The 58877-nt window shown below is 38.7% G+C and overlaps 6 protein-coding genes and 2 long non-coding RNA genes across 20 annotated transcripts; 5 read left to right on the top strand and 3 right to left on the bottom strand.

Annotated features, from left to right (window-relative positions):
- The first annotated feature begins 2647 nt into the window (after nt 1-2647).
- LOC133732367 (protein HOTHEAD-like) lies at nt 2648-4468 on the top strand. The gene is made up of 2 exons (XM_062159904.1): nt 2648-3442; nt 3534-4468. The coding sequence occupies exons 1-2, from the start codon at nt 2731-2733 to the stop codon at nt 4406-4408; spliced, it is 1587 nt and encodes a 528-aa protein (XP_062015888.1). The 5' UTR covers nt 2648-2730; the 3' UTR covers nt 4409-4468.
- Nucleotides 4469-9270: 4802 nt separating this feature from the next.
- On the bottom strand, nt 9271-25369 carry LOC133732277 (E3 ubiquitin-protein ligase UPL1). 3 transcript variants are annotated; one of them, XM_062159789.1, is made up of 17 exons: nt 25046-25369; nt 24222-24317; nt 23935-24141; nt 16123-23614; nt 15650-16014; nt 15243-15560; nt 14319-14520; nt 13943-14229; nt 13293-13579; nt 12023-13157; nt 11779-11925; nt 11505-11585; nt 11083-11308; nt 10859-10998; nt 10188-10294; nt 9891-10059; nt 9271-9731 (listed from the first exon to the last, which is right to left on the bottom strand). In XM_062159789.1, the coding sequence occupies exons 1-16, from the start codon at nt 25076-25078 to the stop codon at nt 9957-9959; spliced, it is 11226 nt and encodes a 3741-aa protein (XP_062015773.1). In that variant the 5' UTR covers nt 25079-25369; the 3' UTR covers nt 9271-9731; nt 9891-9956. The 3 variants fall into 3 exon arrangements, with proteins under 3 accessions (XP_062015773.1, XP_062015771.1, XP_062015772.1); XM_062159787.1 differs by having other exon boundaries at nt 15650-23614; XM_062159788.1 differs by having other exon boundaries at nt 15650-23611.
- A 3132-nt stretch (nt 25370-28501) lies between these two features.
- Nucleotides 28502-34224, top strand: LOC133731766 (uncharacterized). 6 transcript variants are annotated; one of them, XR_009856799.1, is made up of 20 exons: nt 28502-28690; nt 28867-28929; nt 29091-29153; nt 29327-29481; nt 29677-29790; nt 30108-30173; nt 30489-30572; nt 30654-30740; nt 31013-31104; nt 31237-31297; nt 31505-31564; nt 31815-31875; nt 32171-32278; nt 32405-32523; nt 32596-32667; nt 32758-32843; nt 33033-33129; nt 33304-33437; nt 33597-33693; nt 33776-34224. XR_009856799.1 is itself a non-coding variant. In XM_062159173.1 (19 exons), exons 1-18 carry the CDS (start codon nt 28549-28551, stop codon nt 33433-33435), a joined length of 1662 nt encoding a protein of 553 aa, XP_062015157.1. In that variant the 5' UTR covers nt 28502-28548; the 3' UTR covers nt 33436-33437; nt 33597-34224. The 6 variants fall into 6 exon arrangements, 3 of the variants coding, with proteins under 3 accessions (XP_062015157.1, XP_062015158.1, XP_062015159.1); XR_009856800.1 differs by having other exon boundaries at nt 33304-33441; XM_062159173.1 differs by having other exon boundaries at nt 33597-34224.
- A 321-nt stretch (nt 34225-34545) lies between these two features.
- Nucleotides 34546-39840, top strand: LOC133733353 (poly(A)-specific ribonuclease PARN). 2 transcript variants are annotated; one of them, XM_062160992.1, is made up of 8 exons: nt 34546-34968; nt 36181-36311; nt 36448-36761; nt 37049-37162; nt 37775-37901; nt 37982-38252; nt 38822-38913; nt 39090-39232. In XM_062160992.1, the coding sequence occupies exons 1-8, from the start codon at nt 34616-34618 to the stop codon at nt 39098-39100; spliced, it is 1413 nt and encodes a 470-aa protein (XP_062016976.1). In that variant the 5' UTR covers nt 34546-34615; the 3' UTR covers nt 39101-39232. The 2 variants fall into 2 exon arrangements, with proteins under 2 accessions (XP_062016976.1, XP_062016975.1); XM_062160991.1 differs by having other exon boundaries at nt 38822-39840.
- Nucleotides 39841-40984: 1144 nt separating this feature from the next.
- Nucleotides 40985-42962, top strand: LOC133732501 (uncharacterized). 5 transcript variants are annotated; one of them, XR_009857157.1, is made up of 4 exons: nt 40985-41074; nt 41184-41246; nt 41450-42216; nt 42316-42962. It is a non-coding gene; the product is annotated as an uncharacterized LOC133732501 (long non-coding RNA). The 5 variants fall into 5 exon arrangements; XR_009857159.1 differs by having other exon boundaries at nt 40990-41246; nt 41450-41670; nt 41970-42216; XR_009857158.1 differs by having other exon boundaries at nt 40990-41246; nt 41450-41719; nt 41965-42216.
- Nucleotides 42963-45110: 2148 nt separating this feature from the next.
- LOC133728153 (uncharacterized) lies at nt 45111-45918 on the top strand. The gene is made up of 3 exons (XR_009855642.1): nt 45111-45261; nt 45349-45472; nt 45629-45918. It is a non-coding gene; the product is annotated as an uncharacterized LOC133728153 (long non-coding RNA).
- A 691-nt stretch (nt 45919-46609) lies between these two features.
- LOC133733124 (probable L-type lectin-domain containing receptor kinase S.7) lies at nt 46610-48977 on the bottom strand. The gene has a single exon (XM_062160727.1). It carries the CDS (start codon nt 48861-48863, stop codon nt 46851-46853), a length of 2013 nt encoding a protein of 670 aa, XP_062016711.1. The 5' UTR covers nt 48864-48977; the 3' UTR covers nt 46610-46850.
- A 1845-nt stretch (nt 48978-50822) lies between these two features.
- On the bottom strand, nt 50823-54910 carry LOC133728443 (uncharacterized). Its single transcript, XM_062155860.1, has 4 exons — nt 51963-54910; nt 51759-51877; nt 51328-51654; nt 50823-51217 (listed from the first exon to the last, which is right to left on the bottom strand). The coding sequence occupies exons 1-4, from the start codon at nt 54541-54543 to the stop codon at nt 51032-51034; spliced, it is 3213 nt and encodes a 1070-aa protein (XP_062011844.1). The 5' UTR covers nt 54544-54910; the 3' UTR covers nt 50823-51031.
- Between the last annotated feature and the right edge of the window lie 3967 nt (nt 54911-58877).

Raw genomic sequence — 58877 nt, 5'->3', positions numbered from 1 at the left:
CCCCTGCACTTAACGGAATATAGACGGAATTAAGCACCTTATTGATATGGTTTTGGAAGTTCAGGTACCTATTTGATCACTTTGAAAGTCCAGGTACAATTATGTCCTGTCTGAAAAAGTTAAGACCCCACCTGTGATAAAAATCCTTATATTAACGAGTCTTATAAGCTACATAAAGCATCACATTATTTCATAATATAAAACAATTCACTGTTGCATTTGCACCGAATAAGTGTAGTCTGGAGATCAATTACAAGCAATTTATCTAGCTAGCTTAGTTTCATCATGCTCTAATGATGTGCAGGCTGATTTATTTGAATACCATTATTCATACTGGAGGGGTTGTGACCCTTTGCTCTGAGTTGTTTCCCCAGTTGCAATAAGTACAATATGATTGTAACAAATATGGAGCAGTCTTGGGGCTATTCTTTTAGAATTCTCAGAAGTTAAGTTGGTTCTTGCCCTCAGTGTCAATCAAAATGACCCTTTACTGTCAATATTGAGCAGGTAAATGTTTTACATACTAACATGCGTGATTCTTTTTGGCTAGATAATCGTGCAGAGAAGAAAAGGAGTTAATTAATATTGAATTTTACAATTCTTCTTTTCCATTTACATGCATTTGTCTTAAAAACAGCTCTGTAACACCAATTTAATAAGACATCCATCATTCTTGTTTCATAGTACTATACAAAGTTGACATATAATTCCTCAAAAACATTTCCTCAATGCTGTGTTGACAGATTCCATCATCTCCCCTTTTGACATCCTTTGTGATGTGAAGGTCCGAAATTCGCAAACTCTATCCTTCTTTTCCACTTTTTTTGTGTTGGTTTGTTTGCCTTTTCACTTCATTTTAACAAAGGATGGAATTTGGTAACATATAATTTGTAGTTGATAGTCATTTCAAGTTGCAACCCAAGGGAGCTAATATGGATGATATATAACCATAGACGAGTGTCAACAAGATATCGAAGCCTCCACCAGTGAAGTAGATCCTTATTTATATCCCATTTCGTACTTAATCTCTCAATTTGGTTGCTTTCATGTTTGTATGAACTTAAGTTGTTTTCTGATTCCCATTGGGTTTTCCTTCTTTAACTTCCCCAAGACTTGCTAAAGCTTGTAACAATGCTTGAATTGAATCAGATTATAGTACTGAATGATATTTGGTATTGTATGTAGCCATAATCAAGACTTGGCTTTGCGGTTTTCATTTCCTTTTGTGCTATTTCTTACTCAATTTTGTTTCTGTTTTGTTGATGTCAATATGGCTCTGTTACTTTCAGAAATCCATAGTCAGCATTGATCTACCAATGACATGAATAGCAGGGTATGTATTTTTTCTTCTTTGTGAAATTGAATATGCACAAGCTTATGTTTCTGTACTTCAAAAAGTTTCTTCATATTAACATTGTTTGATGTAGTGGCTCGTGATTGAAGGAGAAGATGGATAGCGTCAGTGCTAGTATAGGAACATTTCAATTTCAAGTAGTTTAACGTCTATCAACTTCTAGATAGTTTTATATATGCAGGATTTTTTTGTATTCAACTAGTTAGTATTGTTAATTTGAAGGGAATGCATTGAACAAACTAAGGATAACTCTGTCATGCATGTTTAAGATCTGTTAAATTAAAAGATGAGCTGAAGACCAATGAACCGAAATCTAAACCGAACAGCATTCAAGATTAAGATTGAATGAATTGAAAGTTGGTAAGTTATTGGCGAAGCAAAAAGTTATTAAATTTTCTACATTTTTCTGCTGTTCCTAAACTAATAAATATGACTGGAGCCCCAGAGGGTACGCTGCAATTTTATTAATCATTTTCTAAAATGATCTTCACGGCATCAGATATTTTTGGTGATTGAACATGAAGAATTGTTGACAAATCAAAAGTATTCGTGTCGTTCCCTTTAAACGTGGTTGCTACTTTGTCAAATTATGGACTTGTACGCTTATTTAACTTGGATAATAATTGCATGGTTTGATTTGTAAGAACTAAGAACCAAAAACAAAGCTTGTGGCCTTCCTAGTAGATTTGATTTTCAATTGGCTAATCCCCTCGAAAATACTAGAGCGACTTTGTTTGTTTTGTAGTTTGAAATAGAAGGTTAGTCCTCAATTAACGCATACATATGTAGGTAGGAGAGTGCCGTACCCGTTAGAATATCGTCGGCATTTGAAAGTTAATTTCTCAGAAGCGTGTGATTAACAACAATACAGCTGCAGGCTGATCATTGATTAACAACAATACAGCTGCAGGCTGATCATTGGATGAAGGCATGCATCGAATCGATTGTGATCTTTTGCATAGCATAGTCTAACCATGTGGCTCGTCTCATACACTCCGGTTACAATTGCAAAAAGTTTTGGCTAGGACTTAGAAGAAGAGAAGTCGGTTTTGGGAAGCTTTCCTCAGGCACGCAGCCTGTCTAGCTAGCTTGTTCTAGCCGCCTACGTATACAAGCTTTATCTTGATACCTAAATTGTTGACAATGGTGCGAAACGATTGAGCCACCATTGGCAATGGTAGGCCCCGCCGCAAAGGGATAAGATAAGAACTGAAGAACAGTCAAGAACTTGAAACTAGCTTATTCAACAATTTTACGCTACCAGCACTGAAGAACAGTCAAGAACTTGAAACTATATATACACCTCCCCATATGTTAACTCACCTTAATCTACCAGCCTTTAAGCTTCTACAATTCTACTGTTGCTCATCACATTCATGATGATGGGGTTTTCATTGCATCTGTTGCTTCTATTTGTTCACTTGGCTATATGTTCTTCGAAGCAAACATTCCCCTATATGACTTCAAATGTCGAAGAAGTAGCCGGTAGATCCTTCGACTACATTGTGGTTGGCGGAGGCACTGCGGGCTGCCCCCTAGCTGCAACCTTGTCTGAGAAATTCTCAGTGCTGTTGGTGGAACGAGGTGGCTCGCCTTACGGGGACCCCTTCATCTTAGAGTTGAAGTACTACGGATATTCATATCTCGTAACTGATGAATATACATCAGCTGCACAAAGCTTTGTCTCGACAGATGGTGTTCCCAATTTCAGAGGAAGAGTGCTAGGAGGATCATCCGCTATCAATGGTGGGTTTTACGGCAGAGCAAGTAAGGATTTTGTCAAAAAGGTTGGTTGGGATAATGAGGGAGTAAGGGATGCTTATGAATGGGTGGAATCTAGAATCATCTCTAAACCTGATCATTTGACTCCGTGGTCGCATGCTGTTGCGTTAAGCTTTGTTGAAGCTGGAATTCTCCCCTATAATGGTTTCAGTTTGGAGCATATTCAGGGAACAAAAATTGGTGCTACTCTGTTCGATAACAAGGGAAGAAGACACTTACCAGCTGATCTTCTACCGGCAGGAAATCCAAGCAAGATCACAGTTCTCTTGAATGCAACCGTAGACAAAGTTATCTTTCAGAGAACTGGTAAGCGTGGTAGTTCTTTAAAATAGCATCTAATGTACAATATGTAATTAAGATAAACCCTCTGTTGCTGATAATGTAAATGGTTTTTCAGGTACCAGTGATGAGAAGATAGCTCAAGGTATAAGATTCATCAAGAGCGATGGCAGCTCAAACCAGACTTATGAAGCTTACCTCAACCAGCCAGACAACTCGGGTTCATGGGGTGATGTGATACTATCAGCAGGAGCTTTAGGCAGCCCTCAGATTTTGTTGTTAAGTGGCATTGGCCCTCAAGAACACCTAAAAAACTTCGAAATCCCGCTCGTACTCAACTTGAAGGGAGTAGGAGAAGGAATGAAAGACAATGCTGCTACTGCACTCTTCATCAACTACAACCCGAAGAATCCAACACCAGAACATTCCAAAGCTGCTGGTATAGCAGATGACTTCAAAATCATGACCGAGGCAACAATTGCACCTGCTAGCTTGAATGGAACAACTGTTAGCTTTTTTGTTGGCAAAATTGCCTTCCCAGAATCCGTAGGAAAGCTTGAACTCAACAGCACTGACCCCAGAGCAAACCCATCAGTGACATTCAACTACCTATCAAGCGAGAAAGACTTGGCAGCATGTGTGAAGATGACCGAGCTGCTTGAGCTAGCTTTAAGGTCCAAATCAATTGCTTCTTTCGTGGGTTCGAATGAATACCGAAACAAGACGATGCCTACTAAAGACGAGCTCCAGGAACTCTGCAAGACGACTGTCCGTACCGTCTACCACTACCATGGTGGTTGCAATGTGGGGTCGGTGGTCGACAAGAATTATAGGGTTCATGGTGTTAAAGGCTTGAGAGTGATTGATGGGTCAACCTTCCTGGAATCACCAGGCACAAACCCAATGGCCACTGTGCTGATGCTTGGAAGATACCAGGGGCTCAAAATTCTTCAAGAAAGAAAAGATGCTTCCTTTAACAATCCCAGAACCTGATCAGCATGTAATTTATCCCATTAATTAAATAAAACAGCAGCCTATGCATAATTTTAATAATGAATGACAAATTCCAAGTTTCAAATTGAAAAAACAACGCACAAAGAAGATGAAAAAATATATAAATATAAATATAAATATATATATATATATATATATATATATAATTGTTCATACTTATAATATTAAATCACCATTTTAAAATTTAAATACCTTAACGATAATCAATTTAACTGAAAATTTGCAGAAATAATCTACACATTAGGACCTAAAAATTGAACGGTTGAGATGCCAAAAAATGATTGAAAAATTGGTCTAATGCCCTATCCCTAGAAAAGACCAAAAAAGGGTTCCCTTACTAGCTAGAAGGTGTGTGTGTGTGTGTGTCTTCTCTGCTAAGAATATCCTCTTACCTTAGCTAAGGAACGGATTTCCATATTTTGATCACTTTTCGATCACATATTCACAACTTAACCGTTCAGTTTTTAGGTCTTAATGTATAAATCATCTCTGCAAATTTTCAGCCAAATTGATGATCGTTAAGGCATTCAAAGCTGCAATTTACAATTATGAACACAAACGGTTCAAGTTGGACAAATTCGGTTTGTTCATTGATTTAATCGACTTTGATACCTTAACGATCATCAATTTGGGTGAAAATTTGCAGAAGTGATCTATACATTATGACCTAAAAACTAAACGGTTAAGATGTGATTATGTGCTCAAAAAGTAGCAAAAATATGAAAATTCATTCCTTAGCTAAGGTAAGGATATCCTTAGCAAAGAAGGACTATATATATTCATTACTCCACAGAGACTTGTCGTAGTAAGTGGGCTGATACCACCATTTACTGGGACAAATCGGCTAATGGTGTCTGTGGGAGAAATTTGGTTGGATATGTACTCGCATGGTCTCACTATTACTTATATAATAGTGTCTATGCATTTGTTTATTAGTAGATGGTAGCCTCACTTTTAGTTATATTGATGCCGATGCATTTTTCTATTATTACGGTAGGCTGGATATAATTGGGTCCTATTTCTTTTCATTGCTTGTAATAATGCTGATTCTTATAAGATATGTAGGCCTATGTGTCTCCCAATTTTCTTAAATTGAATTGGCACTAACACCCACCTCTACTACTAGGGGTGGGTTCAGTACTTCAATTCGGTTTTCAGCCGAAATCGAGAAACGAACCATACAGAACAAGAACTTTGGTTCGATTTTACATTTTCTAGAGTTTGAAACCGAAACCGAATGGGACAGAGTGGTTCGGTTCGGTTCGATCCAAGTTCAGTTTTTTTTTTTTTTTAAATGAATTATTTAACATTTGTTAAGCTCTTATTCTCGACTGCATAATCAAATACTTTAGCGAAACATCTCATCAAAATAAGCATAGCTGGTTAGATATCCATACTCATAACCCAAGAACACATCGAATTCAGAGAAACAAATTCAATAAGAAACAAACAACAACGTATACCGAATCAAAAAATGAAACTTCATTACTAACCAATATGAAATGTGTCATTAAGCCTTCTCTACCAGATCATGAACAAGCTCATCCATTTCCTGCCATTAAATTCATACCAGCACAAAATCAAGACAAACCCAGAACAAATTTGAACCCAAATCATCAAAAGCAGAGAAATTTGAAACTGAAATAGCTTGGATTCATACTGTCGCCGTCGATAACCTCTTGCTGCAAATCCTTGGGGTCCTTGCCATCAACCGTGCACCCAACCAAGAGATTCTCCTTCATAGTCCCGCTCAGGTCTTGGTCATCTATCTTGTCTTCATGTTCTTGATGTTGTGATCCGGCTCCTTGAGAGCCTTGATGACCAGAGCGGCGGAGAAGAAAAGACAGGCCAAAGAAGAGATGCTGAAATGAAATGTCGCGAGACTGAGCGAGGACTATTTATATCGCGGTGCTCTAGGGTTTCTGATCAAAACTAAAAAAAAAAAAAAACAACATCAGTTTAGTAAGTTTGGTTCGGTTCGGTCTGGACCGGTTTTTGACACCCTGAAACTAAAAATCGAACCAGTTCAGTTTTTTTTTTCAGTGCTGTTTTTTCTGCCTCGGTTCGGCTTTCGGCTCGGTTTTTTTTTGTTTTCGGTTTCATGAACTCACCCCTATCCTCTATGACGACCTTGAAGACGTTAGCAAGTGAGAAGCTCTTATGCGCTTGCTCGCTCTCATCAGTCATCAGTCATCACCCAGGGTTTCAACATCTCCAATATCTTCCCTCAGTTTCGAAAATCTAATTCTCAAGGCGCTGTTTGCTTGTAAATTTTGATATGAGAATATTGTGTTTTAGCTCAAGTTGGTGAATCACAATTGTGGGTTGTTAAGAACGTAGCAACTCAGTTGTTGGAAGTGAATTGCTTGTACCCGTTATATTATTATGCTTAAAAGTTAATCTGAACCATACTACCTGATAAGCTATCTTGTTCTTATGAATTCGAATCATAATGGGTCTCTCACCTCAAGTCTCAATTCGAGGGCATCGGCCTCATCTCTACTCCTCCTTTGGCATCATCATCCACCCCAAAAATGTATTATTTTCTTTCAATCTGGGTAAAAAGCTGGATTTTTTCGTTGAATCTTACAACAACTTCCTCAGCTCACACTTACATTTACATGGGACTAGTACTATTACAGTTACAACAACTTTCTCGTCTTGGTTATACCTTTTCATTCAACAACTGAAATAGCATGCAGCTGTTTTCTAATTTCGTTTTGTTGATGGATATATTGATATAGATTTTGTAGTGTCTACACTTTTTTTTTTCCTCTAGATAGAAGTCAAATCCTTCACCCAATCGGATTTTGTGCATTACCTGATCCAAACAAGAATTGAGATGATATCTCCAATTCTGTTATTTCATTTTTGTTTTAATATAAAGTTTTCTTTTTAGATATATGAGACTCTCGTGACCTGCTAATTGCAATCCGTGTATTGATTTTTATCTTAAGAGTTTTTATCATAGGTGGGGTCTGAACTTTTCTGGACCTAAGAGAATGGTACCTAGACTTTCAAAGTGATCAAATAGGGGCCTAAACTTCTAAAACCACATCAATAAAGTGCTTCCGTCTGTATTTCGTTATCACTCCGTTAAATGCAGGGGCAAATAAGATATTTTACTCAAATTGATCACTAAAATGACTGTCATAACCCCAACACTAAGTGAAACTTTCTTTCATATTTTACCCCCAATTATTGTTTCCCAATAAATAATAACCGTAATCATTCTAGCATCATGTTTTCTTGAATAATTTTTATTGTTCTTCAAAAATTATTACAATTAAATTTTACAAAGTAAAATTAAGGAACAAAAAAAAAAGTGATTTACAACAAAGTATTTATTAATCTTTGTTAGGTAATTATAATACTGTTTTTATATAATTTGATATGTCTATTTGTGTTAAAATAAACTTGGTTGAGTTACCGTAATTTTATAATCTTATTATTTTATTGTTAGTTAATATGCATGTCTTGGCTATTAGGGTCATTATGCTTCATCTTTTCAGAATATTTTGTTGTATAATCACTTTTTTTTCTTCTTAAATTTACTTTGTGAAAATTAATTAGGATTCTGGGCTAATTTTTGAAGAACAATAAAAATTATTCAAGAAAACATGATTTTAGAATGTTGGATATTGTTATTATTTATCGTTACACAATAATTGGAGGTAAATATGATGGAAAGTTTCACATGAATTGTGTTGGAGGTCTCATCACAGCCCCAAGTGTCGATCTATATAGGTGAACACCCAGCTAAGCCAAGCGCTTTGCGCTATAATTAGCATCACCAAGATAGTTTCTCGCGGGAGAGAATTTGGCGACGATTGTGAGTTTGTGTAGCCATGGAAGTGGATATCCTATCCGATTTGCTATGCTATGTGTAATGTGTGTCGTGGCAAATCGTTTCTAGCCGTAAGTGTCAGCGTTGCATGAGGCCAGTCGCAGGGGCAGGATTGCGGTTTGTGGACTTTGACGGTTTGACCTGGAGTTGGCTGATTGTATTTTGTAGTCTCTACTCTCTAGGTGAACTTACTATTTTAATTTCATATTATCTAATAGGATGGATGCGAGCTACCAAGTCTGAATGATCATTTTTGTAGTTGCTTGACCCTCAAATATATGGTCTGAGTTTAAGATTGATACCGTTCTAACTTTGATAATCAATGAATATTATATGTTTCTCTGAACTTTTAGTTTCGAATGAAAGACATGGGATAATATCTAAAATAGAGAGAAATAAGATCTGTAACCAAAATAGCGAAAAATAATAAGACAGCTCAGATGATTACTCGTGGTGATTGATTGAAGAGGTTGTGATTGTAACGAGGGCTTTTATATGGCGACTTTTAAGGTTTCTGTCTTAAAACTCAAAAACGACGTTTTGATAACTCAAGTTTGGTTTAGATTGATTCGATTTTTAACACTAAAATTAAAAACCGAACCAAGCCACTTTTGGTGCAGTTTTTTTCGGCTCAAGTTTTTTTTGGATTATGTTCAGCTTTCAGCTCAATTTTTTCTCTGTTCTCAGTTTCGCGAACCCACCCCTACGGGATAGAGAAGAATTGAGCACTTGAGTTTCTTAGGGCACCCAAAAAAAATTTATAGGGAATGCAATGTAGTAGCGGACCGTTAGCTACTCGGGCACTTAGAAGTAACTCAAATAAGCAAAGTGTGAGAGGCTTTTCAATCGCCACCCTGATTTTTTTGGACGCTTTGTCCTGTGATTGTAACTCTTTCCAACTCTTCCTGATTCAATATCCGAGAGCACTTATTCTCTTAAAAAAAAAAAAAAACATACAAAAAAAACAAAAAAAACCGAAAAAGATGAGTGAAGATGAAGAGCAAAACTGGAATCACCTTTCTGGCCTTTAATAACTAAAACCCAAAATGAATCCATCTGGAAATGATTCTATTACATATACAGATTCTAAGCTTATTACCAACTTCCACCTAACCTTATTACCAACTTCCAGGCCACAGAAAGAGACTGCCTAACCTAAAGCAGATTGAACTCATAACATGAATACTAATATATTAACAATAAAACATAATTTCTATCAACATTTGTACGCTCCCCAATTTTCTGACAAGTAAAGAAATCGCAAAAGAATAAAAATTTCCCAGCCATTGCCATTGAGGAGCACACATGAGCCAGCAAGAATAGTACGATCATCTAAAAGCATCATTCCTTCACCGCCCTCTAATAAACAGACGATGCTTTCATTCAACAAAACCATCCTCGTATCCTTGGTGATTGTAATTCTGAAAGCTCAAAATCAGTACCGGCTCTTTCCATCTGCAGAGAGAATAACCAATCAGAAACGAAGGATGGAGAACAGATAGAATTAACTTGAATCAACTATAGTAACTGGCTGCAAGCAAAAGATAATTCGGAGAACAAGTGAGGAAAGATTAACAACAGAATGTGGACAGAGTAAAAAGATATCTCACTGACATGTACATGGTACTTGAGACAGATGACTGGCATGCTGGGGCAACAAATCAATCAAGACTCTTTCGGTCAGCCAAAGCCAAATCCTTCACTCCCTTCATGAATAGCAAGCATCAACCGTTCATGAAGCTGATCCTTAGAGGTATACTCAGGAAGGTCTAGTTGATTAAAGCTGGCAACAAATGAGAGTGCATTAACAACAACATCAAGCTTAACAAGCACGAGAAGAGAGAAAAAAGCTAATTATGTTGATTTCTCATTGGTAAGAGGCAGGCCAAAGCAAACTACATATACACTAACCATGTATGAGCAGAGGGCAGCCTGTCAGGAGCTCCATATGCCTTGTGAATCTGAAACCTCTGAGGACCAGAGATGCCTTGCAAAGCCTTGAAACCTTCCAATGGAACCTGGAACCACAAATAAATTGGTTTTACTAACTTCAAATTAACCCATTCAGAGAAGCTCACAGCCTTATTATGGGACTCAGTACATATAATTTGAGTATCATTGAGAAGATATAACTTTCCTCAATGGCACAATTCAATGAGACAAAGACGTAGTCGCAGGTAAACCCCAGATCCCCATATTCATATACATTGAGGGCACAGACGGCTAAAAGCAAGGCCAAAATGCAATGCTCAGGCAAAAAGCATGCAAATCAAATGTCAATTTGAAGTGATAATCCGTGAAGAAAATTCAGTTGAAAAACATTAAAATGGGAGGAGACAGAGGTCGGCTTTAGTTGGGGATTGTCCGTTTCCCATAGAGAAGTATGTGCACGTTTGCCCCTTATTTTTTTGTTTTTTTTTTTTGGGAGGGGGGTTTGTTTTGGGGGAGGGTTGGGGGGTTGCATATATTGCCAGAAAAAAACATGAACGCTTGTTGGTACATCCAGTAGCATTGAATAAACCGTGCTGCAGGTACTGAACCAGCACTTGTGGAGAAGAGCAAGAACAATGTGTTATATCTACCTTTGATGTGCCAGTTACAAATTGAAGCAGTCTTGCCATGTCCTCCTTGTTGAAACATTTAACCACCTCCCAAAACCATTGTACAACACTAGATGCTGCTGTATAGCCAGTGTACTCGGTGTTTGCCTTCAAGTCATCCACTGCAAAACCAATGCCACCATTTAGATACCACATCAGAAGCAAAAGAACATTAAATAAGTAAGCTAATTCAGAATCCAACTCACAATCAATCTCCGGAAGACCACTGATAAGTAGCTCAAGCTCTTTGTCATTAAAAATCGAGATAAGCTCGCGTGGAACCAATTCATTGAACCCCTCCAAGAAAGAATTAATTTGTGGACGAATAGCATTTGTCAAAATATGATCAGCTACAAGGTCTACATACTCGTGCTTAGTTTCTTCCGTAACCCTGATATTTCGTCCTCCAGGTTTAAGCTCATAATCAGTCACCTGTTCAAGAAGAAGATACATGGAAAAGGAAACATATATTAGTCAAAACAACAAAGTAAGAAATAGCAAAGCCTATGAACTCAAAAGTTCAAATCAAGTCAAATAAGTATGACATTGATATTAAAGGAAGTCTCTGAAGACAAAACTAAAGAAATAATGAAACACGCATATAAATCAAAAGTTGATATTCACATACCTGGTTTTTCTCATAAAGAATATGCTTTTCTTCATCCGCATCCATGCTAAACGTCAGGTCAGGAATATCACTCACATCATTCTATAGAAAAGAAAATATACAAAGAGAAACAATAGTGAGAATCCTGTGTGCAGAAAACTAGCACAAAAAGGAACTTCAGAAGTACCAAAAGGACACATTATATATCGGTTAAACGATATGAGGCCACAACCAAAACCAGCCCCACATACGCTTTAACTGTCAACAACCAAATTGTGCTGACAAACCCACTCACCTCTAACATCCATTTCAAATTCTTGTAGTAATCAGGATCCACGGCTTCTATATCATGGTATGTCACCTTTACACCAAGTATGTGCTTGTAGAAGGATCGAGTGAAATAAACATCCAAAAGTTGCCCATCAAATACTGCCTTTGCAACCTGCACAAAAAAACCAAAGCAGAAAAACTCAAAATGACATCTTAATTAAGACAGCATAAGAACAATTCCGAAAATCCCAATAGTCCAGAATAATTACCACGCGGCCCACAAATTTAAAGTAAGAAAGATGTTCCGTCTGGTATACAGAATTAGGGTTTGGCTGGAAAGTTGCATTGTTTCCGACAGTAGTGAAAAGCAATGCACCTTTGTCAAATATAACCCTTGATAGTAATTGATACCATTCTCGCGTTAGACCACCAGCATCAATACCCTCTTCCCCTTGGAATTGGACATTTAATCGTCCCTTCATGTCCTGATTAGGACGCATTCTCAACTGATTGTAAGAATCTTCCAAAACATAAGCACGACGAACACTTATTCGCAGCGGACCGGAGAGATGTTGCTCATGCTGTTGCCTAATTCTTGACCGGAAATATGCTCTCTTGTTATCAAAATCAATTAGCCGTGGTGCCTTCAACATCATAGTAAGGGATTTCTCCAACAGCCCTGGATTCTGTCTGATAAATGCATTCAAAAGACGGCGATGCTTCTCCGCAAACCTTGTAAATGTGACAGCACCATCAAGCTTCCTCTGAGAATCCCCACAGCTATAAAACTTAGTACCTGAAGGATCTGAATTTCCAGCAGACTCTTTGACTTCTCTTGCAGTCACATTAGCTTGATCTTGCAGCGTAATAGAGTGGTTTGCTTGTAGCTTTTGACACAATACAAAAAATGCCTCCATAAAAGGAAGCAGTCTCTGGGTTCCAGGAGGAAGAGGAGATGAAGAAGAGGAACCTTGTACATGGTCCCCAATATTTATAGTGGACATGGTTGGACAAAAAGAGCTCTGGCCCAACTGTGTTTCAGTGGCACTTATACAGTCACTCAATTCTTGCCACAATGGCTCAAGTGCAATATTTAGCTTCCACATGGTGGCGTGCTCCTCCTGCTCTGCATCATTCTCCAAAACTGAATTCTCATTTGTACCAGGTGAAGTGAGTGAGCAAAGTGATTGCAATACTCGTAAGATTGCCGACCCAGCCATAGAACCAGCACTCAAACCCAACATCTGTGTATTCCGGAGAGTGACAAGCTCGCTGACAGCTGAGGCACTCAAACCATGAGCTAATTCTGAAAGCTCTGAGATAAAGAACTTTCGATGGGTCACTGCAACTGAGGCCAACTTCTTCAGCACCTCACTGGAAAGCATATAAACTTTATCTGAAAGCCTGATCAAACAAAAGGACCAGATTACAACTCATTTAAAGAGCAACTGCTCATATAAGTCACAGCAGTTACACGCTTAAAAGTAGCACACAGTAAATCAAAGCATGCAACTAAAACAATCAGAGAACAAACCATACCCCTCACGACCAAGAAGACTGCAAAGATTATGCAAATCGGATTCTGGCAGCTTCAAGAAAATACTATGGGTATCTGTACTTTTGTTTGCATCTGAAGTTGATGATCCAACACCATCAGGTTTAACCTCTTGCTGAGATTCTGGTTCCACAGGACGACCGTTCTGACCATCTCCAGAAGTTTCACTTATAGATAGATTTTGGGAATTCCCATCGACCCTTTCAGAGGGAGAATGGACCTCTAATTTTGAAGCTGAATTATCAACAACAACCTGAAGCAGGTCCATGACCTGTAGAGAGATTAAGAAAACGTCTAACATTAGATTCCAGGTATTATATCAATATTGGAATAAAGCAAGATTGGGAGGCCAAATATATACTTAGATATATGGCAACCAATACACATCTCTGGCATATAAATGGTAGGAACTACTAACTAGGGTTTGCCCAAGATGGGTTTTAGCCAGGAAACTTTACACAACTGGATTACTCTTGACCATTAAATCTTAAATTTACGTGTGCTCTCCAGTCTCATGACTTGGTATGAAAGTGGATGACATATTAAGGAATTCAATACTTCTATAATACAGTAAACAAAACTCCCGCGCCAGAACATTTAAAAAGGTGATTCAGACTAAAGTAGTGAATTATACCTGCTCAAGATGAGCAGTGCTACGCAAGAAATGAGGTCGATTAAGGAGCTTCAGAAACAATATCAGGGGAACATCCCCATCCTGGGTGTTGACAGGATTAGATGAAAATCCTCCTTCTCCGATTTTCTCTTTGCCTTTGTCCTTCTTGGTATCCATATTTAAGGGACTTAAAGACTGAGGAACACCTGAGAAATCAAAGCAGAATAACATATTTGCCACTGCAGAATGATTTGTAGCTAAATAAGTCAAGATCTCAAGGATCCGACGCAACACCAAGGGAGGAAGACCTGTTGAAAATGAAAATAACACAAATTAATTGGTGGGTTATCAATAACAAAGAAAGTTTAATTAATTTTTGTCAAGTCAGTTGAATTACCATCTAACAACTGAGATCTGCCATATACAACATTTGAGTGGCAACCATACAGCCTTTGGGAATTAATAGTAGCTAATCCACTGACTGAGCCTTCAGCCTCAGGCTTGATCATATCGAGCAAAAGACGCACTAAAATTGCTCTTGTAACACTGTGTGTACAAAGGATTAAGAAGAGCCTCTGCAAGAGTCCTTTACCAAGGGGCTAACCGCACACAAAAACAAAACAAAAAACATTAGAACATCGTTTTTTTTTTTTCTCCTCTTTTTTTTTTTCTCCTCTTTTTTTTTTTTTTTTAACAATAGAAACGATCAATAAGTAAATTATTTTGCATGTAATGCACATGTATAACTACATGAATGTGTGCATGCAATTTTCATGATGAATTTTATATTCGAGATGAAATTTATATTAGAGATGATTTTCATGCCGATCTACATCTTGTTACAAGTTGGAATACTACACGCTAAAACATAATAGTTCTATACCAGGTTACTTCCACATCATTCCAGCCAATCATGGTTCCTACATCCTATGTGTGCATTCAACTTTCATGTAAATCTTATATTGATGATTTTTTGCAACAGAAAATGAGACCTTGGAAAGAGTTCAATTATTAGACAGACTTTAAAAACACTTGTTCCATTGTACTATAAAAGGTTGGGACTCTTGGGCACTTTTCTATAAGAAGTTTGTTCAATATTCTTCTAATCAATATAAAATGTTAATAGTACTTGCAACAGAACACACAAACTCTGTTGAAACCCCAGAACTTTAGACACATATTACTCAATATTTCATTCACGTGAAGCTGAATTCAAACTTAACTATCAAATCCACCAACTTTTCATAACTATTTAGGCAGAGGCAAGTTCTTTGGTAAAGATATAAAAAAAATTAAACAAAGATAAAGAAAACGGCTATACCTGTGCTAATCGTAGAAGCCTAATTAAGGCTTTCAATGAATTTGCATCTAGAAGTGGCTCGCCTTCAATTTCCTTGACCTTTAAGCTATCTGTAATAGAAGAAACTGCCCTCCGGCCAATTGTGACTCCAACACCCCTGTCCATTACTGTATGCCGGTCAAAACCCAATCCATTTCTCCTATTATTCAGCCTGTGGCTGCTCCCGAAAAGGCTGCGAGCCTGATAATGACTCATTGCTCGATCTCTTAGCATTTGAGCTTCAGCCAGTAGTGGAGAAGGCAATGCAGACAAAACTGCTTCTGAAGAAGTTAAAAGTACCTGGAACACAAGCAAAATAAACAATTACTATAAAAACACAGAGAATCACCACACCCAAGATAACGAAGATGACAATTCCAGATGGAAACCTCTTCCCGTAAATCAGCAGGAAAAGTAGCAATTATTGAAGCATTGTCCATGTCAACAGGTTGTCCTTCAGCCTGTTGTGCAACTCTTTGTGCTCTTTGTTGAGCCAAAACTTCTGCTTGAATATCCGGAGGAAGGGCGGCTAAAAACTCAGGATCAATGTCGTCCGCAGAAGGTGGCGCATAAGGAGGAGGTTGAACTGACTGAGCTTGCTGTGAAGCAAGAACCTCCGCTCTCAACTCTTCAGGTAAAGCCTCCAAGAATGTAGGGTCAATTGCATTAGCACCAGGAGCCTCATTGTTCAAAGTAACTTGTTCAGCCTGATTAGCTTCTGGAGCAACCAATGTGTTTTGGCTTGACGGCTCATCTGTACCATTTTCAAAAGCAGGCATGGGATGGCCAGTTTGATTTACTTCATCAATGCAATTCATGTCAACATCAACATTTTCTGGGACCAGAGAAGTATGAGAATCACCTGAATTAGACACATTGAAGCCAAAATTTGCTGGCATGTCACCAACTTGATTGCCTGAAGATCCATCCTGACCCATAGCTTCTACTGTAGCATCATTGACATTAGAAGGCACTTCAGAACCCTCTTCCTGTTGTAAATCAACCCTTGTGCTTGCAGATGAGTTGACAAATTCCGGCATTGACCCTTCTTGCTCAGCAGCGCCATTCCCCTCCCCAATGTCCATGTTATCATTTCGTGTACTGTCCAAAGAAGGTGCCTGGATTGACATTGGTTCAGGTTCCTGCAAACAGCCCCCTGCATCTTCGACAAAGGATTCTTGATTGACTTGTTCTTGGCAAGGAATACCCTCAGGCCTGGAGATATCTTGATGTGTCACCTCAACACCCCTGTCTTGGTGCTGATCTTCAACTTGTTCGCTGGTGGTGTTACCACGATCTACTACTACTTGACCATCAGTTGAAGGAGGCACATCTGGCTGTTTCTCCTGCACTCCTGAATTCTGAGAATGTGGTTCAACAGGGGTGTCAACAGGAGCAAGACTGCGCAATTGGGATATAAACTGTTCCTCAACTGCCTGAGCAATAGCAGCAGCATGAGCACCTGCTTGAGGCTGGCCATCATCAGTCCACCGGCCATCACCTGGGCCTCTTCGTCCCGATAACTGCAATGAATCCATACCTACAGAATAATCAGTCAATGGTGGCGGGGCTGCACCACCCAAACGGTCACCGAAAAGATTGCTTGGAACATGATCATATGGAAGAACAGGAGCATCAAACATGTAGAAATGAGCTACATCAAAGCTCCCTGATGATAGAGCTTCTAAGTCCCGGGATGAATTTCCACCTGCTGACCACATGGATACCAAATCTCCAGACTGGGGAGGCCTTATAAGGAGAGGATGTTGAAAGCCATTTGCTTCTGTAACAGATCGCTCAAAGGAAGACCTACTCGTCTGACGACGTCGATCAAAACCTAACGGTCTTCGTAGACCAAAAAGGTCATCCACATTAACCCCTTCAAAAGGTTCGGCAGCAACATCAATCAGACCACTTGCAGCTCCAGGTTGCCCAAGTACGTGTAAATGATCAAGCCCGTCAAGGGCTTCCCTCCATCTCACTTCTATGACACGATTCTCATGGAAATCATCATCATCTTCATCAATCATCTCATCATTATAATCATCTCCCAGGCCAGTATCATCATGGTCTTCCACATCAGTATCAGCCAGAGACATCATGCCGCCACCATCTTCTGCTATATCCTCATCCTCATCCTCTCCATCATCATCATCCTCATCATCCTCACCATCATCACCCATGTCATCATCTTCATCACCCATGTCATCATCTGCCCTACCCTCAACACGAAAAGTCATTTCAATTTGGTCATTGTTGTGTAACACATTGCCTTCTTCCATCTCTTCACGCATAAAATCCATCCCCAGCTCCATGGGTTGGTTAGAAGCCAATGGTCCTTCAACTTCAATTCTCATATCATGTTCCCCTGACTGGTTCGGAGTTGCATCAGGATTACCTTCACCTTGAGAAGTTCCTTGATCCTGTTGTTCAGTTGGTACTGCATCTCTGACATCCTGCTCACTGCTTGTATTCTGATTATGCCCCAATGTATCACCAGCTGGAGTAGTTACCTGATCATCAGATCTTCTATTTAACACCATGGACTTTTTCTTGTTTGTCTCATCAGATTTAAAATATTGCTCACTAGCATTAGCAGCCCTGGTTAGACTTTCTAAAGCCTTGAGTATGAGATTCACAGTTTTGGGAGCATCAGGATGGTCCAAATCAATCACCTGGAGAATACTGGTCAGACACTGAATCATTCCCCCATCAATCATGCTTTTTGCTATGTCAGGTGAAAACCCCGTACCAGGTAAGTTGCTTGATGATGAATTTTTAGACAAAATAGAGTACACCAAATCCACAAAAGCATAAACCTTTTTATCTGGCAATAAGATGCTCTTTGAAGAATTACCATCAATGTTTGAAAATGATGATAATGCTTTCACAAGCTCATTAATTACTCTTCTACGCCCTTCACCAGAACGACCACACAGAACTACCAAGAACCAAGAAGCTTTTTCAGATAACTTGTCTCTCCATTCATCAGGTCCAGCAGATTTATCAATGGTGAGTGGAAGCAATCGATGAATCACATGATGAAGTATACCACCATGTCCAGGACCTTCCAGTTGATTAGCTACCCGTAATTGAGCCAATTCCAAATCCCGTTTAAGTATAACACCAACTGCATGTACATACATGAGAAGAATATCACTCAGTAACTTGAGAACAAATGTTACCTTTGCCAGCCCTGCAGATCTTTCAGATTCAGACTCCACTTTCCTTGTCTCATCAACCTTTGATTTACCCTTTACCTTGGTAGCAGGTTCATCTACCTCCATAGAAGACAGGTTATTCTGACAATCTTCCTGGCTCTTTGGAAAATAGTATTTCAAAACAATTTCAAGCAGCTGATCAATCACTTGAGTAAGATTAGCAGGGATCTTCTTGTGACCTTTCAAGCATTTACCTGATCCATCATGTACTTTATTTTCAGGAATACGGATAGATTCATTGGAAGATAATCCAACCTCACCACCAGATGCTTTAGGTTTGTCCTTTTCCTTTTCTTTTTCCTTCATTAAGACAATGAATGTCCTACCTGCTGATGTCTCCAACTGACATACAGCAGCAGCAGCTTTCATAAAAACAACCGGATCTCTAGAGATTACAGGTGCCATTGATGTCAAAAATGTCCTTGCAGAAGTACGTGCACCATGCCTGTTGCCACTCAGTGTTTGGCGAATTTCCAATTCCATTGCTGTTTGCAGTGTTTGCGGATCTTCAAGGAGATGGCGAACAATAGCAGATGCAACAGTGTCATATCCAGGGAAAAAACAACTTCTGGGAAGGCCAAAAAGAGCCGCTAATCCTCCATGTTCAAGAAACTGCAAAGCAAGAGCATGAGTTTTTGTCAAACGAGCACACAGCTGTAAAACAGCCTGCATGATCATAGCTGGGACATGCTGCTTTATCAAATCACAGGCAACGGCCAGCACCTTTTGACTCTCTTCCATAGTCAAATAACCAGTTGATTTGCCCAATATTTTCTCAAATCCAGTGCCACTATCTTTTTCCTGGGCATCCGTATCCTGTTTTTTCTCTGTAACTGCATCAGGGATTGACAAGGAAGTACGCTCTCCAGATAGTTCAGACAGAGATCCTGTCTGAGTCTCTTCAATGTTCTCAGAAATTCTGGGCCTTGATTGCAACATGTTATCCAAAATAAGCAGTAGAGCACTAATACATTTTGGAACAAGAAGTTCATTGCCTGACTCGTCTTTGGCCTTAAAATTCATTAAGATATCTACTGCAACAGACACAATACCATTCTGTGCAGCAATTTCCCTTGTACTTCCATCCTCAGAAAGCAGCAATGCTATAACATGTGATAACATACTCAAAGAACTGGTATCCTTAGAAAAATCCAATGGACAAAGCTTGAGCTGCTGAATTAGATAAGATGCAACTTTAGGACGGTCTTCACCTTTGTTCCGATTGCTAAGTGTCACAAGCAAATCTGTCAATGGGAAGGCCATTGTGTCACTGCTCTGAAACAACTTAACTGATGCAGCAAGAATATCATCAACTGGAGGAGCTTTCACACAACTCTCTTCTGCCAGCACATCTACAGACTTGTCAACATTATCAGCTTTAGATGTTTCAGATGAATTTCCCAGTGATAGAGCAAGTGCCCGGGCCAGTTCATCATCCTCCTGCACAGGATCCTCAGCATGGCTGCAAAGCCACTCCATGGCCATTTCAACGCTATTTGTTTCCACCCTCCTAAGCGCTTCTTCTGCTCTGGCCCTTGAAAAACCCATCTCCATAATGGTAGTAATAGTAACTTCATCAAGTGGTGGAGGCATGAATCTTTGGTTTGCAGTTCCAGCAATGCCACTGCGATTCTGCTTCACATCTCCCACACCAGAATAAACATGCATAACAAGTGAAACAATGGAAGCAACGAATCCTGGACTACAATTTGGAAACATGGGGTGGTTCCAGATAGGAAGTATTACATCAAGAACTTGAGACTGAAGCATACGAACAAAAACTTCTGGTTCCCTTGGCACAGGGAAAAGCCCAATTGATAGACCAACTGCAACTGGCTGAACAAGCAACTGTGCCTGGGATGCAGAGGTTGTAGATAAGAGTAAAGAAGAATTAACAAAATACTCCAGCACACGGCAATAGCTTTGTAGAGTCTCAAGCAGCCACGAACTATGGGACAGTTTACTGCCTTCACCTGTCTTTTCATGATCAATGCCTGATGTTGGCATACAATATGGTAGGGTCCACAACAACTGACTAGTAGCTTCAAACGTTGTGAGCAGCTCCTTAAAGGTACCATGGACATAGAAATTATTAATTGTTGCAGTATAACAAGTACGTCGTCTGCTATCAAATGTAAGTGCCATCATATCATCCACAACTTTTCCAAGGTATCGACACTTGACTGATAATGAAGTATCAAGCCCAGCTGAAGTAGAATGCCCAGAGAAAATAAGAGCCTCAAGATAAACTTTAGCTAGGGCAGTTCCAAGAGTTTTTGAGGCCAAACTCAATGATCCAGAGTCAACTCTACGCCTATTTGGTGATGTGAATCCCTTGACAAGAGCTGTGAAGAAGGAACGTAGAGTGGAAGCCAGCTTGTTAAGAATTTCTGTAACAAGCACATCAGGACTTTTCTTTTTCAAATCCTGGGATGTAGTTGCCTCTGATACTGTGGAAGAAGATTCAGAATCAATATGTAAAGCCTCCAAATGCCGGCCTGTCCTTCCTCCTCTCATGCGTGTAATCCCATGCCGAGTACTACGACGGTGCAAACCTTCACCACCGCGAACAACTGAAAGGAACTCACGCTCTCCACCCCAAAAGGGCTGATTCCTAATAGAAACTGGGTTCATGTATCTCACCATGGGAGTATTAGCATCATCATCACTCTCCCTTCCCGAAGCATTAGATGGAGCTGCCTCAGCAATGTCTTGTTCTTGTTCAGCATTGATCTTCTCATCAGACTTGACATCATTACACAGAGAGATTTGCCAAAGGATTTCCCTGTATGTACTCCCAAGATCTTTCAATACATCAGCATCTGCTGCACCCAGTTCAGACACCACAGTAGTCGTCCCTTTCAATAGAACATTAGACAGAGACAGAATAGCTTCAAGACTGGAAAGATGCTTCAAAACCTTAGTTTGCTTTGCAGATTCCACCAAAGAAAGTTGAGTCCCACCAACTGAAACTAAGAGTTCATTTGTTGATTTCAGATGCTCTCTCAAAAATGAACATACTGCCCGAGCCAAAGAAGCAGAATGTTGTGGTGAGAAGTTCTTAAATGCAATAGATATACTCTGACCAACTGAAACAGAAAGAGGCATTAAAGGCAAGGTAAACAACTGCAGGACAGCTTCTATTCCCTTCTTCTCCACAAATATACGACAAGTGTCACCATTCTGAAGTATAGTTTCAAGAAGACGTGCAACATTGCTCACACAATCAGGAAGCAATACTTCAGCATTTCCCACTAAAGAATCAGAAGATGTTTCAGTTCCCTGCTCCGAACTATCCATTTTGGATGACTCCCTATCATCTGACATGACTACATTCCTTTCTTCTCCATCAGTTTCCATGGGAACAGGAGCAGAAGAAGATAAAAGTTCGGTTGACGTGAGAGAAGAATCACCCCCATGTCCAATTTTTGAGATGGCATTTAAAATCTCAATTAGCATATCCACACCAGGACCACGTAATGAGGAGGCATGGCGCATTAATTCATCCAATCCACTAGATAGGGAGACAGGTGTATCACTTGTTAGAGCACGCAGATAGGTTCTTGAAGTAAATATCTTCACAAAGCACCTCAATGCATTGCGATCTTTCACAGCCTGAAGACCATTATTATTTAGACACAGGGCATCCAGACACTGTGGGATGCATGTAATGGCCTCTGTTGAGCAAAGAACGCCATCCATTATAGCATCCAGAAAGGTTGAAGGAAGACCTGCTTCATCTAAAACTGGAAAACAGGTAGGATCTTTGTGAATTAAATCACTCATGACAGAAGCCGCAAGTGAAAACACCCCACCACCAAAATCTTTTGCCCTTTTAAAGATTATGCATAAGCATTGCGGCAATAGACTCTCCTCCGAGCCATAAACACGGGCAGTATTTCCAGGTGCATAAGTCCCCAGAGATATAGCACGCAGTAGAGCTTTCATCAGCAGTCGTCGATGATATGAAACAAGAGGTTCTGAATACAGAGGTTGCATGCTGTCTATCTCAGTGGAAGTTCCTGCAACTACTTGTGCACTTCCAGAGGTACTAGAATCTTCATCTTGTTGTTTTGGACCATTTTCTACATGAGACACTTCCAGCTGCAGGCGAGAGATGGTATCATCTAAACCGCCCAAGTCCCTGAACAATGCAGCAGCTGGATTACTGTAATCCATAAAAGCTTCTAAAATATGCACAGATGTGCTGACCAAATGTAGGTGCTGTGGATTTGTATCTTTAAGCAACGGGAGAAGGGTGGGGATAAATCCAGCTTCACGCATGGCTGAACAACCGGATGATGATGAAACCAAAACTGTAACAAGAGATAACAGAGCCTCAGCAAAAACAACAGACCACTTTGATGTATCACTGATGACGGAATCAATGGCCTTCTGCATGAGGCTGGATAGGATTCCACGATGCCCACCAGATGTGACAGCAGTCAAAACATTAGGCTGTCGGGCCCGATCTTGAGAAAGAGCAACCAATGAGAGAAGACATAGAATTCGAATTTTCTCAGGAACTACATCTTCCAAGCTCAATAATGACACTAGTTCATTGACAAACTCCGGTTCAGTGTTGAAGAAAGAAACAAGGTCATCGCCATCACTATTTGCTTGAACAAGAACTATGAAGGCATACAGACGAATGCAGGCATACTGTTGACGAGTAGCTAAAGAGCCAAAAGCCCTTGCAAAACGCAATCTTGTCAATAAAGCAAATCTCAAACTACTGGGTACTTTGTATTCGGCAATTAGCTTACTCAAAAGCTCAAGATCAGTCTCTGGATGAGTGTTGATGTTAGGTAAATGAATGATTTGTAAACCTTGGGTCTGCTGCTCTGTGGTTGGTAATTCACTTGCATCTTTCAACGCATAAAACTCAAAGTGAAGGGTGCAACCTAACTCATAAGCAATAGGGTCACAACCATCCTGTACTGCACAGGCAATTAATCCAAGACCCTCTTCCTTTCCTCCCCAACCTTGTGCAAGAGCAAACAACTTTGAATTTAGTGAAGCATCTCTGATGGAATACTTTCCTACTGTTTTCTTCAAAAATGCAGCCAGAGTCTGCAGGCAAGCCTCAACCACATCCGCATCGGTGCAAGCAAGCAAAGATGAGAGATGCTGCTGCATTAGCACATGAACCAAAGGCATAAAATTAATATAAACCAAATGGAACTGGAAAATAACAAAATGCATGATGGTAGGACAAGTCACCCATCGTAATAAAGCCTTCATTCCATGTATAATTGGGTGGGCAGATCATGGTTGGCAACCCGAGAGAGTAACAATTAACATATTACAAATAATAATGATAACAGTATATATTTTATATAATAATAGTAATAATATGTAGGAGATAAAAATCTTAAAACATATTAGGTAAATGTCAAGCAACCAAAAATTGACCCAACTGAAACTGATATGGTGATTGGTGCCATATTTACCTCATATGAACTGTAGAAGTGTTTATTTGTGCAGTTCTCCAAAATTATTCTTATCACGCGGAGAACTTGAAGAAGAGCTTCTCTTGGAAAAGGAGGATCAGAGTCGAGAAAATTATCCTCAACCTGCAAGTCCTTCCTAGATTTTATATGCTTCTCAAAAAATGAATCAAAATGGTTGAACAGATCAACCCAATGATGGAAATCTCCCTGCACCAAAAACAAAAGCATATAAATTAAACTGCAAATCATAACCATAACTATGTAACATGTAAGGGTTATAAGACCACCTTATCGTACTCCCAGACAAAACCTTTTAAAGGTTCCTCTATATTCTCAAGTGGAACAGCAGTGACGCTGTTGATGAAGGATCTAATTTTCGGAGGCTGACATAAAACAAGGCAGAAGTTAATACCAGTTGCATCTATTTTCCAGGCATCGATATATTCATCTATATGGTATCCCACCTCATAAACAAATAACAAATAGCTTGAAACAAATGATTATGTTGATAAAGTTCTCAAATTGCAATAAGGCACAGCAATGAGTGACACTAACTAAGCAACATACAAAGAAGGGAAAATACTGAAAAAGGACTGTACAAAGTAATGCAAACAATATAACATAGTGCAAGAATCCAAACCCAGAAAGTAATATGTTTGATAATACTTTAGCCTCACTCAAATTGCTAACAATATTGAGTACCAAGTAAAGGAAAAATATTAATCCACACACACACACACACAGATATCAACTAGTGTCTGCAATTGAGGCACTGATTTTAGAAGTACCGGCTTGCTTTCTATATTTTATTGAAAGAGTATATTTTTTTATTGCCAAAGATTAACAATTCTACCTTCTATCCATCCCTAACCTCATAAAAGTAAACAAATTGACATACGCCTAACAAAAATAAGCAAACAGATAAAGAAACACTCACTAAAAACACCATCAAAACTATCAAAAGCACGAAACGGAATAAGAACATATCCCAAAACCATCAACTTCACAAAGCATAACTTCATTCACACGCATATATACATATACCCAAAGAAACAAGCATATATGTATTTCATTACAATAAAATTGGTTTTCCATTGGTAAATATACTAACCACTTCCACGGCCCTCCTTCTCTTCAACTTCATGTTGGAACTGAAAGCATTGCCCGAATCAGAACGGCTTTGAATTGCGAACCGATCAATCGCCGGAATATCAATGATTGATCGAAGAACAAAAACCAGCAGTGAATTGGAATAACGAACTGAGTGAACGTTTTGTTTACGCAATTTCACGATGATCGGATCGCCGAGCTCCGATGATCGGAAGGAAATTGAAGGTTTGCGATCAAAATTAGGGTTTTGATGAGATCGCAGAGCGAGCGAGCGAGAGAGAGAGAGAGAGAGAAGTAGAGAGAATTTGAGGAGAAATAAATAACTGAGACGAAGCTAAAGAGTGTCGTATATAAAGGGAGAGAGTTTATGAAGGAAACTGTGAGGGATAAAAGAGAGGAGGGTTGCAATAAAAATAAAAATAAAAATGGTATTAAAGTCTTTTTCTTCTTTCTTTCATCGACAATTTTCATTCGTAGATGGAAAGTATATCGTATTCACATCGTAATGTCGCCGTTACAAAAATTAAAACAAAAGAAGATACATTTTTCATAGTTTGTTTTTTGTTCAATCGATACTTTCCATGGTCAAAACATTCAATATCATCATCTTATGAGAGAAGCAATTCCTTTGGCTAAACTCTAAAGAGGTACCATATAAACATCATACAGTATGTCTAAGCAAGTCATGCATGTGTTTGATCCAAGCTCAAGATCGATATGTTTTTTTACATTACAGCAATTTCATGAAATAGCTTATTATGCTAAATGTAGCACTTTTTTCGAAAAACATATTTCTTCTTTTATTAACTTTTGAATTTCATTTCCATGAAAATTGTGGTATTCATTTTTTTTTTTTTTTTAGAATAAAATTGTGGTATTCATAGTTAAGGCAATTTTGGAGAAAGTTGACATATGAATACATATCTATACATTTTTTGTATGCCCTTAAAGACTAGTGTCATCATTGCCTAAATATTGATGAGATCAAATCACATAATCTTAGTGAAAATTTTGGTTGTTTGAAGATATTTTGAGTAACCCAGTTTAAGTTTAGTTTTTAGCGAGCTCTTTGACTACTTGAGCAAGATTTGTAACAGTAAATGGTACCAGGTGTCTTTAGGGGTCATTATGAGCCGGGCTAGAGCCGGCCCTACCTTAAATTTTAGGGCTTAAGTTCGGACCAGGCTGGGCCTAGTCAAAGTCAACAAAATTTAGAGTCGGGTTGAGGCTTAAATATGCTAACCCGTACCCATCCGAAAGGATCGGCCTTCCGAATAGGGCCGAAATGGGCCTTAATTTGTTTTACAAAAAAAAATACATCCGAATAGGGTCGAGGCTTAAATATGCTAACCCGTACCCATCCGAATAAGGCCGGCTTTCCGTTTAGGGCCGAAATGGGCCTAAAAGGGCCTTAATTTTTTTTCCTCAAAATGTGGCTCAAAGATTATATAGGTAATACAAGACTCATTTTTTTTGTTGATCATATTTAGTGTGTGTGTGTATTGCAATTAACTAATAACATTTATAAATATTAGCTAAGGTGGTTATATTCAATTAACTATCTCTCTAAATCTCCCAAAATTAATTGTTGTTTAACAAATTAAACAAAAATTAAAGAAATATATATAACTTTTAACTTTTACTTGGTGAACAAAGTATTTTACAAAATAAAATAAATGGTGAACAAAGTATTTTGCGAAATAGGTCACCGAACGCATTCTCATCCTATTTTTTTTTACTCACTTAAGTTAGTATATGATTGCGTGTAATTTACTGTTGTAAATAATTGATCTATCATTTATATATCAATATAGTGCGTACAGTATATTGTTATGTAAGATATTTTTTACAAGGGCACAACAACCTTTTTGTGATAACAAGTCAATCCCCCTTCTATGGTCAACTTCACAGTTGGGGGGGGGGGGGGGGGAGGGGTTTGCTTCGTAGCGAAGTAAAAACGAGTTTTAGGAAACCGAAGGCCCAATTGAAAATTTATAATTTTATTTGACCAAAAAATTTAAAGCAAGCCAGTCAAGTGCATTTTGCAGTAGGGACAAGTGTCAAGAGCCCAATTAAGATAGGAGGGTGATGTGGGGCTTTGTTGAATCACGACCATTTACTCGATAGCAATGGATGAACTTCATCGCTATAGGAATAAATTTTCATTACATTTTGAAATATATAAATCAATTTTTTACCGAATTTTATCTTGTACGACACAATATATGTCACACAATCATCTTAACTCAACAATTTTTTATGTTTATAAATAGCAAGTAACATTTTGCTTATCAGACATTATACATTTAATTTGGTATAAACATTTGGGATCAATAACAGCATTTTTATGTACATTTGAAGTCATACATGTTATTGTACTTCATGATGATATTTTCATGGGTCTAGTTAGGAAGAATCCCACCATCTTTTCCTATTTCTGATTAGATGTGCCTAACCAAAAAAAGATATCATTAAATACAATGAGCATGCATAACTTTTCATTTTGGAATAAAAATAGAACATGTTAAACTTTCTGAAGGAACCCACATGTTTCTTGTTACTTTGGTGAAGCAGATTCCCAGAAGACAAAAGTTGAGAGAAAAAGGGTTATGCCACTAAAGTAGGTTATTCCTTTCTTTGGGTCCAAGTCAATTAATCCCAAAACATTCATGCCAAAATGCCAAATGAGATCAATGCCTACAATGTTTTTTTTTTTTTTTGTTACAAAAAAACCAAAGGACTATAATGAAAATCTCAAATACATCTACAACCTAATTAATCGAAATGAAAGGTTGGAGCATTAGACAGGGGCAATGAGTATTGTGGGAAGAAATCTTAGTGAAATGACCCATATGAAGTTCGCCTATCTCAAAATTTACTTGAAATTGACTTTTTCAGCTAACAAAGATACAGTAAGAATGTCTCAAATTAAAAACTTGATGCGTCAAGAGATTAGAATAACACCATTCATGTTGTTAATTAGGATCTTGACATCTCCTTCCACATGAACATATTTGAAACCACGAGCAATAGCATGACACAATATTTCTCAAAGAGCAATTGCTCTAGTCACCAACACATCACCATGTCCGATATTTTTTTTTTGTTTGAAGAAGCTAGAACTAAAATTACCATAATGGTGTTGATAACAACAAATTCTGCTCAAAGGCCTACAATGCTTGCTTTTAACAAAATAATAAAATATATGCAAATTTATATGAAAAATGAAGTTAATGAAATTCTTATTATTTTCCTCCTCATCTACAATATAAAAGAAGAGAACAATAAGATAGGAAGAATGAAAGAGAAATGCAATTCGGTGCAGTCCAATTACCTTTAAAAAAAAAAAAAAAGTGTAGTGTGGAAGGTAAAAAGGAAAAAAAAAATTACAATTCACCCAAAAAAAAAAAAACACTAAAAGATAATATCATATTTAGAACTTAGAACTGGGGAAACACTTCTATCCAATTGCGCGCTCAAAAAGGTAGTTGAGACTCAGCACCAATGTCACAGGTCCTCTCTTTCCATGTTCTTCTATCTGCAGAGACCCACAGGCCTTCTTCTTCTTCTTCTTCTTCTTCATCTTCATCCAAGTCACTCAAGTTGGAGCAGAGAACAAAGACATCCATTTCTGCTCCCAGAAAAGGTACAACCTTTCCTTTCCACAGTTATTGAGCTTAGTTGGCTTTCAAAATGCTTTCTTTACTGTTAATTTAGTGAAACCCAGATGGGTCTGTTTCATATTGGGACTGTAAATTTAGTTGCACATATTTTGAGAGGGTTGGTTTTTGTTACTGTCACTGAAAGTTTGTGACTTTATAGGTAATTTATATCCCTCACGCAAAACCCAGAAGCTGAATTCCGATGTTTCTACCCACAGAGGTGGTAAGTGTGTGTTTGGGAATTTTCAATGTGAAATGAAAGTGCTTTTGGGTTTAATGTGAAATGAACTTAGAGTATGTTATCTGCATTGTTTTGCTGGCTTTGAATATTATGATGATAGAGTGGTTTATTGTTACTGTCACTGAAAGTATGTGATTTTATAGGTCAGTTCAATCCGGTACGCAAAACCCAGAAGCTGAATTCGGAGATTTCTCCTCACAGAGCTGGTTAGTGACTAAGTGTGTATTTGGATGTTTCCTTTATTTGCATTTTTTGATGGCTTTGAAAGAAACATGAGAAGAGGTGTTGTAAGGATAATTGGTATGAAGTATGGGGCGTGGGACTCTGTGTTGTTTTTGAATTTTGATGGCTTAGTTTTGAATTGCTCTGGCTTGTTCAGTTTCTGCGGTGAGATTGATGAGAATAGAGATGGGAGGTGCTTTTGCTGATCTTCTCAATGAGAAAGGGAAGGGCTCTGGTGAAAATGAGATGGGATATGTTGAAAGAACTCTCGGGTTTCGCACACGGGATTTAGAGGATCGTGATCTTAGACTGGTTAGCTCTCCCTTCCTCTTATTTTTATTGCACTTTAAGTTTGTTAGGTACTGTAACAAGGTCTACCTGTAAATGGGATTTGAATTATGCAGCATAAAAATGAATATGAATTTATGGTAGTTTCTTGAAGCTAAAATAGCACTCATGTCTTGCTTAAAGATCTAATTATATTTCACTTTCATTTCCACTCTATAGGTCACTGAAATTGTTGGAGGCACCATACGTTGGAAGCGATATCTTGATCATTTGATCAGTTCAATATGTCGTGATGCAAACACATTTAGCAGGATGGAACCACTTCTTTTACAGGTGTTTACCCTCAAATTTTTATTACATACTAATTTTCACAGCAATTTAGTGATGGATGTGAGCAACTATTATGCATGTGAGCAATATGGAAATCACAACAATGTGGTCCAATTTTTTATATAATTATTTGTAATCTTAGCAATTGTTGCATTGTGTGGAGGAGAAGGATACGGTGGATGCCTTTCATTTATTAATCTATTGTATCAGTGCTGAGCACTGCTAACAGTGGAAATGCAATTAATTGCAGTTACTTTCAAGTCATAGTTGGAGGCTCTGTCCAAGTAGCTAATTTTGGTTCTCTCTACCTGTGTATCTAGATTCTCCGAATTGGTTTCTACGAGATTGTCAAGCTTAATATGCCACCGTATGCTGTTGTGGATGAGGTGACCTTCTATTTGTTCCTCTTTTAATTTTCTTGATTTTGCCTCTTATCTATTTTGAGAGCTGGAGAGTTTACAAAGTCCTCGTGTAATTTTATCTGAATATTCTGATTTTAAAGAAATCCAAGGAAGTCTGATTCTGTAGTACCATACATGGGGTTCAGAAAGCTTATTTATTCTAAATTTCTGTCAAGTTGGCCAATATTGGCTCTAGTACTATGTCCCTTCCCCCATTTTATTGAAAATGTCTATAACTTTTCTCCAATGTATGTTATTGAGTGATTTTTCTAAATGTCATGTTCCTTATAACAACTGCAGAATGTGAGGCTTGCGAAGATTTCCCTTAGACATGGTGCTGGCAACATGGTCAATGGGATTCTCCGGAAGCTTGTTCTACTTAAGGTTTGCCATTTTTAAATTGATATGCTATAATCATGTGATTACTTTAAGATATTATTTAACTTCTTTGAATTTGGTTTGCAGGAAAGTAACTCTCTTCCTCTACCCAAAGTAGAGGGTGATGATCGCACACAAGCACGTGCTCTTGCCACTCTGTACTCTCATCCTGTAGTAAGAATATAGTCATGCTTGTGTGTTCACATGTCTTTTGGATAGTAGGATAATCTGGGACTGTCATAGACCTAAACAATAGAAAGTAAACAGCTATTCATTTGAGGAACTATTGTCTATCATATATGATGTACCATCGAAATCCTCTCAGAATTAATACTGCAATATATTTGCAGCTTTCCTTTAAAGCTTATTCCTTTAAAGTTGCTAAACCTTGCATAGCTGGCTTGGTAATCTGTTTTCACCTCCCCTCATTTTAATTGATTTTATAGTGGATGATAAGGCGATGGACAAAGCATCTGGGACAAGAAGAAGCAATTAGATTGATGGCATGGAATAATAGTGATCCTAGTTTCAGCTTAAGGTTTTTATTTTCTTCCTTCTTCTTGTTTCCCCCCTTTTCTTTTCTTTTATCTTCTTTTCTGTTCTTTCTTTCTCTGTACTGGCCCTTTAGACATGATTTTGTCTTGATTGCCTTTGCTGGTGCTGATTTCAGGGCAAACAGTGGGAAAGGTATTTCAAGAGCTGACCTTGTGACAAAGCTTAATTTATTGGAGGTGCGTGATTATCCTTTTCAGTTTGTAATCCTGTAATTTGAAATGAACAGTTGTTGTAAGTTTGTAACATTACTTTCGCCTCTTATAATATGCTTTAATTGGACTTAACCTACATGCATGATTGTGCGGGATACATGATTTTGCCGGCATAACTATTGCCAGAGATACTTGGTCTTGGATTATTAATATTATTTTCTTGAACCTCAGGTCCCACATGAGCTCTCTTTGCATTTGAATGATTTTGTCCGTATGAAAAAAGGGTTGCAGGTATGAGTTTACTATGTAATTCCTCTCAGTACGTCAAGTTTTGTGTCTATGGAGTACCAATGCACCATCCTCTTCTTGCAGCTGACATTACTGACATGTCTATTTTCAGCTGCTAGTTTAGGAGAATAAATTAAAGTGAAAATTAGTTACTTTTAATTTTATTTTAAAGTTTCTCTATCAGTATTTCTATACTTTTTGTAGAAGCTGCTAAAGGTTTTAATTACTAACTACCTAAATTTTGTTGATTCAGATTGTAATTCAAGCTGGTTTGCTAAAAGAAGGTTTATGTTCTGTACAGGACGAGAGTGCAGGTCAATTATCTCTTAATTATAATTCAAGCAAAAGTTTAGTAATTGCTAGTATATTTGAATAAGTTATTAGGTTCAGTTACTTGCTGGCTTTTTCATGATTATTTTTGCTTGCCAGACACGTCTTGCGTGTTAGATAGTTCTTTCAATAATGTCATTTGTCCATGTATTCATGTATACAGAGGGAAATTTATACTGTGTTCTATTTTGCTCGGAGTATATTCTAGTTTTTAAGTTATTATTGGTTGACTTTTTATATGGCTATCTTATTAAACTGTATACTGCATTCTCATTGCAGGTCTGGTAGTTTCTGTTGTAGATCCGCAACAGGGTGAAAGCATTATTGATTGTTGTGCTGCTCCTGGAGGAAAGACTCTTTACATGGCGTCCCTTTTGAGTGGCCAAGGTAATTCATTATCTAAATTATTAGGTTTCTATATTAACCTACTGTGGAAGAATTTTGGAATTCTTATTCTTGTATCATGAATTGGATCTTACTTTCTAATCTTATTTTACTATCATTGGGTTTCAGGTATGGTATATGCAATTGACATAAATGAAGGGCGGTTGAGAATCCTCAAAGAAACGGCTAAGTTGCACCAAGTAGATGGTGTCGTCACCACTATCCATGCTGATATGCGTAGTTATGCTGTAAGTTATCACCTCTATACAACATTGATCTTTGGGACATCAAATTTCTTATGGTTCTTATCTTTTCTCCAGGACAATAATACTATGAAGTGTGATAAAGTTCTGTTGGATGCTCCATGTTCTGGACTGGGTGTTCTCTCCAAGGTGATTGAATAAGAATTAAAAGTTAATTTAGGCTGTGCACCAACTTTTATCTAGTTATTTGATGCTATATCTCTTGTTGACTTTTTGAAGAGGGCAGACTTGCGTTGGAACAGGAGATTAGAGGATATGGAGGAGCTTAAGAATTTGCAGGATGAGCTCCTTGATGCAGCTTCTCAGTAATAACAAAACTCTCTCTCTGTCTCTCTCTCTTCAGTAAGAGTAGTTTTAATGAACTGTAGACACGGTCCCCTTTTTTGGTTTTTGACAATTACAAGTTTTCTATAGGACATGATCACATATATATCATTTGGTCAAATGCATTTACCTTTTTAGTTTTTCCTCATTATTTTGATGTTCAATTACAGATTGGTCAAGCCTGGTGGAGTTTTAGTATACAGTACTTGCTCCATAGATCCGGAAGAGAATGAAGAGAGAATTGCTGCATTTCTTCTCAGGCATCCAGTAAGGGCTATAACTTGATTTTTCTTATAGTGCTTTCCATGTTGAACTTATAAAAGCAGATATGGTTACATGTTACCAAGTACCAAAAGTACATTTTCTGCTAAATGCATATTCAGAATTTTAAATATGCATTATTGTGCATCTTTCTTATCACTACTATTCCTTGGGTTTCAGTATTTTTGCATAGATCCTGCTGACAAATATGTTCCATCTGAATTCGTAACGGAGCATGGTTTCTATTCCTCCAACCCTGTGAAACATTCCCTGGATGGGGCCTTTGCTGCTCGTTTAAGTCGATCTTTGTAAATGTAGGTAAAATAAGGCTTTCCATTTTTATTTGGTTAGTGAATTCCACTACAATGAACATTAACCGGTGATCAGATTACAGTTTTACACGTCGTATGTGAAACTTCTTATGAACAAGTTATCCTGAGAACATAACCCGAGTTCTTTGTTTTGTTGAACAGGAGTTGAGTTCTGGATATAAGTTCGAACAAGTTTTGCATTTAGTGTTACCGAGAGAATAAATACCGTCTCCCAGGAAAAGAACTGAATTGACAGCTAGTTGAGAACTTGAGATCAGCTCTGTTCACATTTTTTGTTTGATTGAAAAGCCATATTCACTTCAAAAATGGTCCTTTAACAGGCACCGCAAGGATAATTTGCGTGGAAGACAACCTTTTCGACATCTTGTAGAGGTTCCTGCGCTGATGATCCAAGTCACTTGTGCAAAATAGCAATGGGTACAGTGAAAATGCTATACACCGACATTGAAGAGGGATCACTAGGCATCAAGATTGACATAGCTGTCTTCACTGACTCTTGGTTGGATTCTCTAATTTTGCCTATGCAGGAAGCACAGTGGAAATGCGTACTACTATGGATGAGTCGATACAGTAAATGGTTGCAAGGATGGTTCATATGTAAGTTTGTAACAGAATAAAAGGAAAAGAAGAGAGAATAGGCTGATTTGTTTAGGTAGTATATGCTTGTAACCAAACCATCACATATCCTTTGGAGTTTGGAAAACTCTTACACACGTATGAACTTTCTTTGTATCCATGTTCTCAACTAATTAAATAATTTTTTTTTGTATCCACAATGTCACTGCTATGTTAAAGCAAATGAAGTAGCTAATTGTGCACTTTTTGCTAGTTGGTGCTTGTATTCTTACAAGTCTCCTGTAGAGATTTCTGATATTATTTTGGAAAATACTCTAGATGCTTATTGTAATCAGGGGTTTAGGCTCAATGTCATTCCCTTGTATTTGACAGTTTCATTAATCAAGCCTTCATGGCAGCCGCACCAGCACTTTATTAAAAAAAAAAAAAAAAAATGCTTCTCTTGTGGGGCCCAGCCCATCTAATATAGAGTAAAACGACGTCGTTTAGGTAAATGTGAGTTCATCTTCAACCTTTTGCCGAAAACAAAAGCTCAATTCTTTCTTAAACCCCGAGACGAGAGCTCAGACAATGCTCTTCGCACCATGAACACTCACCGCCCGGTGAGGGCGCTGTCACGTGCCCTGTCACGTGCCCTATCCCAGTCTACCTCCTCCTCCGCCGCACAACCCTCGTTCCCTCTGAAAAACGTGACCAAATCGAACTTCGAGCCGGTTCTCGTCGAGCTCCGCCGCCACGTCGCCGCCGCCGACTTCGTGGCCGTCGACCTCGAAATGAGCGGAGTCACCAGCGCGCCGTGGCGGGACTCGTTGGAGTTCGACCGCTCTGACGTCAGCTACCTCAAGGTCAAGGACTCGGCGGAGAAGTTCGCCGTGCTTCAGTTCGGCGTTTGCCCCTTTCGCTGGGACTCCTCCAAGAAATCCTTCATTGCTCATCCGTCAGTCTCTCTCTCCCTCTCTCTCTCTTTCAGTTTAGGGATCATTTGCAGAAAGATAAGAAATTTAGAGATCGTTTGCTTCAATCATTCTTTAGTTATCGTGATCAATTTCTTAGGGCTTTGTAATTTCAGAAACTGGTAGTTATAGAATTGGGGGGAAAGCTAATGTTGTAGTAGGAAATGCCATTCTTGTTTGCTCTGTTTTGGTTGCATAGAAAATTGAGTTAAAAAGATGAAAAATTTAGGGGTTAAAAGCAGCTGCTAAGTCGGAAATCACTTGAGATTATTATCATTTTTTAACCGTCGGTAATATCGGAAATGAGGCGGTATGGTTATGGAATTGGAGGGAAAGCTCTTGTGTTGCGATGCAGGGGTTCGTTCGCGTTCTTGTAATGGGAAGGATACTCTTGTTTGGATGGAAAATTGAGGACAAAGATAAGGAGTTTAGGGATTAATGCAGCTGGAAGTAAGGAATTACTTTAGTCATTATGGAGTTAGTATCCCTTTGTAATATCAGAAATAGGTAGGTAATGGCAGGAAATTGGAGGCAAAGCTCTAGTTTTGCAATGTTGGGGTTCGTTGACATTTACGTTTGTTCTGTTTGGCTGCTTAGAACATTGAGGACAAAGGAAAGAAATTTAGGGGTTATTTGCTTCTGTCACACTTTAGTCATCATCATTTCTTGGCCCTTTGTGATATCAGAAATTGGTAGTTCATGGTTATGGAATTGGAGGGAAAGTTCTTCTTTGTAATGCAGGGGTTCGTTCATACTCAATATAGGTCTCCTCATTATTTCCTGAGAATTTTTATCGTGTTTGTATCCTGAGAAATTTCTGAGAGGAAAAGAGAACTGAGGGGAAAGAGAATTTGATTAATTTGGGGTGTTCTTTGTACTGGTCATGGTGTTTGGAGTGAAAAGGTCAATTTTTGAAATTTTCAGAAAAAAAGCTGCAAAGTAACGATTTCCTTTTTTTGGTTAAAGTTTAGTTTCCTACTTATCCCCATCATTGTATCTTTAAGAGTAATTCATGAGAGCATTTACATTTGGAGGTTAGGTGAGATTTGCTGTAGTTTGAAGAAACGCAAAAAGGACATGACAACCAATAATAAGATTTAGCTTTCCCTGTTTTGTAGAATTTTCCTGCATAAAGAAGGTGTTTGTTTAAATGTTGTATATAGTTTTATTACCTGCTAATATGTGTACTTTGGCAGGCACAATTTCTATGTTTTTCCACGTCAAGAGCTTCCTGTCGAAAGCCCCACTTATGAGTTTCTCTGCCAGACTACATCAATTGACTTCTTAGCTAAATACCAGTTCGATTTCAATATGTGTATACATGAAGGTACTACAGTTTTGGTGTGTATTTTGTTTCAACTTTATGAGTTATGGTACAGTTATGTAATGGATGAGCATATTTATTTATCAAGTCTTCTTATGGTACTTTTGGTTTCTGAAATTAAGCTGTTGGGCATGCTCAGGAATATCTTATTTATCTAGAGGGCAGGAAAATGAAGCACTGAGACGTTTTCATTTGGCATATGAGGATGGATCTAAGTTGAAAGAAGTAAGGGATGCCCCTTTGGTTAAGATGGCTGACACTCTCTTCACTGAACGGATGAAGAATACATTTACTGAGTGGCGTGATGGGTTGTTCAGAAATAAAAATGGAGGGTTCCAATTTCAGGGAATCTCAAATGACCGCCAGCAACATTTAGAAACCATTTTTTTCAAGATGCGTCCTGCTCTTAGTCTAAATGGATTTACATCTCATCAGCTTAAATTGATTCAACTGGTAAATGCTTTTACATTCTGATTCTTTTACTATAAGTATGCAGTCCAGAATATCATTGTTGGTGTAGTCTTTTGTTAATTTTCTTTTGTGAATTAAACTTTTTCAATTCACCTCTACCATACATTGTTCAAGGAAATATAATTTTAACTTGGTTTCAAATTTGTTGTTCTAGTACTTTATTTTATTTGTTTTTCCAGTTATTCCTAGATGATATATGGATCTAAAGAACCTTTTTCCTCCCACCATCGTGGCTCTAGCAAGCTGATTATAAAAGTGAACTCATGCAGGTCATTAGAAGGCATTTCCAAGATCTTTCTTATGTTCAGGTAAATGGGGAAAATTCATGTCAACAGCAACTAGTTGTGCATACAGATTCGAAGGATGACAGGGAGTCACTTATGGTAAGTAATTTATTTCCCCTCGGTGGATGTGCTCTTGACTTGGTACCTGTTGATGTGAAATTTTCAAATGTGCTTCAATTGTGATGGATACTTAGTATGTTTTGTCAAATAGTTTTCAGTCATTAGAACTTTGCTTTTTCCTTGATTTTTCTCCTTCCTTATAAAGGTCTTGGTGGTTAAATGTTTTGGGCCTTTTATACAGTATGTTTGGAGTGATAAATGGAGATAAAAGAACAGAGAGAAGAGAAACTTTGAAGCTTCTCTTGTGGGAATCATTACATCTGGAGGGAAACAGTGGAAAGGAGATATGTCGAAACTGGAGCTTCACTTTCTATTAGGATACTCTTTATTTGGCTCTCTCCAAAATGGGGAACTTTGGACAGAAATGTGATGTGTGTGACCTTTAAATGTTCCAAAGATGCCTTGTATTAAAGTTTTCTCTCAGTTTCTAACTTACCCATCCAAAGAAACATAAGAGATATTAAAAACATGAGAACAAGTGCAATAGGGAGAATCAAAATAGAATTAACGCAATTATGTATTTCTTGTCATGTGAGGTTATCTGTACACCTTACATAGAATTGAAGTTTTCTCTTTGCTAAACTTTTGCAGAAAGAGGTGAAGGATGAGCATCTTAGACAAGCAGAGACCAAGGTTCAAGCTGCGGTGGGGTTTCGTCATGTTATTGACCTTCTTTCCTCAGAAAAAAAGCTGATTGTTGGTCACAATTGCTTTCTGGGTACAAATATCAGTTTTAGTTTCATAAAGAGGTTAGTTATGTTATATAATTGCTAAGATGCCTTTTTTTCTGTCATACAGATATTGCACATATATACAGCAAATTTGTAGGTCCTCTTCCTTCAACTGCTGAAGAATTTGTATCTTCTGTTAACAAGTGTTTTCCGCACATCCTTGACACCAAAGTACTCTTGAATGCTAATATTGGGCTTCAACAACGGATGAAGAAATCCCAAACATCACTCTCGTCAGCATTTGCATCATTATGTCCACAAATTTCACTGGGGGCGAAAAGCACTGATCTGGCATTCCAATTGTGTGTCAAGGTTGAGGTTCAGGTTGATGATTTGAGGTTTGCTTCTCCTGTTCTCTGCCCTAGTCTTACTTTTTCAATGCCAATAGCTATGACCATGTTACTAGTCTTACTTTTTCAATGCCAATAGCTATGACCATGTTACTAGTCTTACCGTTTTTAATGCCATACGTGGAAAGAACAAAAGATAAATAGTGAAAATACTGTATTTACATAATAGCTCCATTGACTTTTATTGCCACATTTATAAAAAGAATATAAGGACAGATAAATAGTGAAAACAGATATTAATAATATAACTTTCTGATGTGAATTTTATGATCCTGTTTCAAAGGCGTAGGGTTTGAAATTATAACTGTTGAGGTATGACAGGGAGCAACTATGCATGACATACATGAGATGTGACCAGCTCTTAAAAATTTGTCTGCTTGTTTTTATTGACTGGCTTTATGGGATGCATGATTGGGTGCATCTTATATAGGAAACTCTCATAGTTTCCAAAGTACAATAATTACCAAATCAACAGTTAGAATAATGATTGAAGAACAAGAAAAGCAGAGGAGACACCTTAGCAATAACTCTTTCCTATCAAATTGATCTGTTTGCAGGTCCTCCAACTGGAATTCTGGAGCCAAACATGAAGCTGGATATGATGCTTTTATGACAGGATGTGTCTTTGCTCAGGCCTGCAGTCATCTAGGTATTGATTTTGAAGCATGTTTGCCCTCTGAAAAGTTGTCCCACAATGAAAAGCTCCAGAAGCACATCAACCTTCTATTCCTTAGTTGGAGTAAAGGAGATGTTATTGATTTAACAACTGGAAATAAGAATGCGATGTCTGTAGGATCTAAGAACAACAAAAAACGTTACTTGCAGATTTCATATGAGAAAATTGCTTTAATATGGGGATTTTCATCCAAGCTCAAGGCACGAGAGATAAGAGAATGCATCTCCAAAGTCTTTGGCCTGACCTCAGTTGTATCTATCTATCACTTGGATGAAACTGCAGTGTTTGTTCAGTTTAATAAGGAGAAATTGGTCTCTGAGTTTCTCAGTTTGAAGGACACTTTAGAGAGAAAAGATGGTCCTGCCTCGGTTTTGCATCCTCTTGCAGGACTTTTGGAAGGTGGAAATACCCGAGCTGCTGATTATGAAACTTACAAAGAAATTTGTAGTTCACCCAACGCAAAAGTCTTGTTTGCAGATCAGGCAGAGGCATTTGGTATCCAATGGAAAACCAAGTTGGTCGAAGCTAAGGCATCATTGTGCCTAGGATGTGAGAGTTCAGGTGAAAAAAATGCTTTGAATCCTGCTTCAAAGTCCGATGAAAAATCTGAAAGAAAGAACATGGAAAATGTGCAGAGTGATTCATCTACTGCATGTGTCTCAAACTATAAGATTATAGATTCTTTGATTGCTTCTAGAGGCGATAAGATCAGAACTAATTTGTGACTGGTTCTAGGTTTTGCTGAATCAGTTGCTGAAGTTAATTTATACAGATTCTATTTACTGAGAATTATATATACTTTCATTAGGAATGTGGCATCAGGAACAGAAGAAATCACTGTACTAAAATGGCATTTTTTTTCGAGAGCCAAGTAATCATAACATGTCTTACTGATTTTCATTTAAGTTGGCTTTAGCCTTTGGCAAGTCAGCAGTGTTCAGCTTTTACCAATTGGATCAAATTATCTAGTGTATCAGAGTTACCCTTTCATTTTTCTTGTGCATTTTCTCATTCCATCCACGAATGGACGTTAATGGATTTTAACATTGATTGAACTTGCCGTGGTAGAAGTTGATTGAGAATATGAGACTGATGAAAGCTACTCTAGTAGGTTGCCTCTACCCACTCTAAAAGTCAGCAATATTAAACTCGACGCCCAGAGAGGCCAGGATTGTTCCATTTTTAGCTAGAAGAATCGATGCCCAGAAAGGCCAGATTGTCCATTTTTAGCTACAAGAATAAGACAGATATTATCGAAGAAAAAGATATAGAAATGATAAACAGCATCAATTAATGTTTGCAACTTTGCATGTATCAACTATTATTATTTCAATTTAACAAATCATTTATAGAGAACTCGTGAATCAGTAGGTTGATGATTGATTGATAATCAATACCTCATAATGTGAGTTAGAGCATAAAGAAAGTCAAACTCAATACCTCATTTGTAAAAGCGAGACTTATGCTACTGAACAAAGTGTCATGTCGTTTTCTGTCATACAAAATTATCATTTAATCAAGATAGTAATTACTAACCACCGTTCATGTCAACATTAAACGGTCATGATCTTCTCCAAAATCATGAAAACAGGGCCCCCAGGACCGGCTTTGCAAAAGGCGAGATTTATATTACTGAACCAAGCGTCGTGTCGCTTTCTGCCATGCACAATTGATTACCTAATCAAGATAATAATTAATAACCACCGTTCGTGTCCACGTTAAATGTTCATGATCTTCTCCAAAATCATGAAAATAGTTCCTCCCTATTTCCACCTATCATGCATAATAGGTGTGGTCAGACTCTTTTCTTGAACGTTCGATCCTCCACCTTCAGTGCCTGGATAACCGGTCAACATCCTCCTCCCTCTTTCAGTTACACAAAATTTATACGTTTCTCATATAAACAACTCCAAATAATGCGTCACAGACAGTGAAAGGCCTTGAAAAATAACCAGTTTTACCTCACTAGCCGGTCACGGTCCAATAGTGACCCACTGCAGCCGGTGGACAAGTCCCTATAAGATGTGTTCTATCTACTACCAGCAAACTGTTTCATACGAAGTAGAGTTTGTAGTTGATACGTATCTCTCACTCGAGCCTCTACTATTTAGTATAGAGTACTCTTGGGTATAAGGTATAAGATGAGGGAGCTCTTTGGTTATAATTCTGAGGTTTCTTCTTTCTCTTAATTTTATGGAGAGGAGCAAAAACCATCAATTTTTTTTTTTTTTTTACCTATGCAGATGTTCTATATGTCTATATGAAGATCATGGCTTTTAGCTCCAAATTTGAAGAACCCCTTAAGGGTATGTGGGGTCTTTGATCTCTCCATTTTCCTTCTTATTTTTAAGTCTGTCATGACCTATTTACCAAGTTGATCTTTATGTTTCTGAATCTGATTTTTGTTACAAAACTTACAGGCAAACCATTCATTTAAACATGTTATATGATCTATGAGATTTTGTGCTTTATGCTTCATTCTAAAGAGGATTCATGGTTTTCACTGCAGGGGAGATTAGTAATCTATCATTGATGTGTACAGATGGTTTATGAGGGAGAGATTATGTTGACAGAAGAGAGTGAGCACAACCCGGCATTGGTGAAAGAGAGCTTTGTCACTGTTGGGAGTGTGCCACTCTTCTTCTGTCAGCATCATCATCTACACTTGATTCCCTCTTTAATCATCTCGATCACCAGCACGATATGATCGATCTTCATCCAACACATAATGTGAAGTCTTCTCAAGCTCTTACATTATTCTTATTTATGCTCTATATATGTATGTCTTTATATACAATGACTCAAGTTTTATCACCTCAATTCTCTATCTGTCACCAAAGAATTACATTATGTTATGGATGGATGGAATTTCGAACGCATGTGGTACTATGTGGATGTTTGTTCAAGTGATAGACATGTTAATGTGCAAATGACATGCATGTTTGTACGCACCTATATGCATGTCATATGATCTATGAGCTTTTGTGCTCTGTGTCTCATTCTAAAGAGATTCATGGTTTCCAGTGCAGGGAGGATATGAATATATGATTGATCCGTGGATGGTTTATGAGGAATTATGTTGACAGAAGAGAGGGAGCACAACCCAGCATTGGCGGAAGAGAGCTTTGTCACTGTTGGGAGTGTGCCCTCTCTTCTTCTGTCACCATCACTGATCATGTCGGCAGCACCATCTGATCTTCATCAGACCAAATGTTAAATCTTCTCATGATCTCATCCAATATAGCTCCATAAAATAGTTGCCAAGGACATAACAAGGTAAAGTTATCTTCCTTGTGGAACCGTCATTGCTATTCTTTCTTATGAGTTTGGTGTAAACCTCTGATTTATAGACAAAATAATCGTGTTTTTCGGCAGTAGGAAAAAGAGACCTGGCAAAAGACTAAGAGGATGCCAATTATCAGAGTTGTGATGCATTCGAAGGAAAATAAATCAAAGAGGCAGCGGCTGTGGAAAATTGAAGCAAGTATATGTCAACTGTGGAGAACTGTACAGAGGAAATTTGACTTTTTAAGATTATTGAGATTATCAGAGTTGTCATGCATTCGAAGGAAAATAAATCAAAGAGGCAGCAGCTGTGGAAAATTGAAGCAAGTATATGTCAACTATAGAGAATTACTGTACAGAGGAAGTTTGACTTTTCAAGATTATTGAGCAGAAGTTGATGATCTGGTATCCACACAATCATCAAGTAGAAAGTTACAGCTTACCAGGAAAATGTCCTTTTTCCCTCAAAAAAAGAAAGAAAAGGAAAATGTCCTTTGTGTCTAGAAAAAGGAGTCCATGCAGGGTTTGGTTTTGGTATTTTTGATGCAGACAATTTAAGTGTATAAGAATTCTGTGATTGGCAAAAAAAGAAAAAAAAAGAAAGAAGAATTCTGCCAATTTTGAAAATATATATTGCTCATAAAAACTCACCCAAATCTTTACTTCTGTGTTTGGTTAGCTTACCAGTACATCTACTTTTTCTAGTAGTCAAGAGCTTTACCCTGTCTGACGAACCATACCCTTCTTGCAATAGTTTATCTATATGTCAGACTAGACTAAGAAGATGCTAAGACTACTAATATTATCCTTAAAAGGTCAATTAGTAGTCACGAAACAGGGTAATTTTAGTCAAATAGGGTCTAAAAACATTGCGCGTCTTCAATATAAGTTTGGTGGTTTGGCTGCTGTACATAGAAGTGTAATAGTTTGGTGGTTCGAGTGTGGCCATGATACAATAATGTAGTTCTTTGGTCTTAGTGAGTCAGTCTTTTACCTGGATAACGAGTCTGATTATAAAGGAGATCTACACTGGATGTAAACAGATTCTAATAAACCTGGACTCTGTTATCCTCTCTCTTATAGGACTGTTATTATTTCTCTTTTATCTTGAGTTTGTAAAGTACCGTAGGTTAGTAGGCTAAGGTTGTTGGATGGGAAGTGCCAAGTCCTCAAAAGCTTGATTATGGAACAGAAAATATGTGGCACACTTTTTCTTTCTGATATTCGTTGCTGAACCCTGTGAGATCCAAAGACTTCTGTTTTTTGGGTAAAGTTTGTAACGAGACATTGGCTATTGGACTACTTCATTTTCTTCATGGTTTTGCATGTCAATATGTCTTCTCATTTGCTGCCACGAAAGATGCTAAATTACAATGCTAGCATCTATAGTTTGTATTGGTTTTCACTTTGATTCCTGTGGGTGTACATAGTTAATAGTTGCAAGTCTATTTCAATGCCTCAAAGCTTATCATAGTAGTTGCCTACTCAGAATGATTGAAGTAGCCATAAATGTGGTCTTGATATGGTCATATGGCTTTAATTGCAATTGTTAATTAACTAGATCAGATGGATACGATTGACAAGATTAAAAATTATGACTGATGGACAAAATGGCTTCTAACTACAGGAAAGCTCTATGTAATATGTGAGGAAAATGTCAGTAATTTGTTACAAGCAGTCCTGAAGATGAATGGTTTCATGGTTACTAGGCCTACTTAATTTGTGAAGAAAGATGGACTGTTCATTCCGTATTTATCTGATTTCATTTTGGTATTGTGGAATGTGATATATCGTGCTCTACATAACATGAGTAGCATTGAAGGAACTTGTGCCAAGGATGATGATCAGGATGAATGAAGATCTTGCTTTGGATTTCCAGAGTGTTCTTGGTGGCCAGCCAGCCAGCCGGCAGGTGCTATATATCTTGGGTCAAGTTATATTACCAATGTTTCTGTAAGATTGTTCTGCGTTGGATTTTATTAGGAGGGATATATAATATATGAACGACCTTTAGTCACTCGGAGTATGAAATTAGATGTGTTTTTTGACTCGACTACTAAGCCCATTTCCAGATTCTTTTCAGTTCTGGTTTAGCTGCACGTTGTGGCAACTGAATACGATCAATAGAACGTTATTCTTAGTACTTATCTCTCAGGCCTTGAGGTTAACCAACTAAGCTCGCATAAAATCAGTCTAGGATATTCAATGCTATTACAAAGAAAAGATTGATTTTAGTTGATTAAGCGTTATAATTGAAAATCGGAAACTCTAGATTAGTAATAGGGATCGACCAAGCTGACCGTACTGAGACCTGCTTTCCTACTGGGCCTAGGACAACCATCAACAAAAGAATTAGGCCTTGTGGGGAGGTATGGAAATCAGAATAACCACAGCAAGGTCAGGTAGGACTAGCTGCCGAAAATGATGATCACAAAAAACACTAGCAGTAACAGCAACCTTTCACAATTTATCAGAAGGAGATCTAGTACTTCAGCACCTCCACCAGCAGATGTTCCGGAGAAGAAAAGCACAAAATCAGAATCGAAATTGACTAAGGAGATCTAGTACTTTAGCACCAGGGACGGCTCTGAAGGTGTGCAATGAGTGCAACAGCACAGGGCCCCAATTTTTTTTTTCATGTTTTATATTTACACATATAAATATTAAAAATTAGGCCCCAAGCAGACCAACCTATATATTTTTTTCTTCTTTCTGCGTTCAATTTTTTTATTCTTTGCTACATTCTGGTGATTGAGCCGTTCACATGTGATTGAGAGGACCCAATTTTTGTTTTTTATATTTAAATTTAATATTTAAGCTAAATAATATGGAAGAGGCCCATCCGGCCAAAAGAACATCTCTCCTTGTTTTTAGCAATGTGTCTCTCTCTCCTCTCATCAATTCCATCCGTCCGAAACCTCTCCACTTTTTTTTGTTTCTATTGTGTTCTGTCTCTCTCTCCCAAACTCCCCTCCTCAATTCCATCTGATTCTCATCGACCTGGCGACCTCAGTACCTCAATACTCAGCCGCTTAGGTATGATTTTTTGATTTGTGATTTACAAATAAATTAATGTTTGCTTTAGTATTCCTAATGGTTTAATTTGGTTTTCAAATTGTAAAGGTTGTGGCTGTTTAGCAATTTTCTGGGATTCTAAGAATTGAGAAAATTGGAGAAGGAGTGGTCAGCGGACTGCGGACGAGACTCTCATCTCAGTCATCCGAGTCTTTGATCTTCAAGAAATCAGGTTCTCTAATTTACATTCATTTGCTTCTTGTCTCAAGAAAGATTAAATGGACTTGCTTCTTGTCTCAAGAAAGATTAAATGGACTTGCTTTGATTTCGATTGAGAATGAATATCTTGGAAAAATCAATTACGATAAACTAATTGATGATTTTGCAGCTAAGAAGGCAAGGAGATGGATTTTCAAATGAATATCAATCAACACTACTGAAAGAATGTATTATTTTGAGGGTTTTAGATCAAACATCTTTTTGTAATATTTTTTGTTGCAAACTTTATAATTGTATTGGCTATTTAGCCTCTGTTGTAGGCTCATCTAATGAGCTATCATTGATCATTGTTGGCTATTTGATTTTATATTGTGAGTTTGTTCGACTATAAATATAAAACTAAAGCTTGGAGGGCCACATTTTAAGTTTCGCACAGGGCCTCCGAAAAGTTTGAGACGGCTCTGTTTAGCACCATACAGAATTCTATACATTCAATGCAGACAATTTGTTGCCCTCTTTGAGTAATCAGATATAAGAATTCTGCCAATATGCTGAGAAAAACTCATCCAAATCTTTACTTCTGCTCACCAATTTTTTTCATCTTATTAACAAGTATTGATAGAATCTGGAAATTGGTTCCTCTTTTTATAAGAAACATTTGTACATGGTTTCCTAGGTGAGGGTGACAGACTGCATTCAGAGAGATTCTTGAGTTCTCTGAGGAAAATTTTTAAATGGGATTAGAAAAGTTTAAAAGCTGCAAGTACCAATGTGCTCAACACAGATTGAAGTCTTCTAGGGTTGAAGAAAAGATGTGCTCAATACATGCATAATCTATTTCCTGAACATTTCACTATCAAAAAGCTCTTATTTTTCAGTGGAAGTCTTTTGAGAGCAGCACATCTACTTTTTCTAGTAATAGAGTGACTCAAGAGTCAATACCCCTGAATCATAAACTTCAATTTTAGAAACTACGTACCAACCAAGAAAACCTTTTTACTACTGTTGTCAGTGCAGCTACTTTTTTGCATAGTCCATGTTGAATTCAACCAACAGAACCTTATTCATAAGAAAGTATAAGCAGGAAGGTATTAAACAGATCAAGCCCAAAATAGTGTAGAAATCAATATTCAAGGACCTTTCATTGCCATTATGGAAACATGTTACTTGAATGAGTATTACAATTGATATATTCAAGCAAGCTTCTTTTATCCTGGATCTAAGCAGAGACCACAAAGTTCAATAGTAGGCTTGAACTTGGGCCATTGAACTCTAACAGTCTCTAATCTTCAAATTGCAGGTAAAAGGGAGCGTAACAAATAAAAGAATTGAACTACCTAAAATTCTGCAATCTCATATAGCCTAAAAAAAAACACACCATAAAACCTGCTTCAGTTGACAACAATCTCGCACATTGAGCTGGTGAGGCTGCCATCACAATCTGAAACAATGTCATCGACAGACAAAGACACGCCACAAGAGAAACTGAGACTTGGCTTAACCCTCGGCACAGCTGGAGGTTCTGCCTCATTACTCAAGATTTGTAGAACTCTCCTCATTGTAGGCCTCTTGGAGCTATCTGGGTTAGCACAACTCAAACCGACAAGCAACAGCTTCCGCATTTCTTCCACATCAAACTCCCCAGCCAACCTCTGATCAGCTGCATCAATAATCCTTCCTTCAGAATGCAGTCCCCAAACCCAATCAACCAAATTCACCATTTTGTGACAATCCGGAATTCTCTCAATTGGTCTCCTCCCACAAGCCAATTCAAGTATAACCACACCATAGCTGAAAGCATCAGTCTTCTCAGTTGCTTTCCCATACTGAAGATACTCGGGCGCAAGGTACCCCATTGTTCCAGCTGTCAGCGTCGAAACAGGGCTCTTATCATGATCCATGAGCTTTGCCAATCCAAAATCACCAAGCTTTGCATTGAAATTCCCATCCAGCAACACATTACCAGTCTTAATATCCCTATGAATCACTTGCTGCTCACATTCTTGATGCATATACGTCAAAACAGACGCCAAACCAATCGCAACATTTTGCCTATGAGGCCAATCCAACAAGTTCCCTTCCTCACTTTCTTGGTAAAGCACTCTCTCAAGACTACCATTAGGCATGAAATCATACACAAGCAGCAACTCACCTTTCTCAACACACCACCCTTGCAAATGCACTAAATTCTTGTGCCTCAAGCAAGCTATAATAGACAACTCAGCAAGAAACTCAGTCTTCCCTTCATGAGAATGCCTGGACCTCTTCACCGCCGCAATAGTCCCCGACGCCACGAAAAACGCCTTGTACACAGTCCCAAATGCACCATGCCCAATAATCCTACTCCCATGAAACCCTCCTGTAGCCGCCCTCAGCTCTCTATAGCTAAACTGCCTCGGCCCTGCCACCACCTCTGCTTTAAAACTCTTCACCCTCCTCACCTCCCTCCACTTCCTCACACTCACATACCCGAAAACCACCAGCGCAACACAAAAGAAGGCCGGCCCGGCAATCCCAAGCCCCAGCCCCAGCCGCCTCTTGTGTCCCTTCTCCGGCGCCGGCAGCCTTGGACTGACAATCACATAAGTATCAGACACATTGTGAGGATGCAATGTGGGCCTTTTCGGCACAAACCCAGATGTCCTGAAGCTCCAATTCTCAATCTCATGAAGCTCAGTGCTTCCCTCAGTGGAAGCAGAGAAACCCACATACATAACCTCCTTCAGATACCCGGAAAGATCAATCCCCACGTTCAAAACAGGGGTCTCGGGTTTGAACCCGGAGTAACTCAGGTACACCTTAAGGGTTTCTTGGTCGTTCTTGTAGTCAATCCAGGCCGTGATCGCCGTCCCGCTCTTCAAGTCAACATCTTGGTCAATGGGGTCGGCGGTCTTGATGGAGGTCAAGGTGTCGATGTCAAGACCGACGTGGTTGTCGTTCGGGTCGGAAAAGTGGGTATCTTGCCGGGTGTCGAATTCGACGGCGATGAAGTGGTTGTGGGTGGGGAGGGAGGAGTTGAGGAGGCCCAGGTAGGCGCCGGAGCTGCCGAGGGTCTGGTTGTTGGGGGAGAGGAAAAACGACATGCCGTCGCCGGAGGAGGAGGAGGAGGGGTTGAGGTTGGAGAAGGAGAAGGTGAAGCGGGTGGAGAAGGAGGCGGTGGTGTTGGAGTCGGGGTCGAAGAAGCGGACGGGGGAGTTGTAGAGGACGGAGCCGGCGGAGGAGGTGGGGACGGGGAGGTCGCGGGTGAGGCCGACGACGCCGTTGCGGATGTGGGAGGAGCCGAGGAAGGTGAGGTTGCGGAAGTTGAAGGAGGGGAAGTCGAAGCTGAGGTTCTCGGCGGCGGCGGAGGAGAAGCGGCGGAGGAAGAAGAAGAAGAAGAAAGCAAGAAGCTTTCTTGGGTTCATGATGGCTTCTTGGGTTTTTGACTTTTTGGGTTAGAGAGAAAGAGAGAGAGAGAGGAAATGGGTTTTCTGGGTTTTGGAAAAGATTGAAGATTGGAGAATGGAGAGTGGAGATTGTGGGGGGTGGTGTTTAGGGGTTTAAGGGAGGGAAAGAGAGGGAGTGGGGTTTAAACGGTTGGAGAAGAAAGAAAGGAAGCGTAGTGGGTCGGTTTGAAAGGGAATGTTGGACTTTGTTGGGGTTATAACGGTAATGAGGGACTTTTTTTGTAGTGGGAAGAGGGGGGAACGACGGCGTTTTGGGAGGATTTTGACATGGTCAAATCTTGATTTAGGGATTTTGTTTAGTGATTGAAGATGGGGGGACATGACTGTTATTGAGATTGTTTTCTTTTCAAAAAGTAGATGGAGGTGACGTTAATCGGAGATTATTCTTTCTGTTGTAAAACTTTTTGGGCCTTAATTGGAAAGTGGAGGGTGACATTAATCGGGGTTGAGTAACATCGAGGTCTGTGAAGTTTGAAAGCATGAAGCGTTAATTAGGGACTTTTTGTAGTTGAAAGAGTTGGAAACGACGCTGTTTTCAGACGATTTTGACATGGTCAAATCTTGATTTAGGCATTGTTTTCACGGAGACGTTGATTGAGATCTAAAAGCATGAAGTGTTAATCAGAGTTTATTCATTTTGTTACAAATTTTTTTAGCGTTAATTAGAACATTGTCATAAATTTTTGTCAATTTTTTTTTATTAGTGATGTGATTGCTAAATTCAAAATCTAAGAATGACAATGTAACGTTCTTATGCTAGCTAGTAGAGTAGTAGCTTAGCCAACTGCCAACCTACTACATTGTTCATAGGATACCATAAGAAAATGGAATTGAGTATGATTACCCATGATAGTGTATTATAATGATTTTGCCATGGTTTAGCTTAGTTTTGTGCAAAACCAAGTATAATATTAATAACATGCACAGAGTCGCATTAACTCGCGATTGGCCAACCCAAGCAACTAAAATGATTGAGAAAAGATGCGAGGCTCAGCTGGCACTGAAACTCAAGCATGATGTATTCTCTTCTCATGATTAGTTAAATCCATTCAAATCAAAGTTCTGCGCACTTTATTTCCTCATTATTATGAACTTCAGACCAGAAAGCAGCCAGAACTATAGTAGTAAGATTTGATTTTGGATATTTCAATAGTGACAAATATGAAGGACCATCATGTGATGAAGACCTACATCTGCAGATAGCTCAAACAAAAAGAATGCAATAATACAAACCTACACGTCATGTAGCCGTTACAAAATATTAGAGATGCCTTATCACTAGGACAAACCACAAGTCATGTGTCTTTCTTAAACTATATACTAAACTTTTAACAATGGTTACATTAATTAAGAGGGAAAATTTTGCAAACAGTACATCAAGTAAAGGCCACTAATAAAACTAATACATAAATTTTCAAAACAATCATTTTGGTACACGGACTCCCGATCCCAACTCACTTTGTAGACACACAGTCAAAACGGCGTTAGAAATCTCTGCAACTTGGCCTTTTTTTAGGGGTAAAATCGTCTGTACGGATTTTCCCTCCAATTCCTTCCTTTTTGCTGCCTCCATACAATGGTCTCCATGTTTCCCGCCAAAAATCCTCTATAAAGCAACCAATTTGTTGACCCTACCCTAGAAAGGCCAGGGGAAAGTGGAAAAATAAAGTAAACCATACCAGAAAATAAGGATCTCCATACCAGAAAACCAAAACATTCACAAAACCATCCGAATAATAAAGTAATCTGCAGAAAATAAGTATATCCATACCAGAAAACCGAAACAATCTGCAGAAAATAAGGATATCCATACCAGAAAACCGAAACCAACACAAAACCATCCAAATAATAAAGTAATCTGCAGAAAATAAGGATATCCATGCCAGAAAACCGAAACCAACACAAAACCATCCAAGTCAAAGTACTTAATTAAGATACATAACATTGGTTCAAACTACATCATTACCATTATGGCAGCCAAATTGTTCAAACCAAAAACCCCCTGTTACACAAAAGCTCTATAAAACCCAATGGCATTTGTAACATAACATAGGATAACAAATGCCACAATAACAGGGGGTATAAGCTGGCAATTATACCATAACTTGGTTCCTAAGAAGATACATTTAGGGCTTCCACAAGGCCCTTTGGAGTTTGGGTTTTGAACCCGGAACAACTGTCAATGCAGATGCAGAAACAGATTTTGAAGCAAGTCTGGGTGATTTCCTAGGTGTCCTTCTCCCTGCAATCCTCCTGAATCTCTTTCCCGAGCTACCAGGCATGGCTGTTGATCTCTCATTCCTTGGTTCAGTCTACAAAAGAGTGAATATACAAGCTAATGAGCTGCATCCAAAGTATAAAAATATGCAAAGTCCCAACCAAGATAAAAAAGCACAGAAATACATAATTGCAAATAGCTTACCTGTGCAGCTGGCGGCACCACATTGCCATTTTTTTTAGGAAGCAGAGTATTCCCATCATCACCTCCTTGCTCAACAGTCACATTCACATTCATATTGAGATTGACATTCTGATTGTCATTCACCATGCTTTGCAGAACTGATGATGCTTGAGAAAACACATGCTCTGCATTATCATAATTTGATCCTTCATCTGGCAGTTCTGTATTTTCTGGAATGTTGAGTTGAGGTGGGTTTTCTTCAGCCATCTGTGGTTGAACATTAGGAACTGCAACTTCCTCAGAAACATTATCCTCTGCAATTTCAGGGTCAGCTTCTTGGTTCACAACCTACATGGATCCATTTAAAATCATACAATGATGCAACATATATTCCCATAAAACAGTCCACGAGCACAAGTATTGAAAATGATTGGTAATAGAGCATGTTATACCTGGCTTCTTCTTAAACAAGTCCTCTTGTTGTGCCCTCTATTCCCACATCTTCCACACTTAATTTGAGAATAGTAGCTCTTCGGCAGCACTTCAGTCCCAGCAAGTGGTGGTTCCTCACCTAAACATTACAAGTACAATGTAGTACGTGATGACATAACATATACAAAGTCCCCATCAAAAATGAATTGAATGTAATTAAATACCTGGTTCTTTGGTCCTCTTGGTTTTTGGCCTTCCCGGTTGCCTCCTATACAGTGGAGGTGCAACTGGCCTCTCTATCCTTTCCCATTCAGCAACACCAGCTATGGGATTTAAAACCACCTCATATGCCTCAAGATATTTCTGTTGTGTATACCATTCAGCAACAAACTCATCAGGGCTCCATCCTTTGCTATATATAGCAGCAATTGCATGGGCACAAGGGAGACCAGATAGATCCCATCTTCTGCATGTACAAGACCTTGCATCTAGCTGCACACAATGCTGACCAACAACTCCACTTTCACAGGCCACACCTCTTCCTTGTATTTCAAATCGATTCTCACTTGACTCAAGTGCTCTGTATTCATGACTCCATCTTGCATTTTTCTTCATTATCTTCTCAACTCGAGGTCCCACTTTGCATCTCCATCTTCTTGCAGAGTTCCTTCTATTATTTAATCTCGTCATCAATGAAATCCTTATATCTTTCAAAGAAGGCAGTATTGGCTTTTTCCTTGCCTGAAGCACACTTTTGTTGAAGGACTCGCAGTGGTTGTTCAGAAGAATGTCACACTTGATTTGGTCCTTGAAATGTGACCTTGACCAATGTACTGCTGGCCTATCAATACACCACTTCCATGCATTGAATGATGCATTTTGAAGGTTTTCCATTGCCTTGTTAAACTGACTCATAGTATTTGACCTGGCCACAGCCCACAGAAGCTGCTTCAATGCCAAACCAATATGACCATCTCCCTTAAAATTGTTGTGTAAATGTCTTACACAATGCCTGTGCTCTGAATGGGGGAACAAATCCCTGATCGCTTGCTCTAAGCCTTTTTGCTTGTCTGAAATAAACGAATAGTGCATTGATGAATACATGTGTAAGTCCTCTCTTAGAAATGTAAGGAACCATGTCCAGGAATCCCTTGTTTCCTGCTCCACAATGGCATAGGCTATAGGGTACATGGCATTGTTGCCATCAATGCCAACAGCAGATAACAATTGGCCCTTGTATGCCCCTTTTAGATGACACCCGTCAAGCCCTATTATGGGTCTACACCCAGCCCTCCATCCTTGCTTCAATGCTTCAAAACATATATAAATTCTCTTGAACCTTGTAATCTCACCATCGATCTCTGTCTGCATCCATATAGAAGTCCCAAGATTTCTCTTTTTCAGCTCGTGTGCATAACTCTCAAGTAGGTTATACTGATCTTCAATGGAACCTTGACCCATCCTTGCAGCCCTGTTCTTAGCCCTATAGCACATCTGATAACCAATGTCCATGCCGAAATCCCGATTGACTGCGTTCTGGATGCCCTCTCTTGACCAGTTTGAGTCCACAATGAATTTATCCATGTATTCATCTGCAATGAAGGGTGCATGGCAGTGATACACTCTCCCCTCAATAGAACTACACTTGTGCTCTGGCCTGTAAACTTTGATCATCAAGGAGGATGTGTCACTGCCTGGACTGCTAGCAAAAAGCCAAAATGGACAGCCAGCTGAGGTTTTGCAGATGACCTTGACCTTATGCCTTTCATTTCTTACAAATCGAAGCTCTTTCCTTGTCAACACAGCATGTTTCCTAACTGCCTTCTTAAACACAACAGAGTCTGCGAACACCATTCCAAGCTTGAATTTTGGATTCTTCATGTCAGTCTTTGGGTTAAACTCCTCCCACTCTGCAAACCTCTTCTTACCCTTCACCTTGAAAGGCCCAATATCCTCACCATCAGTGTCAGAACCATGATAGCTTGGAAATCCATCAGATCCATCTGAAGCTACATCACTTATGTCACCATCAGAGCCCATCTCAACAAACTCATCCTCCTTACTTGGAACACCATCAACATTTTCTTGAAATTGCAATTCATCATCCTCATCAAACAGTTCATAATCACTGTCGACAAAATCCTCCCAGTTGGGATCATCTGAGTCTGAGCTCTCAGCATATGAACATCCTTGCTTGCCTCTGGGTCTTCCAGCTTTTTTCTTTCCTGTATTGCTTAGCCCACAATCAACTTTCTGCTTCCCTTTATCCTTGGTAGACTGAGAAGCTTGAACATAAGGTCTAGAACCTTGAGTGTCAGTAGGCTCCTTAATGTTAATCCCAGCAGTAGGTCTTCTCCTTGTTGGCTGCCTTCTTTGTTGCCTAGGTGGCCCATGATATGTATTGCTTGGGCCATTATCTGTGTTGCTTGGAGGAGTTTGGGTATTGGTTGTCCCACTTCTTCCAACTACTTCGCCCAGCCTTTGGCCTTCATCACTCTCTGCATCACCATCAGCCCTGTTTCCAACTGGGTCCAGGTCCTCTGCTTCAAGTGAAGACAAAGGGAGATCATCAATGAAATGCCCAAAGTATAGCGAGTGATCGACTTCTTCATCCATTGCATCTATCTCCCAATCATAAACAAACAGCATTCTTGGAGAAAGACACACAATGTAGACATCCAAAACCCTATCTCTTGATGGAACAAATTGGAGCATATCCATAGCATCATTCTCAGTCACTACGGGTAGGTACCCAGTGCCAGCCTCACTTCCTGGGATCCTATACCAATACATAATTGGACCCATCTGATACCCAAGATCGTTAGCCCAGTAGTTGAAACCCGTAACACTGACTTTATTGGGGTCAACACCGTCCGCATATACGACCTCACCTCCCCTGTACTGCCTATTAACTCCACCATTGCTATAAAATCTACCCCCATGATGAATTCGGACAGTAAACAGATTTTCACCTGTCAAATTCAACCATCAATTGACTATAAGCTGCTATGCATAACGATACACACCAAAATTCAACATAAATTCAGATCACTGTAAGTGTCAAACCATAAGTGTCTGGGTTTTTCTAAAGAAGTGAAGGAGGAGGAGAAGAAGAGAGGAAGAAGAAGAACATACTTTCGGCTAAGAGAGAGATAGGGGAGTTATGATTAAAAAGAAGAGATAGGGGAGTTATGATTAAAAAAAGAAAAAGAATCTTTCTTTTGTCTCCCACTCTCACTATCTCCCATAACTTTTTTTTTTTTTTTTTTTTGCCTCCCACTCTTACTTCAGAAGATTCCCATGCCACATTATTTTTCTTTTTCTTTTTCTTTTTTGTCTACAGTTGCTGCATGACTTTGCCTGCTTCCCTTAACTCGAAATCCAATCGAACACTTCTCTTAAAAAACAAAAAAGAAACATTGCTTTCACAGTTCCACCTACTCTCTCTGACAATCTTTAATTGTTTAGGTTTAAGTGTAATTGAGAACGGCAGGTCTTTAATTGCTTTTCATTCGGTTCGGTTCAGAACAGAAGCCGAATCTTCAGTATAAGAACCGCACCAAACTTTTTCCCTTTCACGTTTACTGTTGTCATTTCTGTTCGATTTTCCTGTTTTTTAGTTTAATTTTTTTTTTCCTTTCACGTTTACTGTTTTCATTAAGGGACTCAGCTATTAAATGACTCCACTGTTTTCACCTTATTTGGAAGAACAATTTAAACCCTAAATCTGCAGTTCATTTACTTCAACTCTATTTTCCAGCCACCAACCCAGAAACAAAAATCACACATATTTTCGAACTCCCAACCAGATCCAACAAATTTGACTGACAAAAAAGGAACGTTTTTAAATGAAAGCACAAACGGACAAAAAAAAAAAACATGAACAAACAGTACCCACAAACCCTAAAGTCAATCTTTGACTTGGATAAACAAACATCCAATTGTTTGGAGTTTTGGACCACTTTCAGCAGAAAACCCATAAATGAGGACAAAAGCATGGAAAGATAACAAACTCTATAAAAGGCAATACTTTAATACCATACCTCCATGTTTCGGTGGATCCCCATCAAACCGAAAATATCTGAAGTAGTTTGCCATAACTTTTCACCCTCTTTCTGGTATAAAATCCGTATTGGATCCTCTGACTTTATTATGATTCCCTTTGCCCACACTGTTTCAGAAGTTTTTGAGCTCTCAAAGCTTGTAACAGACGAAGGGATAAGGGAGAGAGAAATGCTTTGACTATTGGGGACCGCAACCCTTAAATATCAAAGGATTTTGGAGTTAAAACCCAATTCTACCCTCCATTGTAGAGTTAATGGCAGAGCTTGAAACGGCGTTAGTAACTGTGTGTCTACAAAGTGGGTCGGGTTAGGAAGTCCGTGTACCAAAATGATTGTTTTGAAAATTTATGTACTAGTTTTATTAGTGGCCTTTACTTTGTGTACTGTTTGCAAAATTTTCCCTAATTAAGACTTGCTAGGGAGATATTCCCCTAAACTTGAGGAGAAGTATTCGGTGAAGCGGATGTGTTATGTGATATGCATGATTCTTAAGGAGATTTTTGGTAGAATGTTTAACCAACAAGTGAGTTTATTCAATCGGCAAATGACAACGTCATGTGGTGTTCTAGTGATTTTTCAACAAGATCATAAACTTTTTACTTAAATCTCTCTATCAATGATTGAAGAGAAGATAATTGGTGAGACGAATATATCATATTGAAAGTTTGATCTCCTTATCGCATGACATCATGATAACAGGGGTACTTCAAAGATTGATATGTTAAGATGAATATACTTCAATGATTTATGGAGGACCAACTGAAAATTTTCAAGGACTGATCATGTGGAGAACCAACTGAAAATTTTACCTTCGATATCAAAATCTCTTTCCTGGATGGGTTCTTCAGTATATGTCATAAATCCCAGCATCTTCTTCTATATATGCACCGACCTCCTCCATCGAAGGGATATACCTCTTCGCCTGGAGTCCTTGTGATACTGATTTCACAGCATCTCACAACTGGACTGTGTTGTTTCCAAAGGTTTTTTTTTTTAAAAAAAAACCCCACCCCATTCCCACCCTTGATGGGGCTCGAACTCCTGACCTCTTATATATGAGACCAAAGCCTTACCACCCCACCAAACACACATAGAACATTAATTTCTTCAGAGTAGGAGAAACCTCTTCTCTGAAGCATTGTGAAACATCTGTTGACTTGCTAGGATTACCAAGGGAATGAGAATCCAGTGCAGTGAGTTCACTCTCTTCTGAGCCGAAGGCAGTTGGTTTTGCTGCATTAAATAGAACCCAACCCATATTTGTCTTTTACTGGGCCTTGAACTGAACCATCCCAAGCAACTTGCAAGGAGTTAACGGCGAGCATCAAATGTTACTTTTACTGATGACACTGCCTTTCCATTTAAGAAGAACTTTATCGGGTGAGGTTGTGTGGCGTTACATACACATGCATTACAAATTTACAATAGATCAGCTAGCTGCCTTGAGACTAAAGCTTCCACGTACTCCAACTCTAAGTCTAAGCGCAGTACCTTCCAAGTGAGACCGAGAATTTGGTTCACTATATCCATCACTTGCTGCCTTAACAGCTTATAAACTGGTTTGGGCATAATGTGGAGTTACATCTTTTACTCGACATATCCTGATACCCACATAGAACTCAAACTGGTCTTGAGTCAATTTTTCTGCCAATTGACATTCCTTATCTACCATCATACTGTTCTGCATCATTTTCATTTTCAGAAGAATCTGTTGACACAGCTCCAGATCCTTCTGTACAAGAATATTCTAGCAGATATTTGAGTTCTATGTGAATCCTGCAGGTAAACCTGGAGTAGTAGTCTTTGACCATATATATAGGATTTGGCATCATTTCTATTGCAATTTTTCAATACTATGCACAGCCTGTGACCTAGTACTTTAAGATACATACTGCCTCAGCACGTACAATTTCTCTCACTTGAATTTCTTCTTTCTCCATTTACTATACCAAACTCAACAAATACTACCAGCATCACCTTGCTGCAAACTGGTAGAGGACTCGAGGCATGGGACGACTATATCTCAAGTTCTCAACCATATATATATCATCTGCCAAAGACAATCCTTCATTTTGCTATCAACACTCTTGTTGTTTGGAATCTCAGTATAGTAAACATGGTAAACACAGGCATGGCATGGGGTAGTGCCCTTGCATGCTATCCTGGTCTGAAACTACAATCAATAAACATAAATCAACTTAGATCTATTGTATGGATATAACATATGATAAAGAAGCTAAAATTTGTTCACATTATTGTTTATATGCACGAGATAACTGACAGAGTATGAATAGAGACTAGTCAAATAATGGCCACAATCATAAGGTAGTACACAATGAAGAATTTAAGGAGGGAAATGGGGGCTGTGATACTTTGGTGCAGTGTGACTGTCCAAACAGCCACAACTATGGCAAAGATCGAGCCTCTGTAGATGCCGGTTAGGAAACAAATTGAGCTGGTAATATCAGAATCAACAATGCTGCTATTTGGAGTCTGTTGTGCTGGCCTCACAAACCCTTCCCATATGCTGCTATCTGGTAGCAATCGGTTTATAGCATCAAGTAATGTCAAACCATTGACCTCATCTAGTTCATACAAAATTTAAGCATTGCAAATTAAGCTTTGGATAGTGATATTGCATTACAACTTTACAAGTATTCAAAACATGGGTATTAATCGAAAGATTGTTGACAACAAGATAGTAAGTTCATAACAAACTTGTATTAGAATGCCTAAATATGTTACCTAACAAATGCTATAGATAGGATTTCAGGGAAAGAATTGAACTTGGTAAGTATATCTTCACACTAAGAACTCTTCTGAAAACTCAATATCCACTCATGAACTTTCACGACGTTTAAAGAATGACTAGAAATTTACCCTTAAAAAGTAGATTGCACATACACTTCTGACAAAGAAGATTGGACACATTTATAACCAATAGATTTAGAGTTTCTCTTAGCAGGTAAGAACTTACAGTGGACAGTTGAAGCCCCTGTAGATCACGGAATTCAGTATCTCCCCTATTCCAATTCAAAGGCTAATGCAATCGTGTTGAGTAACCAGAGGATTGCT

Source organism: Rosa rugosa, chromosome 2 (assembly GCF_958449725.1).
Source record: "Rosa rugosa chromosome 2, drRosRugo1.1, whole genome shotgun sequence".
In the NCBI taxonomy this organism is placed as follows: Eukaryota; Viridiplantae; Streptophyta; class Magnoliopsida; order Rosales; family Rosaceae; genus Rosa; species Rosa rugosa.
This window is presented reverse-complemented; position numbering and strand designations above follow the sequence as displayed.

Excerpts from the sequence above, each read along its gene's own strand:
- LOC133732367 (XM_062159904.1), top strand. The coding sequence starts at position 2,731 with ATGATGATGGGGTTTTCATTGCATCTGTTGCTTCTATTTGTTCACTTG. Across the intron at positions 3,443-3,533 it reads AGTTATCTTTCAGAGAACTG|GTACCAGTGATGAGAAGATA; the intron begins GTAAGCGTGGTA and ends ATGGTTTTTCAG.
- LOC133732277 (XM_062159787.1), bottom strand. The coding sequence starts at position 25,078 with ATGAAGTTGAAGAGAAGGAGGGCCGTGGAAGTG. Across the intron at positions 23,615-23,934 it reads ACTTCTACAGTTCATATGAG|CAGCATCTCTCATCTTTGCT; the intron begins GTAAATATGGCA and ends GTGCTAATGCAG. Across the intron at positions 14,230-14,318 it reads CAGATCTCAGTTGTTAGATG|GTCTTCCTCCCTTGGTGTTG; the intron begins GTAATTCAACTG and ends CATTTTCAACAG.
- LOC133731766 (XM_062159173.1), top strand. The coding sequence starts at position 28,549 with ATGTCACAGGTCCTCTCTTTCCATGTTCTTCTATCTGCAGAGACCCAC. Across the intron at positions 28,691-28,866 it reads CATTTCTGCTCCCAGAAAAG|GTAATTTATATCCCTCACGC; the intron begins GTACAACCTTTC and ends GTGACTTTATAG. Across the intron at positions 32,279-32,404 it reads GTCCCTTTTGAGTGGCCAAG|GTATGGTATATGCAATTGAC; the intron begins GTAATTCATTAT and ends ATTGGGTTTCAG.
- LOC133733353 (XM_062160991.1), top strand. The coding sequence starts at position 34,616 with ATGAACACTCACCGCCCGGTGAGGGCGCTGTCACGTGCCCTGTCACGT. Across the intron at positions 36,312-36,447 it reads CAATATGTGTATACATGAAG|GAATATCTTATTTATCTAGA; the intron begins GTACTACAGTTT and ends GGGCATGCTCAG. Across the intron at positions 38,253-38,821 it reads GTTCAGGTTGATGATTTGAG|GTCCTCCAACTGGAATTCTG; the intron begins GTTTGCTTCTCC and ends ATCTGTTTGCAG.
- LOC133733124 (XM_062160727.1), bottom strand. The coding sequence starts at position 48,863 with ATGAACCCAAGAAAGCTTCTTGCTTTCTTCTTCTTCTTCTTCCTCCGC.
- LOC133728443 (XM_062155860.1), bottom strand. The coding sequence starts at position 54,543 with ATGGGTCCAATTATGTATTGGTATAGGATCCCAGGAAGTGAGGCTGGC. Across the intron at positions 51,878-51,962 it reads CAAGAGGACCAAAGAACCAG|GTGAGGAACCACCACTTGCT; the intron begins GTATTTAATTAC and ends TGTAATGTTTAG. Across the intron at positions 51,655-51,758 it reads CTTGTTTAAGAAGAAGCCAG|GTTGTGAACCAAGAAGCTGA; the intron begins GTATAACATGCT and ends GGATCCATGTAG.